The 72,089-nt window shown below is 36.8% G+C and overlaps 1 protein-coding gene and 1 pseudogene across 2 annotated transcripts; one reads left to right on the forward strand and one right to left on the reverse strand.

The window, feature by feature from the left end:
• Positions 1–15,414: 15,414 nt before the first annotated feature.
• LOC118983631 (60S acidic ribosomal protein P1-like) lies at positions 15,415–19,733 on the reverse strand (annotated as a pseudogene).
• Positions 19,734–20,149: 416 nt separating this feature from the next.
• KBTBD8 (kelch repeat and BTB domain containing 8) lies at positions 20,150–32,728 on the forward strand. Of its 2 annotated transcripts, XM_037040911.1 has the most exons (4): positions 20,150–20,231; positions 20,829–21,039; positions 24,882–25,996; positions 29,672–32,728. In XM_037040911.1, the coding sequence occupies exons 1-4, from the start codon at positions 20,216–20,218 to the stop codon at positions 30,133–30,135; spliced, it is 1,806 nt and encodes a 601-aa protein (XP_036896806.1). In that variant the 5' UTR covers positions 20,150–20,215; the 3' UTR covers positions 30,136–32,728. The 2 variants fall into 2 exon arrangements, with proteins under 2 accessions (XP_036896806.1, XP_036896807.1); XM_037040912.1 differs by lacking the exon at positions 20,829–21,039 and having other exon boundaries at positions 20,171–20,231.
• Positions 32,729–72,089: the final 39,361 nt, after the last annotated feature.

Here is a 72,089-nt window from a genome sequence, read left to right on the forward strand (position 1 = left end):
TGATGACCCATTTATTACTTAATAACATGCTTTTTGGCATCCATGTATTTGAATGATTTTAAGTAGTTTTACTGAAGTTGCTTTCTAGTTTCATGGTATTGTGACTTATGAAAATGCTTGATATAATTTTGATTTTCTTAAAATTTTTAAGACTTATTTTGTGTTCTACCACATGGCCTATGTTTGAGAATGATTCATGTGCACTTCAGAAGAGTGTTTATTCTGATGCTTTGAGATGAAATATTTTATAAATATACCATTTAAACCCATTTGATTGAGTGTGACATTTAAGGTCACACTTTCCTTGTTGGTGTTTTGTATGAAAGATCTATCCAATGGTGACAGCGGGGTGTTACAATCCCCACAATGACTGCATTGCTGTCAATCTCTTCCTTAAAGCTCACCAAGATTTTCTTTATATATTTATGTGAGCTCATATTGTGCACGTATATGTTTACCAGTGTTATGTCCTTTTGTTGGATTGATCCCTTTCTGTATTATGTACTCACTTCCCTTTTCTCTTTTTTATAGCCTTTGTTTTGAAGTCTATTTTCTCAAATATAAGTTGCTACCCCAGCTTTTGTTTCATCTCCATTTGCATGGAATATTTTTCCAATCCCTTCACTTTCAGCTTGTGTAAATCTTTTTTCTGAGGTGGGTATCTTAAAGACAGCATATATATGAGTCATGTGTTTTCTTACCCTTTCAGTAACCTTATGTCTTTTGATTGGAGCATTTAATCCACTTACATTTAAGGTTATTAATAAGTACTTGTACATTGCTATTTTATTCTTTATACCTATGTTCCTCTCTGTCTCTCTCTATTGTAATACTTCTTAAAGCAGTCCCTTAACATCTCTTGCAGTGCTGGTTTGGTGTTAATGAACTCCTTTAGCTTTTTTTTTTTGTATGGAAACATCTTTATTTTGCCTTCAATTTCAAATGATAGCCTTGCTGGATAGGTCCCTCGCTTGGTTGTAGATCCTTGTTTTTCATAATTTGAAGTAGTTCATGCCCATCCTTTCTGGCCTGAAGTGTGTCTGTTGAGAAATCACCTGTCAGTCTTATTGGAGTTCCTGAACTTGTGTAAGTTTTTCTTTTACCAGGTTAAGGAAGTTTTGTTACTATTTCTTTAAACAGGTTTTCTATCCGTTGCTAACTTTCTTCTCCTTCTGATATTTCTGTGATGCAGGTATTATTACATTTCATGTTGTACCAAAGTTCCCTTAAAGTATCTTTGTTCCTATTTAAGTCTTTTTTCTTTTTGTTGCTTTGTTGGTTTTTTTTCTACTTTGACTTCTGAATCACTGTTTCATCTACCCTGCTTTTAATTCCTTCTATTTCAGATATCTTCATTTCAAATATTGCATTCTTCATTTCCATCTGGTTCTTATTCATGGTTTCTATCTCCTTTTTTATGCTGCTGTAGTTCTCACTAAGTTCCTTACAGCTCCCAGAAAGTTCCTTGTAGTTACCACAGAACTCTTTGAGCATCCTTGTAACCATTACTTTGAACTTTATGTCTGATAACTTTATTGCCTCAGCTTCATTTAGCTCTATTTCTGGGGGTTCCTCCTTCCCTTTTGATTATGGGTTGTTTCTTTGTCTCCCCATTTTAGCCAACTCTTTTTGTTTCTACATATTTGATAGATTTGCTTTAACTCTCTGTCTTCATATGGTAGCCTTATGTGGTATGAGTCCTGTGAGAGTCCAGGTACAATCTCCTTGATCTCCTAATCTGGATGCTCTAGAAATGCCTTTGTGCAGGTTGTGTGAGCTTTCCTGTTGTATTTGGGTCTCGATTTTTGTTGGTCCATTTGTTGGTGAGTTCTCCCCTCCAGTTGGCTGACTGAGAGGCTCAAACAACACCACATCTTGTATACTTGTATTGTACAGGTGCTGACAGAACAAAACAAAACAGCACAGAAAACAAAACCCACACAAGAAAAAAAAAGCAAACAGCAAAATCAACAATAAAATAGCTAGGAATAATAAAAGAGGAAAGAGAAATAGAATAGGATAGGAAAGAAAAAATACAAGAAGACCAAAGGAAATAAAAAAAATGATTATGAGAGGACAGAGGAAGGAGAAACAATAAGAGTAAGGAATAGAAACAAGGAATCACCACAAAAGGACAAAGAAAGAGAACATATAAAATTTAAAAAGTAAGAAAAAGAAGAAAGAAGGCAAAATGGAGCAAGAAAAGGAAAACATGACATTTGAAAGAAAAATAGTGAAAAAATAATAAAACAAATTAAAAATGATAAAAAGCTATGTGAAAGAAAAAGTAATGAAAATAATGAAAAAGAATGAAATATTTGTCTCAGCAGAGTTTAGTGCTTGCCCGCTGGATTCTCTTTTTGTATATAACTCTGATGTTGTCTGAAGCTGGTGTAAGCCAATGTCAGATGCTTTTCACATCTAGGGCTAGGCAGCCTGTTGAAGCTACAAGAGATCCACTGTTTGTGGTGGTTTCCTTCAGGCTTGGCTGCATCTGAGGTGGGCCTCACTGTTCTGCAAGGCTGGCTTTTCATGAGCACAGAGGCCATGGATGGGTCAACTGTCTAAAGACACCGAAGTTTCTCCACCTGCCTCTACCTGTGGTCCTACCACTAGTATAACCACTGGCCCATCTGTTTCTAAGAGGGCTTCTGGCAGAATCAGATGGATGGGACCCCTGGATCTCCTATGGGAGGTGCTCCTTAGACTTTAGGGAAGATGGTGAGTGTGTTCCCCCATCCTGATGCCACATGTCTGGATCTATCCTGGATTATTTTCCTGAACTCAGTGGGCCCCAACCACTTTACTACTAGGGGCTTCACTGAGTTTGGTCTTCTGGAAACCAAGAGGGCATTCCTGAGCTCTCCTGTGATGGGGGAGCACCAGTCTGGGTCCTGAGAAAGTGTAAGGAATGGCCATGCCCTAAAGCAAGCTTCTGATAATCCTATGTTGCTGTCTTTTCAGCCGGAGATAATAGTCATGTTTCAGGAAAGTAAGAAAAGAAAAAGATTCACGGTGGGGTGAGCAGAATTCCAGAGAGTGGGGTGAGTGGTTTCTCTCAGGGTAGGGTAATTATGTTTCCTCCTGAGAAAAATAATTAGTCTTCTCAAGAAAAATGGCTGCTTCTATATGGAGATATGTCTTAGCACTAGAAACCCAGCAAACATTTTCCCACATCTCTCCCCAAAGCCTCCTACTTCAAACTCTCCTCACGTGATTCCAGACTACACTGCCCTCCCTTTGCTTGAGCCCACGGTGAGTGGCTGTGAATGCGAAACCTGTGCATTGGCTCCTTAGAACAACAACAAAAAGTGTCTTTGTGTCCAGTGGGCTCGGTCTCTCTCTGTCAGCCAAAACCCCAAGGCCTTTCATTGTTGAATGCTGTATGGGCAGGTGATCCCAGCACTGGCACTCTGTGTTCAGGAATTGGGTCTGTGGTCTAGGCTTCTGTGTTGCAATCCATCAAGGCCGGGCAATCCATGCATGCCACATGCTTCATGCCTAGCTAGTGGGAAGCCCCTACTTGTTTAAGCACTAGAGAGGAACAAAGCTGGAAAACTGGCAAAACCTTACATAACATAACATGGTTCTGAGCATGTGAGCCCATTTTATGTTATGGGAACAATTTACTGGGCCCAGTTTCAAGGCTATGAGAACACTGGTTATCAGGCCCCTCCAAGGCTACAGGAAAACTGCTCCCTTTAGTTACCAAGACACCTGGGTGAGGAAGCCAGACTGCCTCCACTTACCCTACAGCTTCTCTCCTTTCCAGGAAAAGTTTCTGTAGCCATACCACAACCTTGGCCCATCACCTGTGAAACAGGTACCAGCATTTTTCATGTTCCTTCCCTTTCTACTGGTCTTGAAGTGGTTTCTGCTTGCCTTGGTTAAGTAGTCTTCAGGTCTTTATTTCTGGTATCTGTTTCCCACTTTATTTTTATTTTCGGTTTGGTTCTGGGAGGCAGTGTGAGACAGATCCTCCTACTCTATAGACATCTTGCCCCTCTACCAAGATAAATAGATTTAAATATTTCTAAGGGCTTTACATTTTTGGATGGAAGGAAAAAATCAGCAAATGTTAATAGTAGATATTCATAACTCAACAATACATTTCATGTGTATTGTAATGATTAACATTATTACTACAAGAAAAAATATTTATAATTTCCAAGCAAAAAAGGAAAAATGGAATAATAAAAGAGAATACTTTATCAATTAAAAAGAAGACTAAAATATATAGGGTAAGAAAATATAATGCACATATAGTGATGCTATATTTAGTTTAAATACACAGTAATTACATTAGATCTTGAATTAATTATTCCAATTAAAGATAAAGTTTTTCAGACTTACTAAACAACTTGTGCTATTTATAGGGAAAAGATATGCCAAACTTAAAAAAAAGCCTTGACTGATGCTGCTCAGTTGGTTGAGCATCATTGCACAAAGCAAAAGATCACATATCTTTTGTGAGGGGAAGACAGGGAGAAAAAGAGGAAGAGAAACATCCATGTAAGAGAAAAACATCAATCAATTGCCTGTCTCACATGCCCCAACCTGGGACTGAACCCATAACCTAGGCACATGCCCTGACCTTGAATGGAATATATGTAAACACCATGTAAACACCAGTTTAAAAAAATGTAACTATGTGGTCAAAACACTATCAGACAAAATATACTTTAAAATGAAAGCATTACTAAGATGAGGAATGTCATTTTGTAATGATTAAGATTGAATTTTTCTAGAAAGATAAATTGATTCTTAATTACTATGTGCTCAAAAATATATCCAAAAGATATATTAATCAAATTTATTTAAAATGCATTTGTTATACATCTATTGAAGCTTTCATAATGTATGTAAAAGATGTACATATTTCAGTTAGGAAAACAATGGGGACTATTTGGTGACTAAGTATGCCAAAATAGGAGTGAATATTATGGTCTTCTTGCTCTAATCCATGCCTTATCCCACTGAATCCATTTGTTTAGTTAGTGGGGCAAGTGAAAATGCAACAAAAGTTTTATATATTACTTTGTTTTTTAATCTACTCATCCATTTCAGACCATTAAGTAAAGGCAGCTTCAGAGATATAGAGAAGGTTGTAATAGGGTTGAAAGACACATTGGTAAATTGCATTGTTTAGTGTGATATAATCATAACATGAAAAATACTTCATTCCTAAATTGAAAATCTTTTAGTAATTAAAATAATTTTCTTAATAAATCATTTATATTTTCCACAGTTGTTTTTGAAAGATATTTATTGCTACTTCCTTTAATACTTTTTTCTAGGACAAGAAATAGGCATAGACTTCATACTTCTTAGTATAATAACATGAAGATATTGAGTCTTCTTATGAGATTTGGCATATGACGTTGTTCTTTATATGTAGCCCAACTGTTTTATGTTTTTCTAAAGTGAATGTTTAAAATGCACAAGGGTTTGCCTTTAATTTTCATGGTAATTTTACTTATAAGCAGTCTTTGTGGTGAAATTATAGTAGATTCAAAACATAAAACTGTTTCCACCTTTCTGAACAAATTTACATAGAGATGCATACATGTGTAATACGTTATGCAAGTCCATACTCCCCCAGTTAATGATAGTTTGAACTTTCTTTTATTATTGAAATCTGTAGAACATTATTTCATATTAGCAATATATGTTATATTTTGAGTGATTGTAACATCATGTTGTCACTTACGCATTATTTTAAATTAATTTTTTCCCATGCCTTCACACGGCAGAGAGAGAGCGACCTCTCTGGTGTCTCTTCGATGAGGTCACAGATCTCATTATGGAGGCTTCACTCCCAGGACTTCTTCTAAGTATAATTACCTCCCAAAGGCCCTGTCTCCCAAAACCGTCACCTTGGAGGTAGAGTGTTAACATATTGAATTTTGTGGGGACCCAATTCAGTCCATAGCATCGATCAACAAGGAGGTTTGCAAGGTACCATCCACTACAATGAACTGATAGGTCTCATAAGTGTTTTTCCTCCCAGCACTGTAGGTAGCTAGTTAGCCAAACAACTTAGCATGCAGTGCTGATGAACCAAAGTCAACTGAGACTAAGTCCTCATGAAAAAACAGACCTTAATTTTCATCACCCTGAATACGCCCTTTTTTGGTAAGGAGAGAAAAGAGTTGACATTGTGTGGCTCAATCTAGAATCACCTGTCATCACTGTTGAAATATCACTCTGGGGAGAGAAGCATCACCAATTTCATTTAACAAAGACTTAAATAGTGCATTCCATTATACCCAAATACTCCTTCTTTTACTTATACCATATTTCTTTCTAAGAAAAAAAACTAAAATATTTTTGTTGCCAAGTTATTTGAAGATTGGATAGTAGCACCTCTTTCTTTCTATTTTCTTTATTTATTTGAAAAAATTTAAACCTGCGGAGTAGCACGATGAAGTCTCATAAACTCTTCACTTCAAATTACCAAAAGGTCAACATTTTGCCTCTTTTGCTTTATTTTTGTGTGTATATACTTTTGTACTTATTATTTTTGTGTAACCATTCGAAAATATGTTTCAGGAATCATGAGCCTTTGCTTTGAAAGACTTGAATCTGTATTCTCTTAGAACAAAGATACTTCCTTGATAAAGAGAGCCCAGAGAATGTTAAAAAAAAAAAAGAGGGAGAGAGCACTAGTATTCACCAAGAACAGGAGTGAAAGGGGCTAATTTATTTTTATTTTGGTGAGTAATTTGTATAGCAATTAAATTTAACCTGTGACTGCAGGAACCCAGTAAATGAATGAATTTCAAAGTCGGTTTAGGCAAGCTCAGTTTTGCCACTCTGAAGCTGCTTTTTGGGATATTGATTTTAAGCTGTTTGTTAGAACATAAGCCTCAGAAAGAAATTTGCCCCTTCCCCTTTGCCTGCCCAAGAGATTCAGAAAGAGAAACCAGATTCAGGAAGTAGATGTTAGGATGTTTGCCTTAGCCTATTTTGAATTAAGTGTGGTAAACAAGAGGGCTTCAGGCAGATGCCTGTTAGCTAGATACCCCATGTGTCCTATTGTTTCTGAGTCACCTGGCAAGGATTTTTTAGCCACATGTGTTTTGCTCTTCCTTAACTAACTGCAAATTACCCATTTTCATGTCTGAAATCTAATACTCCAAGCTCCACCTTTCATTCTTTGTCCAAAAATGTCTTATATACTCAATGTAGCTTCACTGTTTTTGGAATTTTCATGTCCAAGTGAAACTGACTTTCTCCTGTGTATCAGTCTCTGTTAATATGATTATTTCCCCAGCCTAGGAGAAAGGGAAGAAATTACAGGGTCAGAGGAAAGGTATTAATATATTTTTTTAATCCTTCACACTTGAGTAATTAAAGAAGGGTTTGGATTGTATTTACACTACAAACTTTAACCCCCTGAGGCTTCAGTTGGTTGAGGTGGAAAAAGTGGTAACTTATTGATGTGGTACATTTCAAATATAGTTGAATTTTCCTGAAACTGTTTCTGAGACCCCAAACTGGGTACACTTTTGTAAATGATTGTATTGGCCCCCTCTCAGCCATCAGAATTAACAGACTGCCAGCCAGGAATTGCCTTCTGATTCACAGATTAGCAACCTAGAAGTATCTGCCCAGTAGCACATCTCTTTTGGAGCCAGTTGTTCTGTGAGGCTCAGGTTCGAGTCAGAGTGAAATCGGGAAAGAGACCGGAGCTCCTGCCGCCTGTGATGTGCCAAACCCAATAAGCAGAGACAGGGATTGAATCTTTATGGGTGCTCTATTCAGATGGCCAGTGATCTGAGAAGATGGTGGGTTTGCACCCTAACAAAACTGTCTTACATTTTCTTTCCAAGCCAACATTTTTATAACAGGGAATAAACAAGGTGCTGTGAGGGGTTTTGAAATTCAGGGAGAACTAGGTGAAAGAAACTGCAGCATTCCTGTTCTGGGCAGTTAGCTGTTCTCAGGGGCAGGTGGTCATCTGTCTATCCCTGGAACACAATGGCCCAGATGCCTCCAACTTGTTCCCCAGGCAGTAATCTTCAGCAGTGCCCCAGGAGGTTGGCTGTGTCTCCCAAGAGCCAGGATGGGCCTTATCTGTAGTTTCTGAAACAATAGCTTTAACACAAGCATTTCATACTAGGCTCATAACTATTTACCTTAAACTGAAATTTTCCAACTCTTGAGTCTCCTATCAAGAGTAGAGAATAAACCTTGCTGTCTGATAACTCGATAACTTTAAAACCAAATTCAAATGCAAGTTAATGCCAAAGGTCAAAGTTTCCTCATTGTGGCTTACTTTCAGTTCCCAACTTTTAAGTATAAAAGTTGCTTCCGCGTTCTTTTCTTGCTTGCCTCTGCATTTATTTGGGTTTGGAAAAGCTCTTTGCACAGACTTAGTTAGGACCAATGGGCTTCACCACACTCATTTTCCCTGGCCGCATACCACACATCATTTTCTGACTGCTCCTGTCAGAGTAGACTATTCTTAGAGAAAGGTACTTCTGTCAAGGTATCACAAGAACACTCATATCAAGCTCATGCATGGTCAGCATGTACATATATTAGGTTATATCATGCCACATTTATTTTTATATTGTGACTTAACCTTTCTTAATCAAGTTGGCAGATAGATTTGTTGTACTGTCCGTTCTGAAGAACAATGTTTCACAGTTGACTTTCAAAGTCTTTTTGAAAATGTAGTCAACTCTGTAATGCGGGTCACAAAGTGGATGGAGCAGACTCTTGAGTGAAGGCACCACCAACTGAACGTGGCATGTGCAGTAGCAGAGCACACTTGGACTTTTTGTTATGAGCACTGTACATATAGTCTCACCTGTAGACATTTCAAAAGCATACTTTTCATTTCAGTGGATTTAGGATTGTGTGTGTGTGAGAAAATTGTAAAAATTACAATACAACATTGTAATTCTCAACCTTGGTATTATATCATTTGGAGTTAAGTATTTCTTTTTTGTGGGGAGCTGTCCTATGACTTACAGGATATTTTTGCAGCATCCTGGCCTTTGTACATTAGGTGCCAGTAGCAACACCCACAGCCTAAAACGCGACAACCAAAAATACCTCGACATTCCCAATGTCCTCTGGGAGACAAGTCATCCTGGTGGAGAGGCCCTGCAATAGTTAACTTCGGTTAACTTTTCCCATGTGATTGGGGTAAACTGATCTTAGCAACTGCTAGTTTGTTTTAAAGTCTTCGTAATGCCCCAGTCACTAGGAGTAGGTACTAGTTTTTGTTTATTCCTGCATCACTGATGTCTGTCACAGTCTTTGTCATTGATGCTGATTCCCATTGCCAGGCTTTCTTCCTGGCAATGGTAGAATTGAACTCTCCTTGCTATTTGCACTTAGGAGTGGCTACAAGACATCTTTTTTTGCCAATAAAATTTCAATTTAAGAGCTTATACACAGTTTACCAAATACTTGCTCTCCTTCTGTTGTGGTAACCAAGAACATTCAAGATGGTGATAGTTCCATCAGTCTGGGTTTCCTAGTGATTGCAATGAGCAGAGCCCCTGCTGGCCTGGGTTAGACACAAGCATGAGTAAAAATAACATTTTGGTGACTTAGGCTCCTGGAATTATGCAATTTTTGTATTCACAGAATACTTTAGTCTATCCTGACACATGTTGGTTTTTGTGTGCCATATTTGGATCAAGCATCTATGAAGGTGGGTGGGTTCCTCTTAACCTTGGCAGAGCTGGAGGTTGCAGGTGAGCCTCTGCCATGAAACTGAGCTGGAAACTTCACGTACAGGTTCAACTCTGTTTAATGAAAACTGGTTAATATGCCATGAAGAGTAAAGCATTAATTATAATACTTATCTGAAAAAGTGAGCTGAGTTTCACTTTAATATCAGAGAATAGTAGTATTAATAACTAATATTTACTGAGAATTTTCTCTGTGCCAGTCAGTGGACTGAGTACTTCACATAAATCTACATAAATTATCTCCTTCATTCCTTATAAAAATCCTCTGAGATAAATGCTCTTATTAGCCCAATTTTAGAGCTGAGAAAACTAGAGACCAAAGTTTTGTCACCCTATAGCTGCCTTTCTGGGATAGTAATTTTAAGCTGTTTGGTAAGAAACAAGACTCAGAGGGTGCTTTGGACCCTCCCCCCATTCCTGCCCATGAGATTCAGACAGAGAAACCTACTTCAGGAAGGAAATGTTAGAATGTTTACTTACCTAATATAAATTAAGTGTGGCCAATAGAGTACTTTAGGCAGGTGCCTGTTAGCAAGATACCCGCTGTCCCCCGTTGTTTCTGAGTTGCCTACAAGAATCTTTCTTGCCATGTATAACCTGTTCTTCCTCAACTACCTGTAAATCAACCATTCTCACTCCTGAAATCTAATACCCTTTCTCTTCCCCTTTTTCCTTTGTTTAAAAATGTTTCATATACCCAATGTTGCCTCATTGTTTTTTTGAATTTTCATGCTGATGTTAATTCCCTTGTAGATGTATTAACCTTAATTTTCTTTTATAAATCAGTCTTTGTATATTTAATTATTTCCTCAGCCTAGGAGAATTAAGAAGGTTGGGGGAAGGTATTAATGTTGTTTTTTTTTAGTTCCCACACAACAAAAACATGAAGTTACTCACTTGCTCTAGATTAGACTCAACAATAATTTGGACTGATAGTCTGATTTCAAAGCCTGTTTCTCCCAGAAAACCAGGTCCCTGTACACATGGAGACATACTCACATTAGGGCTACATATTCTCTAAAAAATTGGCTTTAAAATGGTTAGAAAAGATAGTCATATATTTGAAATTGTTACTGGACAGGGAACCTGACCCTGAGTGGGTCTTTCTAGGGCCAGCTGGTATTGTGTGGGTTCTTAATTTCATGTAGGAAAGATTTCACAACATGAGTGCAGGTGACTATGAGGGTATGACAGTACATTTATTAAAGCCGGGACAGTGAAATAGGAAAGAAGGAAGGAAGAAAGGATTTAGGATAGAAGAAACAGGAGAGCCTACACTGGGCTACTTTTATTCTCTAAAAATGTTATTGAAAAGAAATAAGCCTAGGTGGGGCTGCTTTGGCTCACTGAGCAGTCAGAGAAAAGGGGGCTTTGGGAATAGATTAAGGGGATTATCCTGGGGTGAGCTGCTACTGCCCATTGCTCCCCTGGTTGCTAGCCTTGTGGGGACCCTTAGAGTTTAGGCGATGTGAAAGAAGAAGAGAGAGAAAAGGAAAACATAGATGCGCTTCCCAGAGGGAGAGCATGAGTGGCGTCCTTTGTCTTGGGGTTTTAATCTCTCTCTTGCAGGCAGGAATCTTAAGGGAGGTCTCCAGAGAGTATCAGCAGAATATTCATCAGTTAGTTCTCCACGTATTTCTCCTTCAAGGCTGTGATCTCTATTTATTGGTCAGTGCCAGGGCAGGAGATTATTAGTCATTGCAGCTGGTTCTGGTATCAGTCACCTGGTTTTGCTGCATTTCTGTGCCTGAGGCTAAAATACAATTGAGGCCTAGATGTTATTTCAAGGGAGGTGATTTTCTGTATCTGGCTGTAAATTGCTCAGCCAGTTTGTTCAGCTGGCTGTCTTAGTTTTCCCTGTTTCACTTGTCATGGCTTACTGGTCTGTCTCATTATGACACAGAATCATTAGAATGTGGAACTTCTCCATGGGTTATGAGAAGCTGAGTTGGTCAAATATACTCTATTTAAGTGAATACATTTCTTTCATAGGAATTAAACTAGGTGTGCAGGAGGGCCCCATGTAAGACATCTGTGTTGTACATCTAATGTGCTAAGTGTTATGATTTTGGTTCCAGACCCACAAAAAGCATTCTGCCACAACTATGAGGCTTGATATCTCTATCATATTGATGCACTAGCCTTAAGACTTAAACCCAGATGTTGTCAGTGTGACTCAGTTGGTTGGAGTGTTGTGTTGTACACCAAAAGGTTGGGGGTTTGATTCCCTATTAAGGCATGTACCTAGGTTGTAGGTTTGATTCCCAGTCACGGCATGTATGGTAGGTGATGTTTCATTCTCATCGGTGATTTTCTCTCTCCCTACTTTTCTCTCTAAAGTCAATAAACATATTTCAAACAATTTTTTCCAAAAGACTTAACCCCAGTAAAGAGACTTAAATTTCCAAAGATGGTTCCCAAGCACCCATTCCTCCTGGATATTCATACCCTTGTGCTGGTCCCTCTCACATCTAATCTCACTCTGCTCACAAGATGACTCAGTGAGCCCTCACTGTACAGTTAACAGATAGACTTGGAGTAATTGTTTACCTCACAGTTTTTTTTTATTGCTATGCTTTCCTCTAAAGTATTATGATTTGAGTTTATATTTTGAGATTCTCTCAGTTTTATTAATATTAAACACTTGTTGGAAAGACAATGAGGAAAGAGGAGAGAAAAGTTCAACTGTTGGAAAGCTTTGCAAACTCATTTGTGTATTAATTCACAAATTACCACAAGCTTAGTGGTTTTAAACAACACAAATTTTTTACAGTACTGGATGTCAAAGTGCCTAAAACAAAAAATGTTGGCAGAACATCATTACATCTCCCTTTTCTGACTTTGACCTCTTTTCTCCTTCTATAAGGATCTTTATGACTGCATTGGATTCATCTAGATAATCCAGGATAATCTCCCCATCTCAAAATCCCTAACTTAATAACATCTGCAAAGTCTCTTTTGCTGTATAGGGTTAACATAGTCACAGGTTCTGGGGATTAAAACATGGGCATCTTTAAACAGCCACTATTCTGTCTGTTACATTCACGTATCATTTGATATATTCATTTATGCCATTAATATGTGAACTTTTATTCATCATCTAACATGTATCAGACAGTTAGCTTTCTAATAGGAATGTAAAGAGAAAGAAGAACTGACACAAATGTACCCAAAAGTACATGCATGACCTTAAAAATAGCACTGAGTGAAAAAAAATAGAACGAGACCCACAGTACCATACCATTACATAAATCACAAGGGCATGTAATATATATTCTATTTTAATGTCTACTGTAATTAAAAACTTTAAAAAATTAAAAATACATATTTTATTCTATTTGAATTCATATCAAACCCATTTTAATGGTTGTGTATAAAGCAGAAGAGAACGGGAATAGAGAAAGGAGTAGAGGGGTAGTACATATGTAACACAAAGGTGGGACTTACGGACCAAAGATAATATTCTGTTATGAACACAGTAAATGCTTAACTGAACTCTGTGCGATGGATAGCTAAAATGAAGATAAACAAACCACCTTTAAAGAGAAACATGGTAAGTTGATACAAACTGTGATGGAGATGTTAACAAAGTGGGAGAAACTGTAACACGGAGGAGCGCAGAATGGACAGGAACATGTTGTAGAACAGTGGTTTTTAGTTTGAAATGACTTCTCCCAAGGGACATTTGCCAATCTCTGGGGACATTTTTGCTTGTCACATCTTAGTGGGAGATGCCGTTGGCATCAGTGGGTTGAGAAAAGGCATGCTAGTCAGTATCTGATCATGCACAATTAGTCCTTATGACATAGAGTTATCGGGCTTCAAATGTAAATAGTACTAAGATTAAGAAACCCTGTAGAAGAATAACAAGAAATAAAATTAAATATTCTTGACATTATTATGATAGGTCAATAAATTTGCTTTACAAACATTTGATTATCTGGGGAATAAAAGTACAATTAACTCCTTCTCCATAAGTTGGAGTTTCTGTGTCTCGTGTTGAAGATTACTGCCCAATGATATTTCTTCCCCTTAGTGTTTTTAAAATATGTTTATTAATTTTACAGAGGGAGAAACATCAATTGCTTGCCTTCCATATGCACCCTGATTGGGGATGGAACCCACAACTTAGGTATGTGCCCTGACTGGGATTGAACTTGCAACCTTTTCAGTCTATGAGACAATGCCCCAACCGCACTGGCCAGGGCCCCCTTAGCCTTTTTAATGACTCCATGAGCTTTAAAAAATTTCAGATTATTATTGGGATGAGAAAAATCAATAATCATTATTAATTCTATCAGTTCCATTTAAATTATAAACTAATCTTCCAACAGGGAAATGTATTGATGTCTCACATTTTGATGATGGCTTTGGGTCTCCTAATCATTCTAAGTTTAAATATGATTGAATAACTTAAGAATCTAGTAGTTCTGCCTTGGCTGGTGTAGCTCAGTGGATTGAACACAGGCCTGTGAACCAAAAGGTCACTGGTTTGATTCCCAGTTAGGGCACATGCCAGGTTCCCAATAGGGGGTACCTGAGAGGCAATCACATATTGATTTTTCTCTCCCTCTCTTCCTTCTTTCCTTCACCTCTCTCTAAAAATAAATAAAATATTTTTGAGAATATAGTAGTTCTAGTCAGGGTCTTAGGTCTTACAACATAATCTTGCAGTAAATTGTGTAGTCAACCAGAAGAATATTAATAATGTGTGTATACAGCATGTAATAGATATGATATATACTAACGACTTCCCTTATTGAATAGAAAAATAAAAATTAACTTAGATAAATTGCTATACCTCTACTATCAATTTAGTCTGATAAAGATAAATTACTTTAACTGTGACTATTACTCTGCTTTTTCTTTTTTCCATTTCTTGTGGTATAAAGGTATTTCAAACCTGTACCAATAGTACTGTTAATCAATCAATGATCGATACTCACAGATATTAATTAACCATGTGTTTGATGCAGAACTAGACCTGTTTGATAAACAAAAAATTGTACAACATCTTATTTTCAATATTCTATCTTATTCTCAGGGACCTTAATAGATCATAATCAAAAGACAGCTGACTTTGGAAACAAAGATCCCTATATGACTATGGGTAAGCTATTTAAATTTAAATAGTCAAGCTATTTAAACAGTCTCATTAGTTGCAATACTCTTCTTATAAAATTTAATTAAAACATGAAATTAAATGAAATAACAGATGATACATAGCTATTAACTCCCTTTTCTTGTTCAATTTCTGAATCAAGCCCCATAAATATCAAAGTATATATGAATTAATGCTTTATCCTTCAGGTCAAGCCAAGATAAAGCATGTAGGTAAGAACACACTCTGTTACTTTTGTGAATACTTCTATGGTGTATCTGCCTTTTATGCCAACTTAAATCTCACACCAGGTGAACAGAATGTCTTACCTCTTCTGAAATCCTTAATATTAATTTTTAGAAATAATTATTTTACGCTAACTAGGGCTGCCCTCAGCTCTTATTTTTTAGTTGATTTTCACATGAATATGTTTTTATTTCCATGGATAAATCATAAGGTCCTTGAAGTTCTTGGGGTTAGAACTGCAGAAGTCCAATTATGTATGGATTTTTTCAATAAATACAGTAAATATATGTTCTCTTCCTTATGATTTTTTTCAGAGTTCAGCTTTTTACTGAACATGTTATAAAAAAGGTTTAGTCAAAAAAGGCCAAAGATCATGTCATCATCAGAAACCTCAGATTCTTTTTTCTTTGCTTTCACTTTCTTTGTCTCAACTGGGGCAGCAGTGTTTGAGGGGCAGGACCTCCTGCTGGTGCAGCACTAGCTGCTGGGGCAGGTCCACCAGTCCTTACATTGCAGATAAGGCTCCCAATGTTGACATTGGCCAGAGCCTTTGAAAACAAACCTGGCCAGAAAGATTCAGCATTTACAGGGCTGCTTTAATGAGGGCTTCATCTCATCTTCTGTCACCTCATCATCTTACAGGATAAGGGCCAAGTAGATGGCTCACCTGTAGGAGAGCTCAGAGTCAGAGGCCACGATGTGGTGCTGTGTGACAGTTAAGCAGCTGGGGGAAGTCAGGGCCTCACTCTATTGCAGCCTTAGTTTCCTTGGAAGAACTTTGCACCTTAGTGGCAGCTGGGGCAAGGGGCCCTTATGATTTCCTGAACAACATTTTCTTTTATCTAGCTTACTTTATTTTGAGAACACAGCATATAATACATATACATAATGTGTTAATTGATTGTTTTTGTTGTCAGTAAGACTAGTCAATTGTAGGCTACTAATACATTCAGCCTTCCACTTCCATGGATTCCCAATCTTGGATTGAAAATACTTTTTTTTGATCCTCTGTCGTTTCAATCTGCAGATGCAAAATCCGTGGAAGCAAAGGATAAACTGTAGTTAAGTTTCTGGGGTGTGAAGTTAGGTGTGGATTTTTGACTGCATGTGGTTGGTGCCTCTAACCCCTAATTTGTTGAGTCCAAGTATATGTACACACCTTAGTTTACTTAGATTGCTATAACAGAATACCATACACTGGATGATTTCTAAACAATATAAATTTCTTTCTTACAGTTCTGGAAACTGGGAAGTCCAAGTTTAAGGCATTGGAAGATTTAATTTCTAGTTAGGGCCCACTTCCCGATTCAGAGGCTGTCTTCCCACTGTGTCATCATATGGTGAAAGGTCTCAGGAGTCTCTTTCATAAGGACACTGATTCCATTTCTGAGGGCTCCATTCACAAACCTAATCCTTTCCCAAAGGCCACACCTCCTAATACCAACACAATGGGGATATGATTTCAACAAAAATTTCTGAAGGGACACAAACATCCAGTCTCCATCTCTATTTGTATCTATACCTATTGTTTTTGGTATCAGAAACATGGCTTTATATAGTACTTGCCTAGAACACAGGTCAAATGTCCTTGCCACTAGCTTTGCAGTCTCTTTTTACACATATATGCTAAATTTCAAATACTTAAAAGACAAATTAATGTGTTTTAACATAGTATGATCAAATTTAGTTTTTCACAAAATGCAGTCCTCTAGGTATTTCCATGTTGAATCTTCACACCACCTCAAAGGGAATAAAAATTAAGACACAATAAAGGTCAGCAATGTCCAAGCAGTAAGCCTGATGCTCATGTCTATTTAGAGTTTTATACTTAAAGAAACTAAATCATATATAATATTTAAGTTTCTAGGAATTAAAACAATAAACTTTTTATGAATGTGATGTTATATTAAATTTACAGTCAAGTAATAACTTTTGTTGCTTCATTTTGGGCATTAATTCAGCCAATACAAAAGTCTTCAGCAAGGAAAAATGTCATATTTTGTTGTAGCTGTAGCTTGCAAAAGATAAATAATAAGGATGTCACTAAAAGATAGGAGTCACAGGTATTCTGTCTTTACTTTAATTTTATTTTGCTCTAGTCAATTTCACAGCCTACACCAGTACTGAAGAGGGTAATTGGAAAATGGCAAAATCAATTTGCAGAAGTGAAGTCCTATTTTGTTTTACACCTTCTTCATCCAAGTTGCTATCAGTCTTGTGTTGTGTGGTATTATTATCGACAGTAGTCTGGACAAAGCTGATAATTGCTCAGTCATTCTCTTAAAGTGGAAGCAGAAAAAATAACCCAATGAGATCACTGTGCAATTTTCTCATTTTCCAAAGTTGCTGTTTCATGATCCTTTATCTTCACTAAAATTTAAATGTTGAGTTGTCTACTCTTAAACAACCATAATTATAGTAATTTTCTTTGCTTCTGGTTTGTAGATAATGAGTGTTAAAATAATAAAGCTCTAAATGTCTAATTTGAACTAAATATAATTCTTAAAATGTTCTGGTTTGCTGTTTCAATTTTCATCTTTACTAAATTTTACTGTAAACTGCAAATGTATAAAAAAATTACTTCGGTATTTAATACCTTAAGAAGAAAATTGGTTTACTTTTGGGGCTGCCTTCCTTGATTGACAGTAGATTTTTATTAAATTTCAAATTAAATTTATTTGAAAACAAAGCTGTAGGCTTTGCTTATTTAGTATTAACCCTGAAGCAAGCTGTCCTTTGCATTCTTAAAGATCATTGAGACTGAATAATATGGGACTATTGGCTCAATTTTTACACCCTTCTACTTACTGTTTTTCCCCCAAGTGAATTCTTTTTTTAAAATTTATTTAATTATTTTTCAAGTACAGTTTTCTGTCTATTACTCCCATTCCATCCCACCTCCCCCCGTGTTTTTTAAAAATGCATTTTTAATAATGAAGAAGTCTTTAGAGTGTAATGCTATCTGAGCATTAGAATGAAGTCGTTTGCAGGTCTTAAAAATGGAAACCTTGTAATTACAAATCTTCACTTTTTTCCTATTTATATTTAGATTGGTCTTTGTCCTTTGTATTCTGTCCATTCCCAACTTCACAAATTTGTATGAGTCAAAGAACCAGAAAACTTTATTTTAGTTAATTAAACAGTATTGCCAAGTCTATTAATGGGGGAAGAGTTAAATGAAAAAATTGGCAAGTTTCTTAGGCTGAGATAGGTAGCCACAACAAAAACAAAACACAAATAAAAAAAACTTCTATTTTAATGGGTTTGAAAGGTTGCTAGATGAAATATAGAACACTCAAGTAAACTTGAATTTCAGATAACAATTGATAGTTTAAGTGTATCCCAAATATTGCATGTTTTGTATTTTTATTTGCCAAATCTGGCAATCCTAAGGACTGATGCCATTTTTTTCTTAATACCATCAACCTTGTTAATGAAATCCCACTATTTCCATAAGTTTGAAAGTAACTCACAAAAAAGGGAATTTAAATTTATAAGTAACAAAAGTTAAATCGGTTTATCAATTTCATCCATGCAGAACTGTGCAGACAGGGTATTTATTAGGAGGAGCTATAAGTGCTTATCAACATCCATACATCTCAGTCCCAGGAAACATCAATTCTTGTTAACTCACACGGAATTACAGTACTTTGAGCTGTAAATTTTTCAGCAGATCTGAAGGGATAGAATTGGATTGTTTTTCATCATTTTCTCTCTTTCTTTATGACAACTTTAATTCCAAGATCCTTCATCAAGAAGTTCAACGGTTTAATCTTTTCTGTGTTAGAAAAAAAATGCAAGCATGAACTAACTTTATCTTTACTAGAAATTTCTTCCCAGTTCACTGATAATACTCCCTTACATTTCAAAGGTTTAGAAACAGCATTTCCAATGTTAGCTCATCTGTGCCTGACATTTATTTTTAAAATATTAAGTATCTATAATGTGCCAGGCACCCCGTTAGATAATAGAAACACAAAGCAATAAAATAAAATATTTCAAGAGTAAAATTTCTACTTTCCTTCAACAGGCTTGCAGCCTATGGAGCAGAAGGAACAGGAATTATGCACATGTTACAAGTGAAGAAATCAAGTACTCAAGAATGAAAGGATTCTATCTAAGGCCCCATGTTAAGTAATCACCTCTGGCTCAGTCTCAAGGCAGTCTCCAATATTTCTTCACAGGAAATCGCAGACTATTTGGTATCTTAGCTCCTTAGCTAAGGCAGGGAACTCTATGACATCCACGTGTCTTAGAATGGAACAGGCCTTTCGAAGTGTCTAAAGAAAAAGCGAGGGGTGAGTGGGAATTAGCATCCTGAGCAGCCGTTGTAACCAGGCCAAGTTAATGGGAGGAAATCGAGCACTCCGCCAAGCTGATGCTATTTCAATTGGGTGTCATAGGTGACTCATGAGAGATGGGTTTCTCCTGGACCTCCAGATATTTTTCTTCAGGGTGGGGTGTCAGGTTTCTGTCGCATTTTTGGACACAGCCTTCTTGGCCATTTCCAAATTTCTCTGGTTTCACGACCTGCTCTTATCAGAAGTTAGTCATTGGCAGAAGGTTTAGGAACTGAAGAGCAAGATTTTATTTTATTTTTTAAATTATTTTATTGCTGTTCAAGTACAGTTGTCTGCATTTACCCTGCACCACAGCCCCCGAACCCCAGCCATCCCCGCCTCCCTCCCCAGGTGAAGAACAAGATTTAAAAAAAAAAAATGAGCTGGGGACCTGAGAAAGGCCTACAGTAAGATAATTTCCCCTTCAAGAGCTTCCCCAACCCCAGGCCCCTCTGTATGACAGTTCTCCTCCATCACAAGACTACCGGCCCTGGGCAGGCACTGCCTGCCTCACTGACACAAGCTGGAGACCTCCCCGCTCTCCACCTTCGCAGGAACCAGCCAATAGGAATCCCCGGCTTTGGCCACCACCCGACCCAGACCACGCGGGAGCGGGGACAATAAAACTACATTTCCCGATGCGCACTGCGAACTATATGACCAATCAACACTGGGGATTAGAAGGCTGGGGGCGGAGCCTAAGTCATAGGCCACCCCATTGGCTAGGGGAAGCTTAGAAGAGCCGGAACCTGTGATAGAGTGAAGCGAAATGACATTTCCTCTTTAAATAGCTGGAGCTGGGGCCCCGTGGAGAAATGGCCGCGTCGGCAGGTGGGTCGTTTCTTGGCTAGGGAGGTGCGTTGCGGGGGAGGTGGGCGGGGGGCCAGGCTTATTCTGAGAGCTGCGGTTGTGACGATGAGGAGCCGTAGAGAAAGATGGAGAGATGAAGAGGGATGAGGGAAGGGAGGATGGACGGCGTGGAGGGCGGTGGGCGGTCCGGCCGGACCAGAATAAGGGAAGCCGGGTACCCGCCGCAGTTCCGACCTTTCGAGAGGCGGTTGAAGGAGTACCAGCGGCCGTCATCCCTTGCGCGTCCCCTGTGAGGCTTCTGCCCTCGGCTCTCTGTTGGGACGTTCCGGCTCTCGGTGGAGTCCCCACAGACCCTTCTTGTCTGTCCGCACGGACCTTCGGCGAGCACGGGCATCGGGCTCGCCGGGCTCCGGAGGAGCAGGCTAGTGTTTGAACTCGCATCGCAGCTCACGCTCTCCCACCTCTTCCCTTGCGGTGTCATTTGGTGGTGTACGTATGCATCCGTGTATTTTTGTAGGGGGAAAAAAACAGACAAACAAACAACAAACAAAACAAAAAATCCGAGACGCCGTAACTGGGTCCGAACTTCTTGTGGTTGTACGATTTTTCTCCTCCTAGATTTAAATAAGTCTTCCCCAACTCCGAATGGGATTCCATCTTCAGACACAGCCAGCGATGCCATGGACCCCTTCCATGCTTGCAGTATTCTTAAGCAACTCAAAACAATGTACGATGAAGGACAGTTGACAGACATTGTAGTGGAAGTGGATCACGGGAAAACATTTTCCTGTCATAGAAACGTTCTTGCTGCAATCAGCCCTTACTTCAGGTATGACGGTGGTAGAGACTTTTGTTAATATCCGCACCGAGTTCTCTTTTTCTCCTCACCATTCATTGGCCATTTGATCACAATACTGTCGTGCTACAATGAGATAAAACCAATGAGTTTGTTTTGTGAAAATAGATAACAGGCGGTAGATTTTTTTTCTTTTTTTGACTTGTCGGATTATCCTAGAACTCAGGTGGGTTTTTTTTTAAGTTAGTAAATATGTTTCTCTTTGTTTGTTTCAGATAAATGCCCAGAAAATCTAGAATTGTGCTTCCCAATATGGCAGCCACTGGCTATGTGTGGCATTGAAACTTTATTTAAAATTAAACAAAATTCAAAATTCATTTTTTTAGGCACAATAACCACATTTAAAGTGCTTAGTAGCTATATGTAGGTTGCAACTGCCACATTGCACAGCCCAGATACAGAGCATTTCCATCACTGAAAATTTTATTGGATGGTGCTGGTCTACAACTTGTTTCATAAATCTATCCACGATGCATATTTCTTTAGTGCATATAGCTCTTTTACAGTTTAAAACAAAACAGATAACTGCTAATAGATTGTTTTAATGCCATGGAGATAAAAGCAGTGAAATAAAAATAAATGAAGTATAGTTTTCTATGTACTTTATGCCCCAGACTGGTGATTTTTCCAAGATTTCCCGAAGCCATTTTTTTAAGCTAAGCTTTCATTCTCATTTATATTCATCTTTTATTCTCATAAGACTTTGAAAAGTAAAATTTTAAATCTTGAGTCTAAAAAATAAGTTCATACTCTAAGAAAAGATCAGTGATAAAGGCAGCTTCCTGCTTGAGTTTAAGTTCTTTTGTTTCAAGTGCTTATTTTTTTAGCTTTTCAATGTCTAAAAATAATGGTGTGTCAATGACAGGAAATAATTTTCTCAGCCATACTCTTAAGTGTGCTTTTTTCCTTTTGAAGGTGCTTACCTTTATAGGACATATAGCAGTGTACTGTTCCTGACAGTAGTTTCTGGTTCCTATTTCTCAGAATACTGAGTTAAATATAGTTGCTTCAGTCTGATGCTTGTGATGTAACCATTTAGTCTTGCTAGGGTAGGTCATTAGACTTTTAAGTATTAACCGTTATGAAGCAGTGGTCTGGAAAGGAGAAAGAAGAAACTCATATAGTACAGAAAAGATATGCAGTTTGGCCTAGTAATAGAAACTGCTGGTGAGATTCACTTACCCGGACTGTCCATTAGATGTGGTTAGGTCATTTATGTGCTTAATAAATACATGTCATAATTAAACACTTATCAAGATCTGGGGTAACTTTACTTTGCATATATTGCTTTATGTACTCTTTACAATTCTGTCTACACAGTCATTAATTTCCATTCTACATACAAAAAAAAACAAAAACCCCTGAGACTGGGGGAAATTAAGTGGCCTATGTAAATCTTCCAACTAGTAAGTGGCCGAGGTTGGATTTGATTCCAGAGCCAGGCTTCTTAGTCACTTTTTGACTTTTAAGGAACAGGTGTGTGGGTCCTCTTCAAAGTTGAGTTTTAGACATTTTTATTATATAAAGTTTGAATAGTTAAAAAAATTGAAACTTCAAAGTGAAAATGTATCTTCTTACTGAAATGTTATTAAATTTCATACTTAATTAAAGTTAGTTTTGAAGACCGAATCAAATAATTTTAAAAGAAGTATACTATAATAGATTTTCTTAATTTACAAGAAATTAGATATGTGAATTTAGATGAAAATTTTATTGGATAAAAAAATTTTTATTTATCTTCTAGCCAACGATATTTGGCTAGAAAACTTGATATCTCTTGCTTGTGATTTTTATACAGAAGCTTCATGGCACAGTGCAGTCTATTAGCAGTTATCTGTTTTGTTTTAAACTGTAAAAGAGCTACATGCACTAAAGAAATATGCATCGTGGATAAATTTCTGAAACAGGTTGTAGACCAGCACCATCCAATAAAATTTTCAGTGATGGAAATGCTCTGTATCTGGGCTGTGCAATGTGGCAGTTGCTACCTAAGCCAAAGATATTTGGCTAGAAAACTTGGTATCTCTTGCTTGTGATTTTTATACAGAAGCTTCATGGCACAGTGCTTCTCTTTATGTGAGATCTAGAAAGTTGTACTTAATATTTTCTAAGTCTTGCATCACTGGTGGAAGAATTTGGATAGCGTGGAACAGTTTCATGACCCCAGTGACTTGTCAGAATTAAAATCTGTATTGTTACAAACGTTTTGCTACTCAGGGTTTTGTGTGAGGACATGTTCCCCCTTTATCTAGAATTTACATAAATAACCTATTAGAACAGAGGAGAACTCATCAGGTGTCATACTGCTCCTGTGTGTGAGACCAACCTATTCAGGTCAGTAGTTCCCCTGATAAAGCGTATGTGACAACGTTCTCCTTTGGGAGTTAATCTATGCCTAATGAAGGGCTTTATTTTTCTTTTTAATTGGTAACTGTTTCATTGAGTTTTTCAGCACCTGAATTGAAAACCAGCTCATACATTAGAACATCTAGTTTTAACCATCAAAAAAAGCCCTGTGTGATATTAAATTTAAAATTCGCATTGGGGAAGTAAAAATAAGACTCAAAGATGGTTAACCTAGGCAGTCAGCTGGGACCTTGGGATACTTTGTATATCTCCAGTATTTCTCAGAATTTTAAATTCATTTGATGGAGACTTCAAAAGTAACTGGAAATCTTCATATTTAAGGATGTTTTTCATAGCATAACACTTAAAATAGGAGGGGTCTGAATCTGCACAGTTAACTTTATTACCAGTGTTAGGCCAATTTCTTCAATAGACATCCAGTAAGCATTCTAGGGCACAAAGCCCCTTACTGGAAAGGCTTTTACAAGAGACTTTGATTTGGTTTTTGTGTTTTAATTTTAAGAGCAGCCTTGAAAGAAAATTGAAAGGAGTGTAAGAAGTGTAAATAATGTTGTAAATAACAAATACTTAAATAAAGAGCCAAGCTTCTCGCTACTTAATGTTTTGGCCAAGAAAGGCCCATAAATGGACAGATATTTTAATTTTTAAAAAAAAACTTAAAGGAAATAGTTTGGAATTTAAAACCATTATTTTCGAATAATCAGTTAATTCATAAATTGTATTTAGAAGTAAGCATTATAATCAGCCTTCCATAATCTTTATTCACACACAGATATAATAGGTAAAATATGATAACTTGGAGAATATTCAGCATATTTCTTTAAGCAAAGATTTTCAAAATGTCCAAGGATTAGTAGAGGGATGTTCTTTATAATCTTTATAATCAATAAGGAATTATTCATAAGATAGTTTTAAATATGAGTAGTTAGAGAATAAGAACTTACGAAGAATGTTTTATTTTTCTAAGGTGAAAAATTTAAAACTGTAGTTTGGGCAGGAGTTGCTTTGTGTATTTCCACTGGGACATGAAAAGTTTTATTAGTCTCTATATGCTAATGTATCACATTAACACCCTATAAGTATTCTAAACTTTTTGACTGACCTGGTGATTTAAGGCAACTTGACCAGAAGCCTGGATAGGGTCTCCAAGGAAGATAAGGTGTTCAGGAATATTCCATGCCACCTTTTGGTATGCTTTAATTAGGTATTCTCTTTTTTCAGAGTTGGCACAAAGTGAGGGATCCTGATAATGAGGTTTTTGAGATTAGTCAGATTAAATCCTTTTGCTAGATGAGCAACTTTTATCCCCATTCAGAATATTGGGAGATACATTAGGATATATTTTTCAGTTTCAAACATTATTTTTGTGGTAGATTTATAGTTTTAAATATTTGCCATCATAATTTTTATTATAGGATGCATAATATTAAGTACTCTTTCCTTCATAGATCCATGTTCACTAGTGGCCTTACAGAAAGTTCTCAAAAAGAAGTTCGAATAGTTGGTGTTGAAGCTGAATCGATGGATTTAGTGTTGAAGTATGCCTATACCTCCAGAGTTGTTCTGACAGAGGCCAATGTTCAAGCCTTGTTTACTGCAGCTAGCATCTTCCAGATTCCTTCCATCCAAGACCAATGTGCTAAGTATATGATCAGTCATTTGGACCCACAAAATTCTACTGGGGTCTTCATCTTTGCTGATCATTATGGTCATCAGGAACTACGAGATCGATCAAAAGAATACATTCGTAAAAAGTTTCTGTGTGTCACCAAAGAACAAGAGTTTCTCCAACTGACGAAAGACCAGCTGATAAGCATACTAGACAGTGATGATTTAAATGTAGACCGAGAAGAGCATGTTTATGAAAGCATTGTAAGGTGGTTTGAACATGAACAGAATGAAAGAGAAGTGCACCTTCCGGAAATTTTTGCCAAATGCATACGTTTTCCTCTGATGGAAGATACCTTTGTAGAGAAAATTCCGCCTCAGTTTGCACAGGCTATAGCAAAAAGCTATGTAGAGAAGGGACCATCTAATACTAATGGCTGTACACAGAGACTTGGAATGACAGCATCTGAAATGATCATATGTTTTGATGCTGCCCACAAACACTCAGGAAAGAAGCAAACAGTGCCTTGTCTAGATATAGTCACAGGAAGAGTGTTTAAATTATGCAAACCACCAAACGATCTAAGAGAAGTTGGGATTCTTATATCACCAGATAATGACATTTATATAGCAGGAGGATACAGGCCAAGCAGCAGTGAGGTTTCCATCGACCATAAGGCAGAAAATGATTTCTGGATGTATGACCATTCCACCAATAGGTGGCTATCCAAACCATCCTTACTTCGTGCCAGAATAGGCTGCAAACTGGTGTATTGCTGTGGTAAAATGTATGCAATTGGAGGGCGTGTTTATGAAGGTGATGGGAGAAACTCATTGAAATCTGTGGAGTGCTATGACAGCAGAGAAAATTGTTGGACTACTGTTTGTGCAATGCCTGTTGCAATGGAGTTTCATAATGCTGTGGAGTACAAAGAGAAGATCTATGTTTTACAGGGTAGGTGCCTGAGTGATTCAGTTTTTCCTGAAAAGGTAACAAGTCAAATTGTGTTTCAGTTATACTAAAACAGGTGTTTGTTTCTATTAATTGAGGAATATCTAGGGCTTTCTTATCATGAACTTTGGTGGAACAGTCTGTTCTTTAAAGGACCTATAAAGAAAATAAACTTTTAAATCTAAAAAGGCAGCCCTGGCAGGTGTGGCTCAGTTGTTTGGGCATTGTCCCACAAAACAAAAGATTGCCAGTTTGATTCCTGGTCAGGGATGATCCCCTGCCCCCAGCTAGGCATGTGTGGGGCAACTCTCTCATTCTCTCTCATTCTCCCTCCCTTCCCCTCTCTCTAAAAATAAATAAATACAAAATTTAAAAAAATTTAAAAAGGCAGATATTTTTAAGTTATTGAAATAGTCCTCTAAGTTTTTTGTGTTATGTTCTGCTTTAAAGTGTGGAATAGTATTTCTAAAAGCATTTTTAATAAGTAATAGTTTAGTATTTTTAGAGAAGTATTTTAGAGTTGTTTTTAAGACTTTAAACAAGTAAGCAAGTTGATGTATGACTTTTTTTTTGTTCTTCAATAACATAATCAAGAGATGTTATAGCAAGTCCTTCTTTTAGAGATTAGTTTAAGAGAAAAAAGAACAGGGCATTAACTAAACTCATGCTAATCAGTTACCCAAGAATTTTATGTAAGCTTTATTATTGCAAAGGTTACAAAACTTAATTACAGAGAATTTGAAGTGACACCCTTCTGATTTTAATTTCACTGCAGACTTCCTTAATGTGTTGTTTTCAATTTTTTTTTACTGGAAAATTTTTGAGATGTCACCTTTTTCGTACTTTTACCAGTATAGATAAGAGGAAATATTTAACATACTTAGCTTTTTAAAAGATTTAAAATGATGCAGAAGTAGAAAAAGTGACTGTATGAGAATAAGACATTTGTTCCAAGGTTAAGAATTAAGATAACTAATGTCTTCCTTGTGTTTGTTTTTTACACATTTCAGTTGTTTAAATATTGAATGTAATGTTGATAATACCAGCATCTTTATTTATCTTTTGTATCTTAATTGCTTATGTATAATTTTTTTCTTCACTTACTACTGTCGGGTTGGCCAAAAAGTCCATTATATTTTTTCTTCATGATGGCTCTAGTAGTGCTTAGTTGTATTTATCTTCATTAGAAACAATTTTGTTAGATCGTATTGTGACAGCTGTTTTATCAGTGTGCATTTAAAAAAACATCAAAATTAGTGAATTTTTGTGCATCCATTTTAATATTGAAGATGGAAGAAATTATACAACATTTTAACATACTTTTTTATTTAAAGAAAGGTAAAAATGCAGCTGAAATGCAATAAAAGATTTGTGCAGTGTATGGAGAAGGTGCTGTGATTGATTCAATGTATCAAAAGTGGATTGTGAAGTATCTTGATACCAATGACATTTTGGCCAAAAAATTCTTTGCTCTGGGCTGTCTTATGCACTGGAAGATGTTGAGCAGCATGCCTGGCCTCTCCCTACTAGCAGCTAATAGTGAGAGACAACCAGCATATTCAAAATACCCAAATCAATAAAGTTATTGGTGAAAATGAAAAAAATGTTTCTTTTATTTTATGGAAAAAAACCATTATGACTTTTTGGTCAACTCAATATAATAAAGCAAGAGAAAAGGGGCAACTTTGGTGTCGAGATACATGAGTTTTTAGTTCTTATTGTTTTGTTTAAATTGGGTTATTTGCTCTAACCCTTTATTTCACTTAAAATTTCCTAGGAAAACCTGAGCCCATATGTTTAAAGTTCAGTAAAAGTTAATTTTCCAGGAGTAATACTCTCTAATGCCTTATTTTAGGTGAATAGAAAAATAGGCATGATTTAATTTTGTTGATCTTGCCGAAAAATGATATACAAGAATGGATGTAAAATCTATTGAGTGTGGTTGGATAGGTTAAATCATCCAATATGATTTACTGGTGTTCTGGCTGACCTGTTAGTTGATAGGCTGTGTATAAATGTTTTCCTCACCTATTACTATTGAGTTACAAGTTCATCATTTAAGCGCAGGTGATGTGCAAGCAGAAGCTGAAAGTTTAACAAGCTATTTTAAGCATAGAATATACTGTAAGAAACTTATTTGGAAGGTAAAAGTTGTATATTAATGTAAATTCTAAAACAAAGTAGCATTGAGTTAATAGAATTTCAAGGCTGGGATGAACCTTGTTTAATCCAAGGTTGTATTTTATATAAGGGAAATCTGATGCTGTGAGGGTTTTCTTAATTGCCTATCATTGCTTTTAGTTTTATTTTTTAAATTTTTTAATGTATTGATTTTTAGAAAGGGGGGGAGGGAGAGAGACAGAAAAAAAATAACGATTTTTATTGTATTCATTGGCTAATTCTTGTGTGTGCTCTAACCAGCTATTGAATCCGCAACACTGGCATATGGGTAAGACACTCTTACCAACTGAGCTATACCCAGCCAGGGTTGGCCATTATGGCTTTTAATTTATTAAAGTGATTTTAGATATTTAAAATCAACTTTTTAAATGTATCATCTTTCTTTCCATAAGAAATTTATAGAGAGGTAGGTAGTACATGTTATAAAATTTTAATTCCTATCTTCTTTACTAGGAATCCTTTTACAAGTTCATCATTTAAGGGCAGGCGATGTGCAAGCAGAAGCTGGGAGTTAAACAAGTTATTTTAAGAAAATTTGAAATTACAGCATCACTACTGAGCCAGCAGTTAAATTTGTAGATAAGAGTAAACCTAGTTCAAAAAACAGTTTTCAAGGAGAAGCTCATACCTACTTAGGTATTGCTAAACTAAACACAGCCTCTTTATGTAAATTAACTTGACATGAATAATCAGAAGTTTACATTGTACTATCTGGCTATTATCATTAAATCTGTTCATGAAGGGTTTAGATTTTTATATCAAGGATTTTGTAGAAATATTATAATTAGCTGAACACTTGTAAATCTTCACTAATTTAATTCTCTTCAACATTTTTGTATTGGCAGTCTGACTCAGAACACCCTTTTATTGTTGAAATAATATTGAAACTGACTCAAAGTCAATTCCATAAACTATGTGTGTGTCTTCTATCATATTTAAGCCATGTTTTCTCTCTTGAATATTTGTCTTTGCATTATGGAAACACTGTAACACATAAGTGGCACATAGATACAAATCTCAACAATTCTATATACTGTCTTCTAATTAAGTAATTAGCACATAAATTCATAGTGGCTTATTCATGATGAAGCTATATATATACTTTAGCTATATATGACCTCACTGGCTAACCATTAGTAATAATGCTTTTTTTAATGGTGGCTTAAAATAAATTTTCTGAAATACATAGTTGGATAGAAGAAATGGAACCAAGCTCCTAACTACTATTCTGCCATCAGGCCAAAGTAACTCCTCACCTCTTCCCATTATGAACACCCCCCAATTCAGGTTAACTATAATCTATAACATTATGTTGTGCCATGGAACAAAGAAGTTTTAAGCTGTTTTATAATTAATATATCTCTGGAGATTATAAAAGCAGTATTTTAGGAAGTAAAATATTTGGAAAATTATGTTCTTTAGTCTTCAACATAACCAAAAAGACATATAAATGTACCTATTCTTGTTTTGTTTATTTCTTCTTTTTTTATTTTTTAGGAGAATTTTTCCTCTTCTATGAGCCTCAAAAAGACTACTGGGGTTTTTTAACCCCTATGACTGTGCCTAGAATCCAGGGTTTAGCAGCTGTATACAAAGACTCTATCTACTACATAGCTGGAACCTGTGGAAATCATCAGCGCATGTTTACTGTAGAAGCCTATGACATTGAGCTAAATAAATGGACTCGTAAAAAGGACTTTCCATGTGATGAGTCTATAAATCCATACCTTAAACTGGTACTTTTCCAGAATAAACTTCATTTATTTGTTCGAGCCACTCAAGTGACTGTTGAAGAACATGTCTTCAGAACCAGCAGAAAAAATTCCCTTTACCAGTATGATGACATCACTGACGAATGGATGAAAGTGTATGAGACCCCAGATCGGCTCTGGGACCTTGGCCGGCATTTTGAATGTGCTGTTGCTAAACTCTACCCTCAGTGTCTTCAGAAAGTACTTTGAGTAACAGGTCTAGTGAGCTCACTGATATCTAGTACCTGAGGAAACTTTCAACGACGCAAGAAATGCTGTCAGTATTGAAGAAAGCTGAGAGTTTGTATGTGAAAGTGGATGTTCTTAAAGATTACAATATAGGGAAGGATGTCTTCATTTCAGTAAGCAAAAGGTAACAAAAGTGCAATTATCAGCATTTTTCTAGTATAAAAATAATCATTTTCATTCTAGAATTTCATGATAAAATAGTCTCTGAGATTACCAGATGAATTAATAACTATGCAGTCTTATAAAAGCAATTAGGGTATTGGTTAGAGACATCCAAACTAGTTTGATGTGATTTTTTTTATTTTAAATACGGGTAAAAATCTGAGGCAATATCACTAGGACTTTAGCTGTGACCTCTCCAACACAGAGAAGCACTAACTTAGATTCTCATTATACACACACCCACACATACACATTATATATATATTTATGTACTGTTTTCAATTGTACAGGGATTTAAATGTGTTCTGTTAGAGTAGATCGAAGGAAAAAACAAATCATCTCAGAACTTTCAGTCTGATTGTTTCAATTACCTATATAACTTTAAATTAAGCTAAAGTTTTAAAATAGCTGGTTTCTGTTGATAACTTTTTTCAAGTGCTAACACTGTCTCATTAAAAAATCGCGACAAGGGCTCAGAATCACAAGTGGCTGGTGCTAGTATAAGTTATAGCTAGGTATAGCTAGGTAGATTTAAATTGTCTGAGCATCTGCCTACCTTTCAAGTTGGTATGTTAATTTTGTGGCCATGATACTTTACCTGTTGAACTGTTGTGATTGCACAAGATTCTCTACTTGATAGCAAGATATGGCCAGTTATTGGTGTAACTGGACTCAGTCTTAGAATAGTGAGAACATTAAACATAGTTTGCACTAACATGGGCCATTTTGTTGCCTGACTTTTCCATTCTCTACTTGTCTAGTCTTTATTGGTACAGTGAAAGGTAACATATTTCTGTTCTGTTCAGAGCATAATGTGAAGTTTTACACCTGCTTTTAAAATTCTGTTTTACAGAAACAAAACTCCAGCAGTGGTTGCATTTAATGGCTTTTAAGTTACATGTGACAATTAAAACCTCATTTTAAAAAATGTTTGCACTTAATAGTGGTAAATATTTTCATGTTGGAAACCTCGTTCTAGCTGAAGATGATTGAGAAGGAACATAATGAGTGAATAGAACTCTAGCGTTATAGCTACTTAATCACGTTTAATATTAACTGATAAATTTCTAACAATCAATTAGGAATACTCACAAAAGAACAAACCAACTCATTTGTTATATAATTTGTAGATATTTGGATCAGTAACTTAATTTTTACTATGCCTAGAATAATCAATGAAGAATATAAGTATAGGTCAGAGTCTGTCATCATGTGCAACATTTTGATTTTCTTAAAATAAATAGGCATGGTTTTAATTAGAAACTTGTACAAATTGTGATGTAACACTGTGAAACAATTTTAAAACATTGTCTCTTTGCATCACATACCTCATTTTTCAGAAACTTTCCAAACTGCTTGTCTGAGGTCTCTACAGTAGGTAATGTTTTCTGAAGAAGAATTCAAAGTAGACAGGATTTACAGAATTAACATTTTAAAATCTAGTCTTCTGAAGCTAGATAATGTTTTTTTTTTCCTTGGTTTGATAGTATAGCTATAATCTCTTTATACTTTGTCAACCAATGAACTTTTTTTTCTCCCCAGTTTTTCCTTCTCTTCATCTTCATGCTGTTTGGGGGCTATTTCTGTGAGTTTTTTTAAAGCACCTTTTCAGTGTTGCATTGCAGAGGGAAGGAAATAACTAATTTTGCAAGAGATGTTCATGTAATTTATTTTTGAAAGCTTTGTTGAATATTTTACGATTCCCTGATGCTTTTTGACAATCTGTGTTTATTAAGGGATAATGTGTTACTTGAAAGCATAATATAAAATGTTGAGTTAGTAATTTATATGTGTTGTATGACATATAGGAGTACAACAAACATGCTGTGGTTAATTCCACAGTAGATTTTTTTTTTCTGTTATCTGCACAGCCGTTGATCCTTTTGCTGTAACAATTTATATTAATGGTGTGATCAAAGTATAGTATGTTAAAGCCAAGGTTTAGAATTTGCTATGGGTGTAGAATGTATATTGAATTTTGTATTAAGAAGTATTTGTTTAAATTATATAGCTGGGATACTTTGCCACTTTTAAAATGATTTGAGAAGACCTAGAAAACTCAGATGAGTAATATGTGTGGATATATATATATATATATATATATATATATATGAATGATACCTTTGCATCGTATGTCCAGAATATAAAATGCACAAAGGGGACCACATAATTAAAATAAAGATCAAAAATATCTTGGTCCCTCTTTAATATTGTTTTTGCTTTTGAAGAATGTATGTAGCACTTTCCTATATATTTTTTAGAAATTGAAAACTGGACTCGATATAACTATATTATAGGAAAGTTTTAATTGCATTCTTTAGTTTCCATCTTTGTATTCTGTTATCCTACAAAGTTGATGCTTAAGTATCAAGTTCATCTCATTGGTGCATGAATAAAAGTGAGAGTGATCTGCAAGGAATCAGATTCCCTGTGTGAAGCAGTTTAAAATGTCATTCAATGTTCAGTGCTCAGGTATGTAGTAAGTACTGTAGTCCTTTCAGGGCAAATGTGTAGATATTTTTAAACATTTTGCCATAATTGCACAGTTTTTTGCTTTTTTACCTGATGGCATTGTTTCTTAATAATAAAACTTTTCTGATTGAAAATTTCCATTATTGTAAACTGATGTCTGACTAGTGAATTTGCAGAATGAATATGTGGTGAAAATCATGAAATACCTTATGTTATGGTAGACAAAATGAAATTTTAATCTCAAATATTTGGCTTCTGGTACAAAATGAACTAGTTAATATCCTCTTATATAATGTTCTTTAAATTTTATTGCAAACTCACCTATATCACTAACTCCTTTGTTCTGGCCTAAATTCTTATTATTCCACTCCTCTCTCTTGCGCTTCCTATCCAAATCCATGAGAAAATCCTATTGCCTTTTCCTTCAAAATATATCCAGATTGTAACCAGTTACCATGTGCACCCCTATCACTGTGTTCTAAACTAGCTTACCTTGTCTGCCTGAATACATTGCCTGGCCTTCCTTTTATCACCTTTGACTCCTAGTAATTTGTTCTCCACACAGTAGGCAGAGTGATCTTGTTGAAACATAAGTCAAATTATGGCCCTCTTCTGCTCAGATCCCTCCAATGTCTTCCCATTTACCTTTGTATGAGAGCCAGACTCCTTACACAATCTTCATCTCCAATCTTATCTCTTGGACCTCATTGCCATTCCACCGGCTCATTGTCATCCAGCCACACTGCTGTTTCTCGAACCTGCCAAACTTTTCTAACATCAGGGACTTGCCCTTGTGTGTTTTGCCAAGAAACACTTGCCAATTCATTTTATTCAAGTCTCTACTGAAATTCTAGAGAGGCTTTCCTGACCACCTTGTGTAAAATTGAACACCTTTCTGCAGATTCAGCCTCCACCCGTACCACCTGTTTCTTCTTGCTTTATTCATATTCTTCCTCCATTAAGATGTAAGCTCCATGAAGGCAACAAATTTGTTTTATCATTATGTACCTCAGATCAGTGTCTAGACATACTAGGAAGTGAATAAATGTTTATAAAAAATGAATTTTCAGTCAAGTCTTAAAGCAACCTGAAAAGTGGTAGGATTAGTGTTATCAACTATTGTATCAGGAAATACAAAGATCAAGTGAGTTGCCGAAGTGGGCTTACCTGGCATTAGAACCAAGATTCCAACTTTAACCTTAACCTAGTTCCTATATACTACATTAGTTCCTATATACTACATTAGTTCCAAACAAAACTGATAGAACACTGACATTCTGGTTTTTTGTATTTAATAATTGCCTTTTCTGAGTCCTACCTTTTTTCCTACACTATTATTTAAAATACTAACTGTAGTTTATAACTGATTAATGCTCAGTGAGGAAATAGATGAAATAGGAAAATTCTGTTTGGCAATCCACACGCACCCTACCATCATGATACTATACCATTGTTATGAGCTCTGTCTCTCAAATAGGTTGAAGAAAAACAAAACTTAAAGGCTTGAGAAATCATGATTTAGACTACAGTCATGCACCACATAATGATGTTTCAGTCCACAGTGGACCGCTTATACAATGGTGGTCACATAAGTTTATAATGGAGCTGAAAAGTTCTTATTGCCTAGTGACAGCCGTTGTAATATGAAAGCATAACACATTACATGTTTGTGGGGATGCTGCTATAAACCTACTGTGATGTCAGGCCTATAAAAGTATAGCATATACAATTACCTATAGTAAATACACAGTACTTGATAAATGACTGTATTACTGGCATTTGCTATACTGTACTCATTGTAGAGTATACTCTTTCTATTTATAAAAAAAGTTTGTTGTAAAATAGTATAACATTACACTGACAGCGGCCTCATTCATCTCATGTTTACTTGTCTCTGGATTACATCATTTTCTCTTGTGCTTGGTTTAACCTAGTATTGGTTTATACAATTATATACTGTACTGGTTTGTAACCTAGCAGCAACAGACTATACCATATACCCTAGATGTGTAGCAGACTGTACCATCTAGGTTTGTGTAAGTGCATTCTGATGTTCCCACAACAATGCATTTTTCAGAATGTATTCCTGTTACTGAATGGCTCACGACTTCACTGTTGTTTTGATTCTTGAGTGAACTTAACTTGGCATTTTAAAATTGTAGTTGTATTTTTTAAACTGATGTGCAAATACAAAAATTAAGTGATCTAGGATCTCTAACTCTTCAGAAGTATGCCATAAATATCAATACCTGCTAGTGTTTTGAAGCAAAATTTGGAATTTTATTGAATGGATTTGAGTGGGGAAAAACATATTTTCCCTTCATTCATGCTTCCTGGATGCACTAAAGTTTCCTGACTTGGAAATTCGGTTGGCAGAAATTGAATGGTTTTTAGTAGTAAACATGAACAGGTAGCATTAACTACAATCAGCTCTAGTAAGTATCAATTTGATGTATTCTTAATTCTCATTCTCCACACTTCATTTGACTACAGTATCTTTCTAGTAGAAGATCCCAGAACCTAGAAAGTTGGGCTTTCTGGCTCATGGATCTTCTGATTTACTCCTCTTTTTGGTAACCTGTGTTAGCCCAGTTTCCTCATATTCATACCTAAGGAAGCTACCTGGCTGCCATCCCAGAGAAAGGGAAAAATACAGACTTGCAAGTTACAAAGTAAACATTGTTTATGGCCAAGGGACAACAGTTTGGTAGGATTTAGGTAACTATATTCTCAATATTTACTTTTCAATAATTATTTTAAAACATTAAACTGATATAAAATATGCAATAAACTTCCAGCTAGTCTTCATACAATAATAAAACTCACTTGCTCAAGAACACTGCTATTATGTTTTTTGGATCTCAGTGAGATACCGATCCACTGACCCCATGACCTTCCTTATGACCCATTAGTTCCTACTGGGGACCTTTCTTGAACCCACCCAACCTAAATTCTATGATTCATTCAAAATGATGTAGTTTTACATTTCCTTTGTTTTCTTTTCCTCTTAACTATTGCCATACTTGCCTGGAAAATTCCCAACCCTGAATGAGACCATCTCTGAGCCTTCTCTATGCCTGGCCCTGAGGGGGTGGAGTATTGCTGGAGAAATGCCATTGTCAAACTGACTCCTTTTGAAGTAATGTACCTTCCATGGGTTCTCAATATGGTGTAGCAATTTTTATCTTTTCTTGAACTGCCGTATCTTCCTCTTGGTTTTTAGCTTTCTGCCTTTCTTCATGATTTATTGAGAAGATAGAGACCATTATAAAGGCTTTCCTCATCTCCATGCTGTCTATCCAAATCTCTGCTCTTCCTTTGCAATGGAGGGAGTGTGCTTTTTCTACCCAAGTTCTCTTTGTGCGCTTGCTCCTTTACCATTCCCTCCTGAATCTTCCAACAGTCCTTCTTGCTCAGGTTATTCTGTCAGTACAAAAAATGCACTTTTCTCCCACTTAGTAAAACAACAACAAAAGTCCCTGGGTCCAACACCTCCCTCTAGTTAGCGCCCCTTTTCTTGGCCTCCAGGAAAACCAAACTTTTCTAAAAGGTTGTTTATATAAGCTGATTTTATTTCCTTACTTTCATTCACTCAACGATCCACTCTAGTCCATATATTCTCATTAGCAAAACTACTTTTAGCAAGGTCTCCAACATTTATATGACAAAGTCATTCTTCATTTTTCTGTCCTCATCTTACTTGACTTCACAGAAGTGTTTGGCACAGTTGACCACTGTCTTTGTTCTGAAGCTTTTTACTTACTGGGTTTCTGGAACCCCATGTTCTAAAAATGCCCTTTTTTACTGTCCTCTCCTTACCTTTTTTTTTTTAATGTCTCCTTTTCTCCCTAGGTCTCCTCTTTGCTCTCTTTATCTGTATCATCTCTTCTCTTCTGACTTTATCTATTCCTATGGCATGTCATTTGCATACTTAGAACTTCCAAATTTGTATTTTCAAACCATAGCTCTGTTATTGACTCCAGACTAATCTAACTTTAGTTGGTGGAGATATCTTGAAGTTAACATCCTTGAACTCTCCTTTTTCACAATTCCCAGAAAGCTCTATCTGCAAAATGCAACTTGTATCTGTACACTCCTCTCCATGTCTACCTTCATCTACAGTGGTTCTTCTTACTTGCAGTTTTGCTTTCTCAGTTTCAGTTACTCACACTCAACTGTGATCTGAAATACTAAATGGAAAATTCCAGAAATAAACAGTTCACAAGATTTAAAGTGAGTGCTATTCTGTGTAACATATGAAATCTCTTGTCATCCTGCTTCATCCCACCTGGGACAAGAATCATCCCTTTGTCCTGTGAATCCATCCTGTATATGCTACTCACTGTCAAGGCTCTTATATTATGAGCTTTACTCATGCTGTTTCCTGTACCTGGAAACATCTTCCCATCACCTATGTTCTTTGCGTGACCATTGGATTCTCATCTTTCAGGTCTCAGATGTTCTCTGACAATCCTATCTAAAGTAAATGCCACTGTCATACTGGATCTCACCATTGAAAGTTCTTTACCTGCGCCTTTTTTTGCTGTTTCCCCACTAAACAATGAGTCCCATGAAGGCAGGGACCAGGTCTATTTGCTATCCAATGTGTCCCTAGGACATGGAAAAGTGCCTAGCACAAAATAATGATTTTAATTACGTTTTATTTCAAAATTTTAATGTACAGAAGAGTTGCAAAGGTAGTGCAGAGAGTTTCCATACATGCCCACACAGTGTTCCTATTATTAGTGTATTAAGGACCCATTATTGATTTTTTGTTATTAACTAAATTCTATACTAAAAAAGAGGTTTTGGGGGGATTTGACTGCAAAGATTTGTCTTCTCCCACACAACCCAGGGTTTCAGTGTGGGGAAATAAAGCCTCAAACCTCTGATTGAAAACACCTGTGGGGGTTGAGGTGGCAGTGGGAGAAACTCTCAGCCTCACAGGAGAGTTCATTGGAAAGACCCACAGGATCCTAGAATGTACACAAACCCACCCAACCTGGAACCAGCACCAGAAAGGCCTAATTTGATTGTGGGTAGTGGAGAAAGTGACTAAAAACTGGCAGAGAGCAAGTGGCACTGTTCCCTCTCAGACCCCTTCCCCACATAGAGGATCACAATGCAGCTACATGAGTTGCCCTGCCTGGTGAATGCCTAAGGCTCAGCCTCAGCCCTTTACTATGTAACTGCCATACTGAGACAAAAAAAAAAAAAAGGCCCAAATGAAAGAACAGATCAAAGCTCCGGAAAAAATACAACTAAGCTTCAAAGAGATAACTAACCTGTCAGATGCACAGTTCAAAACACTGGTTATCAGGTTGCTCCAGAAACTCACTGGGTACTTCAAATGTATAAAAATGACCAAGGCAGCAATGAAGGTTGCATTGTGTGAAATAAAGAAAAATCTACAGGGAACCAACAGTGATAGGAAGAAAACCAGGACTCAAGTAAACAGTTTGGAGCAGAAGGAGAAAGAAACATTCAACCAGAACAGAATGAAGAACAAGAATTCAAAAAAATGAAGAGGGGCTTAGGACATCTTTAAAGATTCCAACATCCGAGTCATAGGGGTGCCAGAAGGAGAAGAGGAAGAGCAAGAAAGTGAAAACTTATTTGAAAGCATAGTGAAGAACTTCCTCAATCTGGCAAAGGAAATAGACTGCCAGGAAGTCCAGGAAGCTCAGAGAGTCCCAAAGAATTTGGGCACAAGGAGGAATACACCAAGGCACGTCATAATTACATTAGCCAAGAAAGACTAAAGATAAGGAGAGAATCTTAAAAGCAGCAAGAGAAAAGGAGAGAGTTACTTACAAAGGAGTGCCCATTAAACTATCAGCTGATTTCTCAAAAGAGACCTTGCAGGCAAAAGGGGGCTGGAAAGACATATTTCAAGTCATGAAAGGCAAGGACCTACAGCCAAGATTGCTCTATCCAGCAAAGCTACCATTTATAATAGCAGGGCAAGTAATGCCCTACTATTATAACAACAACAACAACAAATTAAGCAAACAACTAGAACAGAAAGGGAATCACAGAAATGGAGATCACATGGAGGGTTATTTAGAGGGGGAGTGGGAGAGGGAGAGAGGGGGAAAAGGTACAGAGAATAAGTAGCATAAATGGTAGGTAGAAAATACACAGGGGGAGGTTAAGAATAGTATAGAAAATGTCAAAGCCAAAGAACTTGTATGTATGACCAATGGACATGAACTAAAGAGGGGGAATGCAGGCAGGAGGGGGTGTGCAGGGCAGAGGGGAATAAAGTGGGGAGGAATGAGACAACTGTAATAGCATAATCAATAAAATATATTTTTAAAGTTAAAAAATATATATTTTTCAAATTATGTATTTATATCAGTTTGGACTCATTTTTTACTTTGAGTTATTTATACATACATACACACATGTAAAATACATATTTCTATGTAAATACATAGGATTTATGTAATCCACTTCTGTGACTATTTTATTCTGTAGCTCAAAGTGCAGCTCAAAGCACTGCCCACTGGAAGCTGTTTCAGTTAGTTCCTGTGCCCCTTTCACACACTTCCACCCATGTCAGTGTTTTTACTTTTTTTTAAAGCCATTCCTATTTTCTTGCCCTGCAAGATGCTGCAGGCTCAGCTTGTATAGGGTGGGGCATAAGTAGGTTTATGGTTATAAGTTGGCAAACCAGTTTATTCTTGTATTATTTATTGATTATTGTATTGTTTCCCAGTTGTACAGTTAGCCATTTCTTCAAGGATCTCTAGTCTTATCATTGGAAAACTCATTGCTCCTGGTGGTCATTGTTTCTAAACCTGCTTAGCTTACTGAATAATAAAGTTTGTGTGTGTGTCCTAACTTCTTTATATACAGACATATATGTAGCTATCAATATCTGAATTTTAGTTGATATTGATTTTTCCCACTTTAATCCTTGCTACCTGCAATATTCTAGCCTCCACTCTTTGCTCATTCACAACCTCCCACTCCAACAGTGAGAAACCTGACTGCCATCAGCCATGATCCATTACTTGTTCAATTCTAGTATACACATGTAGTGGTGCCAGAATTGTTAGCTATATTCCCAGGAAAACAACTTTATCAATGAGAGCACACCACCAGGTAGAGTTAATTGCTGTTACTTTTACACAGGCTCCATTCATTTCCAAAGTTATCTAGGTGTCCACCTCCCTCCTCAACCTCAGTGAGGTTTTTCTTACATTTTAAATAATTGATATAATGACATATTTTCTTTACCTTGTGTAAAGAAAATAATTTATATGGTGGATTACATTGATTAATTTTCAAATGTTGAACAAGCCTTACATAACTAGAACAGAACCCACTTGGATATAGAATTCTTTTTATTTGTTGTTGGACTTGATTTCTATTATTTTGTTTAGGATCTTTATATCTATGCTAATGAGAAATATTCATCAATAGTTTTCTTGTAGTATACTTAGCTGGGTTTGGTATTAGGGAAATGCTGGTCTCACCAAAAAAAGTTAGAAAATTTCCCTCTGACTATATTCCCTGGAGGGGATAGTGGAAAATTGGTAAAACTTCTACCTTTTTAGAGTATTTATAGGTAAAACCATCTGAACCTGGTGCTTTATTTTTGGATGATTATTCATTATTAATTCAATTTCTCTAATGGATATTGGGTTAGTCAAGTTATATATTTCTCCATGAGTAAATTTTGTTTGTGTCTTTCAAGATATTGGTCTATTTCATCCACATTATCAAGTTTGTTGGCATGGAGTTGTTTGTAGTATTTCTTTATAATTCTTCTACTATCCATTGAATCAGTAGTTGTTATTTTTCTCTCATTTCAAATGTCAGTAATTTGTGTCTTATCTCTTGTTTTCTTGGGTAACTCAGCTAGAAGTTTATCAATTTTATTGGTCTTTTCAAAGAACCAGAATCTGGTTTTAATGAGTTTTCTCTCTTGTTTTGTGTTTTCAATTTCATTGATTTCTGCTCTAATTATGATTTTTTTCCCTGTTTGCTTTAAGCTTTAAATGCTCTTCTTTTTTAAATTACTGAGGGTGAAAGTTTAGGCTACTAATTTTAGATTTTTCTTCTTTTTCTAACATGAATTTAGTACTAAAAATTTTTCTCTAAGTACTGCTTTTATAGCGTCTCACAAATTTGTGTATGTGCTACTTTCAGTTTTTTAAATACAAAATATTATCACAAAAAATTGACCCTCTCATAATTATGTAATACCCCTCTTTATCCTTGATAATCTTCCTTGTCTGAAATTAATATAGCTACTCCAGTTTTATTTTAATTAGTGCTAACTTCGTATTTTTTTCTTGCCTGAAAGTCTTTATTTCTCTTTCATTTTTAAGGATAACTTTAATGAATCTGGAATTGTAGGTTGGTGGGGGTTTTGTTTCAACATTTTTAATATCTTATGTTTTAATATATTAAATTTTTTAATGTTTTGATTTTAAAGACAGGAAGGGAGGGGGAGAGAGAGAGAGGGAGAGATTGCTTTGTTGTTCCATTTATTTATACATTCATTGATCGCTTCTTATATGTGCGTGCCCTGACCAGGGTTCAAACTCTCAACCTTGGTGTATCTGGATGATACTCTAATCAACTGAACCACCCAGGCAGGGCTTAATGTTTTACTTAGTTTTTGTGTCCATTGTTTTTCTTTCTTTTATTTATTTATTTTTTGGTTCCTTTGTTGGTGGTTGTGAGTTTGTTGTCATTTTACTGTTCATATTTTTTATCTTCCTTTTCTTAGATAAGTCCCTTTAACATTTCAGTTAATAAGGACTGGGTGATGATGAACTTTAACTTGACCTTACCTGGGAAGCACTTTATCTGCCCTTCCATTCTAAATGATAGCTTTGCTGGATAGAGTCATCTTGGATGTAGGTCCTTGTCTTTCATGACTCTGAGTACTTCTGTGCATCTCCTTCTTGCCTGCAAGGTTTCTTTTGAGAAATCAGCTGATAGCCTTATGGGCACTCCTTCGTATGTGACTCTTTTCTTTCCTCTTGCTGCTTTTAAGATTGTCTCTTTGTCTTTAATCTTGAGTAACTTGATGATGATGTGCCTTGGTGTGTTCCTCTTTTGGTCCAAATTCTTTGGGACTCTCTGGGCTTCCTGGACTTCCTGAAAGTTTGTTTCCTTTGCAAGGTTGTGGATGTTCTCCTTCATTATTTGTTCAAATAAGTTTTCAATTTTTTGCTCTTGTTCTCCTTCTGGCACCCCTATAATTCAAATATTGGAACGTTTCAGGTTGTCTCAGGGATTCTTCAGCTTCTCTTCATTTTTTTGGATTCTTTTTTCTTCATTCTGTTCTGGTTGGATGTTTATTTATTCCTCTTGTTTCAAATCATTGCTTTGAGTCCTGGTTTCCTTCCCTTCACTATTGGTTTTCTGAATATTTTGCTTTATTTCATTTTGGGTATGTTTCATTTGTTTTTTCACTTTTTTAACCAAGCTCAATCAGTTCTGTAAGCATTTTGATTACCAGGGCTTTAAATTCTCCATCAGATAGGTTGGCTATATCCTCCTCACGTAACTTTCTTTCTGAGGTTTTGCTTTGTTCTTTCATTTTGACCCTATCTTTTTTGCTTGGGGCCCCTGATAAGTTGTAAGGGGGCATGGCCCTAGTATTCACCTGGGCAAGGCAAACCTCCTTACTGTGCTGTGGCACTGACTGTGGGGGAGAGGCCAGAGAGGGAACGATGCAGCTTGCCTGCTCATCTCTAGCGCACTTTTCAGTGAACTCTCTCCTGTGAGACTGGGAGTTCCTCCCACCATGGCTACTGCCATAGTCCATTGCCACCCCTGAGTCTCAGTTTCCCCTTAAGTCAGCCCTTCTCATGCAGCTTGCCGCCTGGCTGCAGCCAGTCCTACGGGCCCAATCTACCACCTCGCCACAATTTTTCTGAGTTGGCCTGCGCGGTCCACCACCTTACTGATCTGGCTGTTCTGTTTGACTCTTTAATTCTGTGATTGTCAGAATTCCATGTAGTTTGATTTTCTGGCACTTCTGGTTGTTTATTGATTCTAGGTTGGTTGTTTTTCTCCTCTTGGTTGTGGGAGGAAGTGAAGGATTTCTACCTATGCCTCCATCTTTGCTGGAACTCCTCAATGTTTTAAATATTTTAATCCATTCTCTTGTCATTTGCATAGCTCCCAAAGAGAAGTATTATGTCATTCTTAGTCTTGCTAGTCTGTAGGTAAGGTATATTTTTCATCTACCATCTTTCAAGGTTTTCTCTTTCTCTTTGGTTTCTTCAGTTTGAATATGAATGATAAGTCTATGTAAAGTTTTTGTTATTTATACTGCTTAGTCTTCTCTGAGCTTTCTATGTCTGTAGCTTGGTGTCTGTCATTAATTTTGAAAAATTCTTAGTCATTATTACTTCGAATATTTTTTCTTCCTCCTTCTCTCCCTGCCCCTCCTTTGGCATGCATATGTTAAACCTTTTGTTGTTTCCCACAGTTTCATTATTTTTTCTCTTTTCATGTGAGTTTGCAAAGTTTCTACTGACATATATTCAAATTCACAGATTCTTTCCTGAGGCATGTCCAGTGTACTGATGTGTCTATTAAAGACATTTTACTTTTTTTACAGTGTTTTTGACTTCTACTATTTCCTTTTGATTTTTTAAAAGAGTTTCTATTCTGCTTAATTACCCATCTGTTCTTGAATTTGTCTTCCCTTTCCATTAGAGCCCTTATATGGTAATCAGATTATTTTAAATTCCCACTCAGACAATTCGAAGATCTCTGACATATCTGAGTCTTATTCTGATGCTTGATTTTTCTATTCAGACTGTGTTTTACTTGTCTTTTAGAATGTCATAGTTTTTGTTGGAAATACCACATGATGCACCTAAGAATTGAGGTTAGCAGACCTTCAGTATGAAAATTTATATCAGTATGGCTAGGAGTTTGTCTACCCTCTTTCCTTTGGGATTCTGTAAGTACTTCTCGGAGGGAGTCTGTGTCTTGTAGATTTTTCAGCTTTAATAATTTTAGTATGTGAGGCCTGTTGGTATGGTGGTATGGTATAGTGAGGAAGAGCACTGTTAGCTTTCTGATTAAATCACAGTGTTTTGGTGGGCCTGTGTTAGGTACTGTGACTGTCATAGACATAATTCTGCTGTATAGCTTTTTATTTTCCCTTGCCCCATCTTCCCCTCCCTGCTGCCAGCCCTTGATAGTTATTTTGCATATTGGTAACAGCAGGCTAACTTCCAGCCTGACTGGAGCCAGAAAGATATGCATGACTTAAACCCATGATGTAACTGGGAGGCAGCTCCCCTTATCACACCTGCATGAGAGCTTGGAGATGGTTCATTCCATGCCATGGGGCCATGCCTGCTGGGACTATCTATGACAATGAAGAAAGGCTGAAAATATGGGAGTGCTGGCAAATGTTGCTGATTGTGGGAGCAGTCAGAAATGGGGTCATGGAGGAGGGTCCAGGCTGGGGTTTAAAGTAAAGATGGGACACCATGTGGGGCGGGAACAATGTGAAACCAACCATGCAGGAAGGGAAGGAGTGAAAGGACTCTTGCTGGTGGGCTATGAGAAGGTGCCATGTGGTTTTGGCTTAAGAACTAGAGCTTTCAGGGATACAACTGGTGGTGCTGGGGACTGCAAGAGGCCTGCCCAGCTGACTACAGATTACTGGGAGGAACCAGGAGTCTAGATGAGCTACAATTTCCATTTCTTTTTCCTGAGATACAGTACCCCTCACTGGCCTGGTTGGGCAAAGGAGTGGAGGGCAGGATTGTTTGTGTGTGTTGGTGGTTGTTTTAAAGGGACTTTGGGATTTTAACAGCGACATTTCTCCATTACTCTAAACCTGTATAACTTTTGAATGAACAGTTCCTTTCCTTTTCACCAAACTCTGGCACTGAGAGCCACAATTCCTAACACCTGGCTGTGGGCAAAGAACTCATAGTGATACAACCTAATTTCTCTGATGGGTCCAAGTCACTGATTCGCAGTTTGAGCAGCTTTTTCTTGTTGCAAATTTTGGAATAACAACTTCCAAGTTCCTTGCATTTCAGTGCTGAGTCTGGAAGTCCCTATAACAATCTTCAAATATATATTTGTTTACTGAAGTAATGAGTTATTCTTTACGTGTTCCAACCTTACTCATATATCTTTTGCTTGTAATTTTATATGATTATAAAACATGTAATTCAGTGATTATTGACTCTTGAGTACCTAATAACCCAGCTTTCCAGGACTAAATTACAATTATATGGTATAATTAAAATCCATCATTTTGAGATATTTTACCCTTATTATGAAAAGCAAATTGAACATTATAGTATAATTATTTAAAACTATCCCTCTGATGTATATACAGAATGTTTTCAATTGTTTGTTTTGTTAGAAACAAATGGGATTTATTACATACTTTTCTTCTTTTCTATAAATACATGCACATCTGTATGATTTGGTAGAAAAACTAGACATAAATATTAACAAATAGAAAATATGTAACATATTTTGTAAGTACGTTATACTGATCTTATGAATAGGAATTACAGTGTTTTGGTGATGATGAGCAGATTACTTAAAATCTCAGAGTTTCAGTTTTCTATATATAAAATAGGTATAATAATATAATCCACTTTAAAGAGTTTTTGTGAGGATTAAATGAAAAGCTCTTATCATTGTGTCTGGCACATAATGAACACTCTGCAAGTGTTCATTGTTAGCATTATTAATAACTATACTACTGTCTTAGATATACAGAAAACATAGCCTTAGTAGAACAGTTCTTTCCTTGATAGCTAATATGAGCTATGTGCTAAAGAGGAGAGTAACCATCTGGACTTCTATTAATGAGATTGTGCTTATAATCCACGCATGAAAGCAATTTTCACAGTTTTACAGTCTCACAGTTCTCATTTTCATTTCTGCATTGTGCATTTCTAGAGGATTGAAATTAAACAAATGCTATTTAAAGGTATTTATATAAAGCTTGTAACCTCTTTCTGAAAACAAAAATAAGGGTTTTTGGGGCCCTGTTTGCTTTCAGAACTCTAAGGATCTGCCCTTAGAGTTTATCATGCCTTATGTTTCTCATTTAGAGATAAGGACCTAAGAGACTTTCTGTCATATAATTCAGTTCTTGAAAGACGTGATTCCAAAGATCCTTTAAAAATAAAAAGATAATGTCAAAACACCACAATCCAATACTTAGATTAGAATGTCTGACACCTACTCATGAATCAGGCATCCCTAGTTAAGTTTTGAAGATCACATGCCAAGAGTAATGTTCACAACACAGGAACATTTCCTTGTAATCAGTGAGCATCTCAGATGGGAAGAAAACCCTCAGTGCTCTCTGACAAGAGTTAGGTTAAACTTAGCAATACATCGTGGGAGTCTGGCAACTATACAGCCAAGTTTTAGTTGAACTTCAGTAAATGGATACATAAGCTCAAACATATAGTGTGAATGAGAAGAAAAAGTAGATAAAAATAAAATCCGAGAAATTCATTTTCTGGGAAGAAGAAAGGCAACTGAGAAGTTATTGAGAAAAGGGAAACAATAGCACTTGGAAGAGAATGAGATCTAGAGAGAGTAAGTGAAATGCAGACTAAAAAAAAGAAAGCACCAAGATCTGACAGTTGAAGGATAGAAAATAATGCAGCAGTTTCAGCAGAGTGCTAGTGACAGATGTCAGATTGCTGTGAATTAAGGTATAGGTCGAAGGTGTGAGTGGGTGAGGGTGCAGGTATTTTGTCCACAAAACCTGGAGGACAGAAATTCTAAGGTGTTGCAGGTGCTGAAGATGCAGTTAAAAAAAAATCAGGGCACACAGTATCTTTTCAGTACAAGTAGGAAATGAGAACTCTCCTTGGAAAAGTCATAACCTACCCCATTTCTAGACTATTCCCAGAGTTTTGAGAGTTTTGCAGTACCCCCATCCCACCCCAAAACAATGAAAACTACAAAGATATGGACACACAAAAACCTACAGGCAAAGAGTCCGGACTGATGAAAAACAAACCCCCAGAAATAGGAGCAGAGTGAAAAAGAAAAATAGCCAGAGAGAAGTAGACACCCTGTTTTTGGCCTCTCACATTTTTCTAAGAGAGTGCAAATGTTAACATTTTTTTTGCAACTTCTTGCTACTTTGCCCCACAGGCCCTATGAAATTCAGTTGAGAGCCAAGTCTGGTTCCCACCCCTGACTCAAAGCATCTGGTTTGTGATAAGGACTGGAATATCCTGTGTTTACTCAAGTATGTGGAGGGTGTGGTGATGGTAGGAGTCATAGACAGAACAGATGAACTAATCAGAGCAAACATACATAAAGGTGGAGAGGACCCAGGTCCTTTTACGTAATGTTTGCATAGCTGAGAGTCCAGGAAGATGGTACCTATCACCTGGGCCTGGCCCGAGGTCATTCACAGATTCATGACTTTCATTTCTTGTCTCTGGATTTCAAGCCAGGGCATGCAGTGTGTGCCTGGGGGAATTTAGTCTTGGGACATTCCTAGTCCACAGTGTATAGAACCAGAGTAGAACTATAGCCAGGAGTAGGAGAAAGAGGGAGGCAATTCTGACATGTGGTTATATAATTTTATAGTCATACATAACTGATATACAGCAAATGTGTACATCTGTGTATGTATGTCTTTCTTGAAGGTTTCTGAGAGATGGTTAAAATCTTCTCTTAATCCTCCATTTTGTTGTTCCAAAAATAAATACTATCTACATTTTTCTGGGTACTAAGCTGTATGAATTTGTTTTCTATTCAGCATACAAAATTCTGTTTATCATACTTGTATATATGTATGACAATAACCTCCCATATGAAAAAATACTCAAAGATTTATGAGCTACCAGCTAGCATCATATTCTTGCACAACTTTCTGCTGTTTAAATGCTTTTGTATATGTGATGTTTTTGGATCCTATTATTGGTCCTGCAGCCAGTTGTCGCTACCTCCATTTTTATGTTGAGGAAACAAACTGAAAGCAATTGTTAAACTTCCGGGATCAAGTGTAGCTGTAAATAAATGTAGACATATTAAATCTTCCCTGAGTGAGTGGGGACCCAGAAGGATGGCCCGAGTGGTTTATTCAAAACCAGAACATATTGGTGCTACAGACAGATGGAAAAGAAGCCAGTGTGGAATGTAGAGTGAGCTCACTTTTGGAAGAGCTGAGTCTCCAGTGATGGTGGGATCACTAGGTATAGATTGCTGTGCCGAGAAACAGCCAGGCTGAGTGTGGAGACGGGAAGCTGGATGGAGGTGATAGGTCAGGCGAAGATGGGGGTTTGGCTATCCTCCCATACTGACCAGAGCTCGAGGCCAGAGGCATGTGTGCTCATGGAGAGGGTGTGGAGAGAAGCCGTGGGAAGAAGCCAAGCATTGGAGGGCCCACCTGAGGTGCGGAAAGGGAAGACAGCCCTTCTAAGGAGCTAAAAAAAGAGAGGTCCTCAGAGAACCAGGAACAGTGCTGAGAAAGGGAAGAGGGAGAGGGCTATCTCCCTCCACATTGTCAAAGAGAACCTGGTGCTCAAATGGAGATGGCCCCTGAAATGATTCCTGACAACTCAGTAACACTTTTTGTTCATTTGTTCACTGTTAAGTTTTAAATTCTGACTCTAAAAATTGCCTATTCATATAGACCAATTGGATGATTTAATGAATCGGAACCCCTCATTCTCTAACTCAGAGGAATTCTGTTTTTCAATGACAATTGAGTGATTGTTCACTTGTACCTCTGCACCCTCACATGTACCTGGTCCTCCTCTGCCCTGACTTGGACTGGATGCTCTGAGGGCAGGACCTGCATTGTGCGTTTAATCTCAAGTGTATGCTGAGCACGGAGCCAGGTGCCTGGCAGAGGGGAGTCTTCAACCACTTCATAAAGGAAGGCATGGATGTCCCTCTCTTTTTACCACGGCTTCTCTCTGGGACTCTTTGACTCCACATTTTCCCATTGTTTGGAAAGATATTTTGAGGCTTAGAAGGATTGGCAAACATTTTAACATGGGCTTGGCATTTAACATCTCTACAAGTTGTGAAATCGATTTGCTGCAGATAAAGATGGACAGATGGAAATATCTGGTGCTTTTCCACACATGTGCAATATACATAGTGAGATCATTGCTTATCGTACGACACTTGCAGCCTGTTTTGCCAGATTTTAGGAAGAGGGTTGCCTTTTGCTTTCGAGCATGAGTACCAGCCCTGGGTAGAAATATTGCCTCCTGACTGAAAAGAGAAGGGTGGGAAGGAATATTTATCCATTTTGAGTTTTCATACACTATTCCTAAACACCAAATATCTTTGGAGAATTTAGACTTTCATTTCATTCAATCAGTGGTACAGTTGCGCTAATTCCATCTGTTTTATCATGTAGTAGTGAAGGAGGTTAGAGAAAAAATAAAATTAATGGAAATGGTGAAGGGAAAGGAAATGACTGTATTTTAATCACATGTAGGAGCCCATCTTGGAAACTAAAAGATCTGAATGCAGCATGAAACAAGTCACAAAACTTTAGTATTGTGACTTAGATACATGGGGAATATTTATTTTGAGTCTATCTAGTCAGGCCATCCTTCTAGGTCCCTGCTCACTGGGGAATAGGAGGAAATTAATAAAATATCCGCATTCATTTAAAGCTAAGTTTGATCCAGTAAGCTGAACAATTTCCTTTCAGGAGCCTCTTGTTTCTTGAATAAACATACCCAGTTTTATCTCTGTTAAGTCAAGCTTTCCTACCAAGTGAGCATCTCTGTGGCCTGGTTGGTGTGGGGTAGCCCAGGGTTCTTATCCAGGATGAAGGAGTGAGCTAGGCTTCTGCTGCGACATCTCTGTTCTCTTCCAGAAGGAAATAATGAGTCTTCTTAACCACTCAGTTCTTTTCCTTCCAGTATGCTTCACCATTTCCCTCTTCCCGGGGTCCTGTCTGACAGAAACCTCTATGCTCCTAGTGACTAAGCCAGGCACCTGGTAGGGGGAAAGTGACTAGTATAGGAAGGAGGACTTTCCCTCAAGAGAGAAGCTGGGCCTACAAGATTATTTTCTTGCTGTGTAATTCTATTTTGCATGCCATAAGCTTTGTTCTTTTTCTCTGCATTCTTTCACTAAAAAATTCTAGCCATCTGTGGGAGATAGTTAAGTCCAAGGGGCCATGGAAAAATTCTTGAATGAAAAAAGGAAAAAATATTACTTCACTTTAAATACATATACTTAAGTTATTTTTCTAAATGTCCATCAGAACTCTCACTCTCTCTCTTCCTTTCCTCCTCTTTTTCCTGGAGACTCCAACCAAGCATCCCAGAGTTCCCCACACTCCTGTCTGTGCCCAAAGCTCTCTCTTTCTACTGTACCGTTTTGGATTTACTATTGCTTCTTTCTTGACCTTTGCCTAATTGTACATGAGCAGATTATTTATTAGTAATCTAACAAAGAACACTTGGAGGTAGATTTTATTAAATCCTTGTTTATCCACAGATGTCTCATTTTACTTTGGTGTTTGATTGATAATTTCACTGAGTACAAAATTCTGGGTGGAAAATAATTTTCCCCAACATATTGAAGCCACTGCTATTTCTATCATGCAGTGCTATCATTGTTAAGTCATAGGTTAGATGTCCTTCTGTTCCCTATTGCATTTTCTTTGTTTTATTATATTATGGCATACATATGTATACCATAGATATAGTATGTATGTAATATGTGTATATGTAATATATATTTAATCTTTTTAAAATCATCACTTTAGTGGTGGCTGAGGATGATGAGCTAGAATGTGTGCATGGTTTATATACCATTTTTTTATCAGAAAGTTTTCTTTTTTCTGTATTGTTTTATATTATATCAAGTTATGCTCAAGTGCTGGTTATAAAGGGTTCATGGGTAGTGTACTTTCTAAATCCTCATGTATCAGAAAGTGTTTTTGTTTTGTCTTTACCCTTGAATGTGAAAATTCATAATCCTATACTCTTAGAATTTTGTAGACATTTCTTTATTATTCTCTAGTATTTACTGTCATGGATAAGTGTGCCAGTTTAATTCTCATTCCTTTGTAAATCATCAGTTTTTGTTTCATTCTAAAATATGTAGAATTATAACTTTATTTTGGAAATTAGAAACATTAGGAAAAGCTACCGTGGGGCTGGTAGCACTGGGAAATATGCCAGGCTTCCCTCCCCTCAGCATGAATCAGAAGTAGTATTGGGACTGGAGAAATGTGCTGTGGCCGTGCCCACCCAGATGCTCCAAGTTCCAGTCGTACCAAACTGCTTGCGTTTCTCTGAGGCCACCATAGGTTTTCATGCCTTAATACCTGAGCATTGGTGCACCCTCCTTCCTCTTCTGTACATGGGTACTTTTGCTTGTCATTTAAGGCAAACCTCAATTGTCACTGTATTTAGGAACCTTCCCCAGTTTAAGTGCCACCTGTTTGTGTCCCCACAGAGCACCCTATGAGTGCTTCAACAAACCACTTGTTGGTTTATGTGTTCAGCTCTTTGTCCTCTTTGAGGACAATAAGAAGATCTCTTTTTGAACAGTGACTGACCTACCCATATTTCTCCTCCCAACACCTAGTGCAGTACCTGGTTACACAGTTGGGTGTTTAAAAATACTCGTGGAAAGAAATAAGCATATAAGAATATATTACTGCTATTTAGAGCATTGCAATCCACATAAATTTGATGTCATTTACAAATTACACATCCTGAGTTCCTTCATCCAATTTATCCCAGAAATATGTAAGAAATAATATCTAAGATTCATTGAACACTGTCTGCCAGGTACTATTCTAAGACCTTAAAGCATTAATTCGTCTAAGCTTTATGAAAACCCTAGGGGTAGGCACTTATATAATTCTCTTTACAGATAAGGAAACAGACTTGTAGGAAGATTAAAATTCTTTTTAAAGATCACACAGTGAGTGAAGTAGGAAAATTTTAATGACGACAGTCTATCTCCACTTTACACCACACTGCTCCTCCTGTGTCATGGTGGTCATTTGATAAATAGTGCGATTCAGTTTACTTCCATTATCGATTCTTTTGAATGATGTACCAGTCATGTGCTAGACACTGAGCCACAAAGTGATTCCTGCCTGAGGGAATCAATAACCTTGAGAAGGAGATGGTTATATAAATAATTAAAATACCATGTGGTAGTATAGGAGTAATAGGAGCTTATCTATTGCCATAGGAGTTATGGCTTGCTATGTAACAAATTACCTCCAACCTTAACAGCTTAAAACAATAAATATTTATTATCTCACATTTTCTGTGGGTCAAGAGACTGGGTATGACTTATCCGAGTGCCCCTGTTTCAAGCTCTCTCTCAGAGCTACAATCAAGGTAGTGGCCAAGGATGGCCATGGTCTCATGGTCTCATCTGAAAACTCAATTGGAGGACCTTGTAGTTGCAGTGGAGATTCTCAGCTGCATATGAGCTCCAGGAATTGTTTACCCACCCTCTTAGGTTTCACCTATATGTGCATAAATTAGTGTTCCAGCAAAGATTTGAAGGGACCTTTATGCAAATTTCTTGAGTTCTCGTCTTTGGATACTTTAACATGTATATTATTCCTAGAGTCTTCTGGCTTTTCAGTTTCTTCATTTTTCATCTTTACCTTACACATTTCTGTTGATTAAAAAAGATCCTTCCATCCTTGATTTTTTAAAAATATTTTATTTATTTATCTTTTTAGAGGAGAAGGGAAGGAGAGAGGAAAGAAACATCAATGTATGGTTGCTTCTCATGCATCCCCTGCAGGGAACTGGCCCCTGCCGGAAACTGGCCTGCAACCCAAGCATGTGCCCTGACTGGGAATCGAAACGCGATTGTCTGGTTCGCAGGCCCGCACTCAGTCCACTGAGCTACACCAACCAGGGCTCCATCCTTGATTTTTATATGATGTCTTATAGTTCCTTCTAGACCCAGCTGGTACCCTGTGGTAACTTAATAATGTCCCCCTACAGGTGTCTGTGTCCTAACCCCTAGATCCTGTGCATATGTTAGCTTACATGGTAAGTGGGGTTTTGCAGATGTGATTAAGTTAAGGATTATGAAATGGGGAGAGTGTCCTGAATTATTCAGGTGGGCCCAGTATAATCACAAGGGTTCTTGTATAGAGAATCAGAGTGAGAAAGAGAGTATTAAAGCAGAGATCAGACAGGGCAGAAGATATTACTCCACTGGCTTTGAGGATGGAGGAAGGGCCCACAGCCAAGGAATCTAGACAGCCTCTGGAAGCTGGAAATGGCACTAGGGGAGAATCTGCATCAGATTCTCCCCTAGGGCCTCAAGAATGAATGTAGGCCAATTTATATTTTGAATAAAATCAAAATTTAAATTTTAGCCCATTGAAACTGATTTCATACTTCTGATCTCCAGAAATGGAAGATAATAAACATCTATTTTTCCTGATGTTCCAGATATATTTTTTATTTTATTATATATTCTTTCATTTTATTTTTTATTTCTATTTTTTATTGTTGTTCAAGTACAGTTGTCTCCATTTTCACCCCACCATGCTCCCCTGTTCCACCCATGCTTGCCTCCCACCCCTGAACCTACCCATTTTGGCTTTGTCCGTGGGTCCTTTATACATGTTCCTTGATGGCCCTTCCCCTAATATCCACCATTATCCCTAACCCTACTACCTCTTTGGTCACTGTTAATTTGTTCTTTATTTCAGTGCCTCTGGTTGTATTTTGCTATCTTGTTTGGGGTTTTTTTTTTGATTATGTACCACCCATAGGTGAGATCATATGATGTTTGTGTTTCACCTCCTAGCTAATTTCACTTAGCATAGTGCTCTCCAGTTCCATCCATGCTGTCGAAAAGGATATAAGCTCCTTTCTTTCTGCTGCGAAGAATTCTGTTGTGTAAATGTACCATAGTTTTTCAACCCACTCATTTACTGATGGGCACTTAGGTTGTTTTCAGCACTTAGCTATTGTAAATTGTGCTGCTATGAAACTGGGGTGCATAGGTTATTTTCAATGGGTGTTTCAGGATTCTTAGGGTATAATCACAGCAGTGGTATTACTGGGTTGGAAGACAGTTTCATTTCAGTTTTGTGAGGAGATTCCATACTGTTTTCCTCAGTGGCTGCACCAGTCTGCAATCCCACCAACAGTGTACTAGGGTTCTGTTTTGTCCATATCCTCTCCAACACTTTTTGTTTGTTGCTTTGTTTATGATGGCCATTCTGACTGGTGTGAAGTGGTATCTCACTGCGGCTTTAATTTGCATCTCTCTGATGGCTTGTGATGCTGAGCATTTTTTCATATGTCTCTGGGACCTCTGTATGTCCTTTCTGGAGAAGTGTCTGTTCAGATTTTTTAATTACTTTTTTTGTCTTCTTGAATTGGAGTCATGTAGGTTCTTTATATGTTTTGGAGATCAAATCCTTGTCCTAGAGATCATTGGAAAACATGTTTTTCCAAATGGCTTCTTTTCTTTTCATTTTGCTGCTGTTTTTCTTAGTCTTGCAGAAGCTTTTTATTTTGATGGAGTCCCATTTGTTTATTTTTTATGTGTCTTGCTCTAGGGGATGTATCTGTGAATATATCGCTGCATAAAATACCTGAGAATTTTCTATGTTCTCCTCTAGGACTTTAATGGTGTCATGACTTATATTTAAGTCTTATGTCCACCTCAAATTTATTTTTGTGTATGATGTAAGTTGGTGATCATTTCATTTTTTTGCATGTAGCTTTCCAGCTCTCCCAACACCATTTGTTGAAGAGGATATTTTGACTCCATTTTATGTTGCTGTCCCCTTTGTCAAATATTAATTGACCATAGAGACTTGTGTTTATTCCTGGGCTCTATGTTCTGTTCCATTGGTCTATGTGTCTGTTCTTACGCCAGTACTAGGCTATTTTGATTACAGTGACCTTGTAATATAGTTTGTTATCAGGTATTTTGATCCCTCCTACTTTGTTCTTTTTCCTCAAAATTGCTGCAGCTATTCAGGGTCATTTATGGTTCCATGTAAATTATTTAAATATTTGTTCTATATCTATGAAATATGTCATTGGTATTTTAATAGGGATTGCATTGAATCTACAAATTGCTTTGGGTAGTATGGATATTTTGATGATATTAATTCTTCCGATCCATGAACATGGTGTATGCATCCATTTATTTGTTTCTTCCTTATTTTCTTTCTTTAGTTTTGTGTAGTTTTCTGAGTACAGTTCTTTCACCTAGTTGGTAAGGTTTATTCCTAGGTACTTTATTTTTCTTGTTATAGAAAATGGAATATTTTTCCTGACTTCTGATTCTTATCTTTCATTGTTGGTGTATAAAAATGCCTTTGATTTCTCAATATTGACTTTGAACTTTGCTGTTTTTACAAATTTGCTTATTAGGTCAAGTAGATCCTTAGTGGAGTCTATAGGGTTTTCCATGTACACTATCACATCATCTACAAACAGTGATAGTTTATTTCCTCCTTTCCATTTTGTGTCATCCATTATCTTTGTATTTTATTATTTTTGTGTCTGATTGCTGTCATTTATTATCTTTGTGTTTAATTGCTATAGCTAGGAATTTCAATACTATGTTGAGTAGAAGTGGTAGAAGTGGACATCGTTGTCTTGTTTCTGATCTTAGTGGGAAAGCTTCTAGTTTTTGCCCAGGAGTATGATGTTGGCTCTAGGTTTCTCCTGTATGGCCTTTATTGTGGTGAGATATGCTCCCTGTACTCCCACTTTGCTGAGTGTTTTTATCATAAATGGGTGCTGTACCTTATCAAGTGCTTTATCTATATCTATTGGTATGATCATGTGATTTTTGTCTTTCCTTTTGTTTATGTGATGTGTTATGTTTATAGATTTGTGAATATTGTGCCATCCTTGCATTGTTGAAATGAATCCCACTTGATCATGGTATATGATGTTTTTAATGTATTGCTAGATGAGGTTTGTCTATACTTGGTTGAGAATTATAGTTTCTATGTTCATGAGCTATATTGGCCTGAAGTTTTCTTTCTTTGTTATGTCTTTATCTGGATTTGGGATTAGGATGATGTAGGCCTCATGAAAATCTACACATCTTTTCTTCAGTGAGGAATTGTTTCCAAAAATGTTCACCAAGATACCATTTGTGTCATCTTGCAAAAAAATAAGCAACATTGCACCACAGCCAAAAAATTCAATGGAAATGAGCAATTTTTCTTTGGGAGTCTTCCCTCTTCTTGTTTTTTTTTGGAATAGTCTGAGAAGTATAGGGGTTAGCTATTCCTTAAATGTTTTGTAAAATTCTCTTGTGAAACTGTCTGGTCCAGTGCTTTTGTGTGTTAGGAGTTTTTGATTACTGCTTCAATTTTATCAGCTGTTATCAGTCTGTTCAGGCTTTCTGCTTCTTCTTCATTCAGTTTTGGGACATTATATTTTTCTACAAATTTGTGCATTTCACCCAAGTTTTCAGATTTCTTGGCATATAGTGCTTCACAGTAACTTCTTACAATCCTTTATATTTCTGTGGTATTGGTTGTATTATCTCCTCTTTTATTTCTGATTGTGTTTACTTGGGTCCTCTCTCTTTTTTTCTTAATAAATATTCTTAAAGGCTTGTCAATTTTGTTTATCTCTTCAAAGAACCAGCTCCTGGATTTATTGCTCCTTCGAATTGTTCTTTTATCCTCTATGTCATTTAATTCTGCTCTGATCTTGGTTATTTCCTTCCTTCTATTTGCTCTGGACATTGTTATTCCTTCAGTTCTTGTAGGCATAGGGTTAGGTTGTTTATGTGAAATGGTTCTATTTTTTTAGGTAGGCCTGTATCTCTATGAACTTCCCTCTCAGGACTGCCTTTGCTGTGTCCCATAAGTTTTGGACTGTTGTGAGTTCATTTTCATTTGTTTCCAGAAACTTTTTGATTTCTTCCTTGATCTCCTTCTTGACCCATTCAATGTTTAATAGCATGCCATTCAATCTCCCGGAATTTGAGTTAAACATTTGTTGTTTTAAGCCACAAAGTGTGTGCTAATTTGTTACAGCAGCAAGAAGAAATGAACACATATTGATTATGATACCTTTTACTTGTTTTTTGTCTCCCTCTTTTCCTCGATCCTTTCTTTTACCTGTAAATATTCTTGAGCTTTTTTGAAGTCTGAACCCCTACACCGTTTTTTTTTAAAAATACTGATTGATTTTAGTGAGAGAGAAAGGAAGAATAAGAGAAAGAAACATCAATTTATTGTTCCATCTATTTAAGCATTCATTGGTTGATTCTTGTATATGCCTTTTCTGGGGATCAAAACCCACAGACAGCCTTGGTGTATCAAGACAGTCCACCAACCAACTGAATAACCTGTCCAGGGTTGAGCTCCTACATTGTTTAGGATAGTTCTTTTTTCCAACAACCCTCTTACTGCTTCCAGGTCCTCATTGCCCACTTATCACCTTATTATTTGTGAATTGATTTCCTTTTTAAATACTCACTGAAAATCTCTTTGGAGTTTAGTTTATAAACTTATAACCCCTAGTCCTATCCTTTGACTTCCTTCTTAACATCTCTGCAGTATTTGCATTTTTTAATTAAAAAAATATTTTATTTATTTACTTTTAGAGAAAGGGAAAGGAGGGAAACATTGATGTGCAAGAGAAACATCAATCGATTGTCTTTCGTAGGCCCCCAGTGGAGACCTGGCCTGTAACTCAGGCATGTGCCCTGACTGGGGATCAAACCGGTGACCTTTCAGTTTGCAGGCCAGCACTCAGTCCAAGGAGCCACAGCAGCAAGGGCTCTCTGTAGCATTTGATCAAGTGGGTTGCTCAGTGCACAATCTTTCTCTCTTTTAAAAATTGGCTTTTTTTTTAGAACACTTAGATTTATATGGAAATTGAGAATATAGCACAGAGAGTTCCCATATACTCCTTTAACCAGTTTCTACCACTGTTACTATTAATATGGTATTTTTTACAACTTATGAATCATTATTGCTATACTATTAACTAGATTCTATATTTTACACAAATTTCCTTATATTTTGCCTAATATCTTTTTCTGTTTCAGGAACACATCCAGGATATAACACTACATTTAGCAGTATGTCTCTTTAGGTTCTTTTTGGCAGTGACAGTTTCTCAGACTTTCATTGGTTTTGATGATCTTGACAGTTTTGAGAAGTCCTGGTCAAGTATTTATAGAATGCCCCTCAATTTGAGTTTGTCTGAGGTTTTCCTCATAATTTAATTGGAGTTATGAATTTAGAGAAAGAAGACAGCAGACATAAAGTGCCATTTTCATCACATCATGTTCAGAGTAGAAACTGTCAACATGATTTATGACCGTTGTTGACTTTCCTCAGAAGCCTGACGTAGTGTTTGCCAGGTTCTCCACTCTAGAGTTCCCTTTATCCCTCTTTTCCATACTCTAATTTTTGGAAGCAAAGAGTCACTCTGCACTTAAGGAGTAGGGAGTTATACTTCCTGTACATTCTCTTTTAAAATCTCCTGCCTTGTACTTTCCTATAGAGCATGATCTTGGTTTATTCTCTATATCTTTGGTTTTCTATTCGTAGGCCTACCCAGCTCTCTTGTATCTGTCAGTCTACTCTTCTCTCCTCAGCACACTCCAGTGTTTTTTCTATCTTGTCCTTCCTACAAGAGGCTGACAAAGGTGTAACCCTAGTCCTGGCCCTGCTCCTGAGCTCCAAAAGTGGATATCTCTGCAATAACAAACGGTGACACGTAGCAGTTCAACCCTCCCAAAACTGAACTCATCTTTTTCTCTCCATCTTCATTTTCACTAACAGCTTCCCTAATTGCTGAGCTGTTTAACCATGATAACTGAGTGTGGTATTAAGTCTTTGTTGCTTGAACCTTGTTTAGTAATTTATCAATTCCTGAAATCTTCCATATAAAATATCTGTCTTATCAATCTCTTATTTTTATCCCCATGATCATCTAAGAGTCAGGGACTTGTTTTCTCTTGTCTAGGTAGTTTCAACTGGTATTTGGTCATATACTCTTTCCTCATAGTCTATTCTATGTCCACTGTCAGATGATTTATTCAATATAGCTGGAGTTACAGTATTCTGATATAAACATGTCTAGTGGCTCTGTATTAGTAAATATTCTCCCCATCTTCCCCCTCCTTTCCTCCATCCTTCCTTAGCACACACCCACAGCACCACAACCACCACAATTTATTGAATGACTCAATACTAGTGTGATAGAGACCAAAGTTTTTTAAATGTGGGTCCTAAAATGTATAAACCAAGGTGCAGATACATTCTTCACTGTGACATGAGAGGCATCAAATATTCTAGTCTGTACCTCCAAAAATATTCTCTGCTGACTGTTATCAAAATGTTTTATATAAATACTATTTAAAACATGCTATTTAATTTAGAACACTCTGCTTTCTGAGACAACCCTCTTACAAACACACAAAGGCACAAACATAAACAGAGGCACACAGAGTGGTATTGTCTCTATATCTTCAAATTCATGTAGTATTTTGATGACCTTTAACTCATGTTTTTGTTTTTGTTTTCCCCCCCTAAAGTATAGTCTTTTGTGTGCATGTCTTTTTATTCTTTACTAGAATGGTAGTTCCTCCTAGCCAGTGCTGTGTTTCAGTTCTCTCCTTGAGTGTCTGCATGAAGTGGGCACTCAGTAAATCATTTCCTTGGGTTACTTTGCTTTGCATTGTAATAGGGAAGTCCTTGGAGTGAGAAATAGTACCTGGACAGTTACTGTAAACATTGCCCTGTGTCCAATACAATACTCTTAAGTATGGACTGTAGTTTGTATCCAATTTTATACCTATCAAATAATTATCTGTCTGACATATAAATATTGTTAGAAATATTTTTCTTTTGTCACTAGGAAAAATGCTAATAAGAAGAGACACAGTGAAACACGTAGCCCAGAGTATCTGTACCTACATGAATGGTAACTTTTACTTAGAAGCTTTTTAAAATCTCTTGCCAGTGAAGATATTTTAAGTACCTTCCTACTATTTCATTGTGTAAAATGATAGTGGTTTTAGAGTTGAACTTCTAAGTATTTTTCTTATTTTGTGTACTTTCCAAAATTCATTTCAAACATAATTTCTCAACTTTGAATAATAACACTGAAAAATCGGCCCCAAGGTAAAAGTTGTAGGACAACATAAAAAATGAAGTCACTAGTTGTGTGTTTCCCATTTGTAAATTACTGTGTTTTGTCGTCTGCCACCAGGCTTCTTCTAATGATGTGACCTTTACTGTGCTCCTAGACAGAGAACAAAAGTCTTCCAAATTGTGAGAAAATACAGATTTTAAATATAAAACAAATTAAACTAGGAAGATTTGTAAAGGTCAGAAGCATGGAAATAATTAAGTTGAAACAGTGATTTGTGTTTTGACACATGATTTACTAGATTTTCTCCAAGGTTATTTTTTTTTAAATTTTAATGACTGTACTAGGAAGTTTGTTTTAAAGTAACACTAGGTTAGCATTGACTAATGTTTGCTTGCACTCAAATGTAAGTTTATTAACAATGGTTTATTGTGCACCTAATATGTGCCAGGCAATGAGGACACACTAGTAAAGGATACACAGTAATGATCTCTGACCCCTTGTTGCAACTTACGGCTTTAATGGGATATACAGAAATGCAAATGTTCAACTCCTCTGTACAGCAGGGGCACATTGTGAAAGTGGAAATAATGAAAGCTGTACCTACCTTGCTCAGATTCTAAGGTAAGCCCTAAAGATAAGATGGAGTTTAATAGTCGCAAAGGAGTGGGCAGAGTGTTTCACCCAAAAATGGTATCACAGATACAAAAGTACAGAAGAGACAGAACAGTGTTCATTTTGAAGTTGAGAGTTCATTATGGTGTGAGGTTGAGTCTGAGGGTGTAAAATGCTATACATCAGTGATTCTCAGCCAGGGGATTTCTGGGCCCCCAGAGAACATTTTTCAGTGTTGAGAAATACTTCCTGTTGCCACAGCTGGGTTTGGGTGGAGGCTACTGCACGTATTGGGTGAGGCCAGCGATGCTGCTCATCATCCCACAATTCACAAGACAGCCCTACAGCAAAGACTTATCCGGCCACAAAGTCAACAATACCTAGGCTAAGAAACCCTATTGGAGATGAACCTGTAGAATTAAAATGGGCTTAGATCACAAAGTTGCTTGAAGGAATTTGGGATTTATTCTGGGAGTCAGGGGTGCCACTAAAGGATTTAAGCACATGTTGTTTGTCGGTCTGAGGCCCACCCTGTTATTATGGCTGCAATTATGTATTTGCTTATTTATATGGAGTCTCACATGATTAAAAAATTGTGCTTACTATGAGTTCTATCTATCTACCTGTCTTACAAAGGTGAAAAGAGCATCGCTTTGTGGAAAGTTTGCTGTAAAGTCTAAAAGCAAAAAGAAAGGATGGCCTATTTCATTGGTCTTCACCAGTCAAAATACAGTTTTTTTTAAAAAATGTGTGTGTTAATTTTATTACCTTTCTCCTTCCACAGAGGGTCAAACATGACCATCTACTCTGATGAATATGAAGCACTGGCCATGGTGCAGTTTCAACTAGAAATAAAAAAGCTTGTGTATCCGGAGCAAAGGGGTATCATAGATACTCTAGGTAGCTTTAAAGCTCCAATATAGAGTTTCTTAATTTTTTAAAGTTCTAGTCCATTTTTAATATCTGATGACACTTATGACCTTTCCTTTTAGAAATATGCACTTACGCTCCAAGTCATGGACCTAATTTCAGGTGTTCACATACCCTACAGAGATACAGTGACTTCTTATATGATGCTGATGTTCCCAGAAATACCTAAAGGCTGGATTGATAGCCACAAAAATTTGTGAAACAAATCTACAATAATTGAGGATTATTCAGAGAAAATCTACACATCTTTTCTTCAGAGAGGAATTGTTTCCAAAAATGTTCACCAAGATACCATTTGTGTCATCTTGCAAAAAAATAAGTAACATTGCATCACAGCCAAAAAATTCAATGGAAATGAGCAATTTTTCTTATGCTCCATAATGAAAACAATATGTTGCTCTGGTTATAATAACCTCTGTGATGAACAATTCTGTAAAGCATGTGCTTTCTGCAGATTCCCCTCCATTTAATAATTACTTTTCCTAAAAATAGTGATTGATTACAGGTTCAGTGCCTTTAAACTTAAAGAAAAGGTGAAATGACCTGTGCCTGAGTTTATTACTGTTATTTTTCATTTATCAAGTACAAAACTTTCAGTGCCCTTTACTCTCCTTTACCACAGATGTCCCAATTAATTACCTTAAAACAGAGGTGCCCACCAGAACACCCACACCATCCTAAACACACACTTTCTCTCTCTCTCTCTCACACACCCTTCCTTTGTTCTTTCCAGGAGAAAACACATGTTTATTTAAAGGTTTCTATCTGTACCGATGCCATCGCCATTAGCTGAATGTATTTTCTATGTCTTGATTGTCACTATGTTCTTTTTCACACTTCCTAGTTCTGTGCAGAGAATCAGAGTGTCTGCCTTATCTTTAATTCTTGCTACGTTTTCTGGTAATTTGTTCACTTGAATGGAATTCCATTATATCAGTCAGAACACCCCTTAATGCACTTTAGATTGACATTTTGTGGACTCCCAAATTAAGATCTAGTCAGAATCGAGGTAGAAGCTGGGACTGCAGTTCTCTGGGACTCAGAGTCTTCCTATAAGTTCCTGAATTGTTTGCAGAGCTTATTTCCTCCTCATGCTTTTCACATGCTGGTTCCATCTTTAAGCCAGCAATGGCAGCTTCTTATGCTTCTGCTCTCTCCCTTCTTTCTACCATGTTCCTTTGACTCCAAATAGGGAAAATTCCCTGCTTTCAAAAGCTCATATGATTATTTTGGGCCCATCTGGATAGCACAGGGTACTTTGTCTATCTCAGTGTTCCTAATCTTAATTCCTTGCACAAAGTCCTTTTGCCAAGTAACATAATATGCTTTTAGGTTCTAAGGATTAGGATGTGGACATCTTCCGAGGCCATTGTACTACCAGAGAGATCTGTATGTAAAGTGTCAAGGACAGTCAAAGAGAAGGGGGACGGGAAGGGGGAGAGAGAGAGAGAGAGAGAGAGAAAGAGAGAGAGATTCTAATGAGAACTCTCATGAAAGACCAAAACTAAAATGAGATATCACCTTGTACCTGTTAGAATAGCTATCATCAAAAAGACTGGAGGTATCCTCCTTGAAGAAGTGTCCATTTAAGTCCTTTGCCCACTTTTTAATTGGGTTTTATGTCTTCCTAGAGTGGAGTCATGTGACTTCTTTATATATTTTGGAGATCAAACCCTTGTCTGAGGTATCATTGGCAAATATGTTTTCCCATATACTTGGCTCTCTTTTCATTTTAATGCTGTTTGCTTTAGCCATCCAGAAGCTTTTTAATTTGATGAGGAGGACATACAGAGGACCCAGAGAAAATATGAAAAGATATTCAGTATTGCTAACCATCAGAGAGATGCAAATTAAAACCACAATGAGATCCCACTTCACACTGGTCAGATTGGCCATCATAAACAGAACAACAAACAAGTGCTGGAGAGAAGGTGGAGAAAAGGGAACCCTAGTGCACTGTTGGTGGGAATGCAGACTAGTATAGCCAGTGTGGAAAACAGTATGGAATTTCCTCATGAAACTAAAAATGGAAATGCCTTTTGACCCAGAAATTCCACTGCTAAGATTACACCCTAAGAATCCTGAAACAGCAATATATAAGAACCTATTCATCCCAAAGTTCATAGCAGCACAATTCACAATAGTCAAGTGCTGTAAGCAACCTAGGTGCCCATCAGTAAATGAGTGGGTCAAAAAGTTGTGGTATACTCCCACAATGGAATACTATGCAGCAGAGAGAAATAATGAGCTCCTACCCTTTGCAAGAGCATGAGTGGAACTGGAGAGCATTATTCTAAGTGAAATAACCCAGGCAGTGAGGGAAAAATACCATATGAGCTCACCTTTAACTGGAACATAATCAACAAAAGAAAAAAGCAAGCAAAATATAACCAGAGACATTGAAATAAGAACAATCTGGGTAACCAGAGGGGAGATGGGAAGGGATAATGGGGGGAAGAGTTTTTCAGGAACTACTATAAAGTACAGATGGACAAAACCAAGGAGGAGGGTAGAAGCAAGGGAGGGATGTGGATTTGGCTGGGGTGGGGAGGGAGTGGTGGGGGAAAATGCAGACAAATGTAATTGAATGACAGTAAAATAATTTGAAAAAAAGACAGGAGATAACAAGTATAGGCAAGGATGTAGAAGAAAGAGAATTCTTATGCCCTCCTGATGAAAATGTAAACCAATATAGCTATTATGAAAACATTATGTAGTTTTCTCAAAAAAATAGATACAGAACTACAGTACAATCCAGCAATCCTACTTGTGGGTATATATCCAGAGGAAACAAAATCAGGGTATTGAAGAGATATCTGCCCCATTGCTTTATTGCAGCATTATTCACAGTAGCCAAAATGTGGAGATAACCTAATGGTCTGTCCATGGATGAATGGATAATGAAGATAATGGAATATCATTCAACAGTGAGAAAGACAGAGATTTCTGCCATTTCTGACAATATGGGTGAACCTTGCTTGAGAGCATTATGCTAAGCAAAATAAATCAAAGAAAGAGAAATGCTGTATAATATCATTATATGTATACTCTAAAACAGCCAAACTCACAGAAACAGAGATTAGAATGGTGATTACCAGGGCCTGGGAGATTGGCAGAAATGGGGAAATGTTGGTTAAAGGGTTCAAACTTTCAGTTTTAAGATGAGTAATTTGGGGGCTCTAATTCTCAGCATGGTGATTATAGAGAACAATAACATTTTGTATATTCGAGAGCTGCTAAATGGGGTAATGGAAGTGTTTGTGCTGCAGTGGTAATCATTTTGCAGTATATGTGTGTCAAATGAACACACTGCACATCTTAAATTAGTGCAATATTTTATCTCAATTAACAATTAATCGATAAAAAACATTTCTAATACTAAATGATAAAAATGATCCTGGAATGACTATCTAATTAGAACTATTAGAGGTGGGAGCATCTTAACTGGGCCTTGAGGTTTAGACAGAATTTTGATTGGTGGAGGTGAAGGTGATATTCATTATTTTAGATGAAGATAATAGAGTGTTTAGAGATTTGAAGATGGAAAAATATGAGACTGGGCAAAATAATAGTCAAATTTGGGTATGAAGGATGAAAAAGTAAGTAGGTTGGAGTTAGGGAGTGAGCTTCTTAAATTATGGGTCAACAGTTTACTTTTACTAGGAATATAACCTATACCTGGAAGACATTAAATTAAAAAAGTATTAAAATTAAATAAAAACATTCCTTGGCTGCTGTGAGTGAATGAGTCAATTTTGCAATGGTTGAATAAACTTATTAGCAGGAAATATAATGTTACTGGTATGATGAGGGTTGGGGGAAAGTCTGAGAATTGATGAAGTCAAATATAGAAATGGTACCTCTTAGCAATGCCTATGTTAGGGTTTCCCATGAATGCTTTGATATTCTCTGTGAAGTAAAGCCTCAGATTTTATAGATGTTCTTGCTTCAACATCACAGTAAATGACTGCTTCCACCACAAATGAGGATAATTTGGAGGATATCATTTCCCCTTTCATTCATGAAAATAATCAAATGTAATATAATTTGAAAAATCTAGAAATGAAAGAAATTTAGAATTCTAATAAAAAATCCTATTTACAATAGCAACTGGAAAGATAAAAAGGAATAACTTAACAGAAATATGCAAGACTTATATGAAACCTTTAAACATTATCAAAGAATATAAAAAAGATGAACTAATGAAGACTCAATATCATAAAGATATCAACTCTTCCTAATTTAGTTTAAAATTTAATGTTATGATATTAATGATACAAATAAAAATATCAAGTCTTTTTTTCTGGATTAACTGAATATAAAGTTTGCATGATAAAATAAACAAGAATAATCCAGAAATAAAAACTGTAAAAGAAAAAAAACCTCCCGAGAGGTGAGAAATGCCATTCCAGATAGTAAATCATACTCTAATGTTTTATTAACTTACACATTATGGTAGCAGTCCAAAACAAGACAGAGAAACCTATGAAATAGGATGGAAAGTATAGAAATAGACCCAAACACATGCCATATGGTAAAAAGGCCATCTTAGGTCAATAGAAAAAATATTAATTACTGTGACACACCTGAATGGCTATCTAGAAAAAGTTATATCTAGAGGACAAATTCCAAGTGGATTGAAAATACAAGTGTAAAAAGTGAAATCATAAGAGCACTAGAAAAATCCATGAAAAATTCCTTTATGATCTTGAGTGATCAGAAGCTATGAAAGTTATATTTAATTACATGAAAATGTCTTTATAGCTAAAAACAGTGTTAGCTAAGTCAAAATACACTACTTCAGTGATAAATACATTTGCGGCAATATTTGAAATAGAAAAAATATTGGAAACATTTTAAATTCCATCTGTAGGAACCGTTTAATAAATCATGTTTGATCCATATGGTGCTGTAAAATGAATAAGGGAGATCTTTGTGTATTGATATTGAAAGAATTCCAAGATACATTATGAAGTGAAAAAAGCAAAGTGAAAAACACTTTTTAATATGCTACCTTATGTAGAAAAAGAAATTAAATATATATATATATTTGCTTATATATGGATAAAGAAACTACTTCTTAACTGGAAGTTGAGAAATTGGGAGAAGAGGGTCACAGGTGAGAGTACGATTTTTCTCTGAATCTTTAAAAATTTTTTAAAAAATATTTTATTTATTTATTTTTAGAGAGAGGGGAAGGGAAGGAGAAAGAGAGGGAGAGAAACATCAATGTGTGGTTGCCTCTCACACCCCTGCTACTGGGGACCTGGTCCTCAACCCAGGCATGTGCCCTGACTAGGAATCAAACTAGCAACCCTTTGGTTGCAAGGTGGCACTCAATCCACTGAGTCATACCAGCCAGGGCTGAATCTTTTTTTAATATTATTTTATTTTCTATTACAGACTCAAAATGTGCATATTAAAAATATCAAGTAACACTTTTCTTTTTCTAGGCTACCCTAATTTATTCTACTAATTCCCATTTTATTAATTTATGTACCAGCTGCAGAATTCCTTCAAAGCATCAGAATTCAATGACATCAATTTAAAGAAATTGCCCTAGGATGCAGTACTATGCAGTGCCAATACACAAAAATGCCTCAGCAAGGCTCAGTTTGACAAGGGTGAAGTCCTGGGTTATGGCCTTCTGTGGCTTCATTGTCCATGCCAAATAGTTGGCCACATTCTGGTAGCTCTCTGGATCCATATATTGAGCTATAAAATACAACTTCAGGGATCTGGTGAGCCAGGTTGTGGGCTGTAGGGCGGGGAACTGAGCAAGTATGAGTAAGACATAGAGTTAGGAAATGTAAGGGCCACATCATCCAAACAGTGTTCATAATCTTCACTCTGAGTTTCTTTCTCTGCTCCCCTGGCCTCAATCAATCTACCCTGCCATCTTGCTTCTCCAAAGCCCTGTGAATTCCAACATGGGGTAGAGTCAAAGGGAAAGATAGGAAATAAGACAGAGAGGAAGAAAGTTGCTATTTTCCTCTGTTGTTTTGAATGTCTTTTTAGTACACAAATGGTATTTTTAGTTAATGAGTTGTTTTGGACAAACTGCCTTATAGTTTCATTTAAAACCATTTTTATATTGTGTTTATGTATATCTTTCTTTAAAAAGTTAAAATCTGGGAAAAGAGGCCTGGATCCTTTCAAATAGGGTAAGCTGTGACTCTGAAAACCATTTATGTGCATATAGAGGGCAGATGGCAGAAGGAAGCAGGCAAGTTCAGAATAGATAAAATTCTATTCCAATTAAAAAAGGATCCTGGAAACACCTCAGGCAAGCTAGAATTACTGTCATGCTTGTTGACGTTTTCATCTCCTTTTCTACTGGGTGAGAGAGGCACTTAAAGGAGCAGAGAAAGAAAACAAGTAGCTTGAGAAACCAGATGAATTGTTTTTCTTTATAAATTTTAAGTAGAAAGAGGCTGGCTGAAGTTGAGATGAGATTATGGAATAAATGGCACTGAGAAGAACAAAGGCTACTGTGGCTTAAGTAACTGACTGTGGTGGATACAATTTTAATTCCTTAAAGAAGCCCTAGAAAAACGGAAAGAAACATACCACAAAGGATTCACTCAAACTTTGAAGGGAAACTCAAGCTTAAATCAAACAACAAGCAATAGAGCTGAATATGAGTTAGGAAAAATCCAATTTTTACATGGAATCTTCCGTTTTCCCTATATTATGCATCTTGTTTGAAAAGAGTATGTTTTTTCATGTTTCTGTTTTCTTGTTTAATAGAAAATTCCGATTCAGATAAAGCCTGAGTAGAAAACTTGACTAAATCTTAAGACTGACTTATTAATGCCTGTGGGAAGCTATTGAGACCTTGAACCTTGATACAATGGTGAATGGCACGGCAGTTTATTCAAACAGTGGGCAGGAGATCAGGAGAAATTTAGAGCCCACTGTGTGCTAGTGTGAACATGCAAACCTACAGAATAACTTTGGTAAACACCCCAGGCATTTTTGCATCTGTTGCCTAGAGGACAGTGCTGAAGTTGGCTGTTTGGGAAAATGCAATTTTGAAAATGATAATTAAAGTTTAGGTCTTCAAAACTTAAATGATGAGAAAAGCAAAAAAACTCAGGGATGATTGTTGAAGTATATTTAATGCTTACTTGTACAACTTAAAGCTAGTAATTTTGATTTTTGCATTGCTTTAATAGAGTACCATATTCTTTGAATTTTAGTATATGTGCTGCCGAAGCGAGCACGAGTACTGTATTTTTCGGACTATAAGACACACCTAGGTTTTAGAGGAGGAATATAGGGAACAAAATTTTGAAGTGAGAAATGTAAAATATTTAATAATATGAATAACATAATATTTCACCAATGTAAATGTAAACAGAACTCAACAGCAGCATTAACAACCATTATTACTGACGTTAAGCTTTAAGTACGGAAACTCCTCTAATCCTCAGGGAACCTCAAGAACTCCTCGTCACTACTGTCCACATTTGTGAAGCTCAGTTCCTCAGAATCGCTGTCTTCACTCTGTTCATAGAGGATGTCATCATCAGAGCTGTCTAAGGCATTGCTGATACCTCATATTCTGAAGGACCTCACAAAAGTTTCATCCTTAACTGGCTGCCATGAGGTTTTCACCCACTCACAAACTTGGGTAAAGTGGGCCTCTTCATTCATCCAGCTGGTGTCAGATCATGATTTCCATCAGCCATTCATTTGTTCCACTCTTCTTCCAGGAACACTTTAAATGGCTTGTTGATGGAAATGCCTAAAGGTTGAAACTGGCTGGTAAGCCCCCCAGGAATTGCAGCTAAATGGGTTTTCTCTTATTTAAATCTCTTTTTTTTGTGGTGGCAGTGATATGTGCCCTAAACTAGTCAAGTTCTAACAGAGGAGGGTTTTTTTCAGAAGCCTTCCAGGACACCTGGACCATACTTTTTCTATCCATATCTTCATGCCATTTTCATCCATCCATCCTTTGTCATGAACATGAACAATAACTCCTCTTGGGATTGCCTCTTTTGCCATGTTTTTTGGCATGCCTTTTATGGTTGCTCCCAAAAACCCTTCCCTCATTCCCCCCATTATTCCCTCCTGCCTCACCTCTGGTTACTGTCAGTTTGATCTTTATTTCAATATCTCTGGTTGTATTTTGCTTATTTGTTTGTTTTGCTGATTAAATTCCACTTAAAGGTGAAAGCATATGGTATTTGTTGTTCACCACCTGGCTTATTTCATTAACCATAATGCTCTCCAGTTGCATCCATGCTATTGAAAAGGGTAGGAACTCCTTCTTTCTCTCTTCTGCATAGTATTCCATTGTGTAAATATACAATAGTTTTTTGATCCATTCATTTACTGATGGGCACCTACGTTGCTTCCAATACTTGGCTATTGTAAATTGTACTGCTATGAACACTGGGGTGCACAGGTTATTTTGGATTAGTGTTTCAGGGTTCTTAGGATATAATACTAGCAGTGGAATTGCTGGGTCAAAAGGCAGATCTATTTTTAGTTTTCTGGGAAAATTCCATACTGTTTTCCATAGTGGTTGTATTAGTCTGCAATCCCACCAACAGTGAACTAGGGTCCCCTTTTCCCCACAACCTCTCCAGCACTTGTTGTTTGTTGCTATGTTTATGATGGCCATTCTGACTGGTGTGAAGTGGTATCTCATTGTGGTTTTAATTTGCATCTCTCTGAAAGCTAGTGATACTGAGCATCTTTTCATGTGTCTCTGGATCCTCTGTCTGTCCTCCTTGGAGAAGTGTCTGTTCAAGTCCTTTGTCCACCTTTAATTGGGTTGCCTATTTTCTTAGAGTGGAGTTGTGTGAGTTCTTTATATATTTTGGAGATTAAATCCTTCTCTGAGGTATCATGGGCAAATATATTTTCCCATACAGTTAGTTCTCTTTTTATTTTAATACTGTTTTCTTTAGCCACGCAGAAGCTTTTAATTTTGATGAGATCCCATTTGTGTATCCTTTCCTTTATATTCCTTGCTCTAGGGGACATATCAGTAAAAATATTGCTGCGTGGAATGTCTGAGATTTTCCGGCCAATGTTCTCCTCTAGGACTTTAATGGTTTCCGGCTTATATTTAAGTCTTTTATCCACCTTGAATTTATTTTGGTGTATGGTGTAAGTTGGTGCTCAAGTTTCATTTTTTTGCATGTGGCTGTCTAGTTTTCCCAACACCATTTGTTGAAGAGGCTATCTTTACTCCATTGTATGTTACTGCCCCCTTTGTAGAATATTAATTGACTGTAGAGAGTTGGGTTTATTTCTGAGCTCTCTGTTCTATCCATTGGTCTATGTGCCTATTTTTATGCCAGTACCAGGCTGTTTTGATTACAGTGGCCTTGTAGTACAGTTTGATATCAGGTATTGTGATCCCTCCTACTTTTCTCTTCTTTCTCAAAATTGCAGCTGCTATTCGTGGTCTTTTGTAGTTCCATATAAATTTTTGAAGTGTTTGTTCTACGTCTGTGAAATATGCCATTGGTACTTCAATAGGTATTGCATTGAATCAGTAAATTGCTTTCAGTTTGTGGGCTTATGGATGATGTTAATTCTTCTGATCCATGAACATGGTATATGTTTGTATTTGTTTGTGTCTTCCTTGATTTCTTTCTTCAGTGTTGTGTAGTTTTGTGCATACAGGTCTTTTACCTCCTTGGTTAGATTTATTCCCAGATATTTTATTTTTCTTTTTGCTATATCCAATGGGTTTTTTTTCTTGATTTCTGCTAGTGCTGTTTAATTCTTGGTATACAAAAATGGCATTGTTTCCTGGATATTGACTTTATATGCCTCTATTTTGCCAAATTCATTTATTAGGTCTAGCAGTTTTTTTGGCAGAGTCTATAGCAATTTCTATGTACACTACCATGTAATCTGCAAACAATGACAAATTTGTTTCCTCCTTTCTGATTTGGATGCCTTTTATTTCCTTTTCTTGTCTGATTGCTGGGGCTAAAATTTCCAATACTATATTGAATAGAAGTGCTGAAAGTGGACAACCTTTTCTTGTTCCTGATCTTAGTGGAAAAGCTTTTAGTTTTTGCCCATTGAGTATGATGTTAGCTGTAGGTCTCTCATATATGGCCTTTGTTATGTTGAGGAATGCTCCCTGTATTTCCACTTTGCTGAGTGTTTTCATCATAAATGGGTGCTGTGCCTTATCAAATGTTTTTCTGCATCTATTGATATGCTCATGTGATTTTTGTATTTTGATTTGTTTATGTGATGTATTACATTTATTCATTTGTGAATATTATACCATCCTTGCATCTCTGGGATGAACCCACTTGGTCATGGTGTTTGCTCTTTTTAATGTATTGTTGGATGTGATTTCCCAATATTTTGTTGAGAATTTTAGCATGTAAATTCATCAGTGATATTTGCCTGAAACTTTCTTTCTTTGTTGTGTCTTTATCTGGTTTTTGGATAAGGATTATGCTGGCTTCATAAAAAGAGTTTGGGAGTCTTGCATCATTTTGGATTTTTTGGAATAGTCTGTGCAAAACAGGGTTAGCTCTTCCGTAAGTGCTTTGTAGAATTCTCCTGTGAAACCATTTGGTACAGGGCTTTTGTGTGTCAGTTTCTGAATACTGCTTCAATTTCATCAGCTGTTATTGGTCTGTTCAGGCTTTCTGCTTCTTCTCCATTCAGTTTTGGAAGACTGTA

This window comes from Sturnira hondurensis, unplaced genomic scaffold (assembly GCF_014824575.4).
Source record: "Sturnira hondurensis isolate 20B ecotype Veracruz unplaced genomic scaffold, ASM1482457v3 Scaffold0002840, whole genome shotgun sequence".
Classification (NCBI taxonomy): Eukaryota; Metazoa; Chordata; class Mammalia; order Chiroptera; family Phyllostomidae; genus Sturnira; species Sturnira hondurensis.

Bases quoted from the DNA above. Each gene is read 5' to 3' on its own strand.
- KBTBD8 (XM_037040911.1), top strand. The intron at 21,040-24,881 runs GTATGACGGTGG...TTTCCTTCATAG, and splicing joins GCAATCAGCCCTTACTTCAG to ATCCATGTTCACTAGTGGCC. The intron at 25,997-29,671 runs GTAGGTGCCTGA...TTTATTTTTTAG, and splicing joins GAAGATCTATGTTTTACAGG to GAGAATTTTTCCTCTTCTAT.